The sequence below is a fragment of the Schistocerca cancellata genome, chromosome 3, assembly GCF_023864275.1.
Source record: "Schistocerca cancellata isolate TAMUIC-IGC-003103 chromosome 3, iqSchCanc2.1, whole genome shotgun sequence".
NCBI classification, from domain to species: domain Eukaryota; kingdom Metazoa; phylum Arthropoda; class Insecta; order Orthoptera; family Acrididae; genus Schistocerca; species Schistocerca cancellata.
Window position 1 is genome coordinate 421,053,357 of NC_064628.1, and position 72,089 is coordinate 421,125,445.

The window sequence follows — 72,089 nt, forward strand, 5'->3', positions numbered from 1 at the left end:
TCATCATCATAGGAAACTAACATACACTACATACTACACGCACCCACGCACCTGCTCTGTACAAACACATATATGTCACAACACTCACGTATGAAAGGAGTCAATGTGTGTAGAATAATATCACCATTTCCGACGGGTGGCTGAACCCACCCTGTGGCATATCCCAGCCTAGAATGCCTATGACAGTTGCACACCAGCACTTAAATTTATATTCGCTGCTATAAAAATTCTCTTTTTCGGACGAACTTTTCTTGGTATTACCAGTGTGCATTTTATGGGCATATACTCTCAACTTCGGCCATCGTCAATTAGTTTGCTACCCAATTAGTAAAATTCATCAACCGCCTTCAGTGTCTCATTTCCTAATCTAAAACCGTTACCAACGCCCGACTTAATTCGACTCCATTAAGTTAGTCTTTTTTTGCTTCTGTTGGCTTCATCTCATAATTTCTTTTCAAGAAGGTGTCTGTTCGGTATAGCTCTCTTGCGTGTCTTTTGCCGTCACTGACAGAATTACAGTGTCACGGGGAATTTTATTTATACTCCTTGAAATTCAATTCCTTCCTCTCATCTCATTGGTTTCCCACTACTTGCTCAATGTACCGCCTGAATAGCGTCGGGCATAGGCTACAACCCAGTCTCTTATCTGTACAAGTCGTAAATAACTTTTTGCTCCTGATATTTTAGACCGGTAGCTTCGAAATACCAAAGAGTGCATTCCACAAAACATTCTCAAAACTCTGAATCTACAGATGCTATAAACGAGTTCGCCTTTTATAACCTACATTCTATCAAGATACCCCTTGAGTGCCAATTACGTTTACAACATTCAACGGCCCACTACCATGCAACCACAATATTGGCTGCTAATAACAACAGGGGACCTCAGTCCGGAACCGCGCTGCTGCTACGGTCGCAGGTTCGAATCCTGCCTCGAGCATGGATGTGTGTGATGGCCTTAGGTTAGTTAGGTTTAAGTAGTTCTAAGTTCTAGGGGACTGATGACCTCAGATGTTAAGTCCCACAGTGCTCAGAGACATTTGAACCATTTTTGAACAACAGGGGACGGGACTGGAGGTATCCAGTGATGAGCACAGCGGAATTTAGTTGAACTGCTTAGTCGACGAGTAATTCACTACAGTGCTAGTGATGCTGATATAGCAGACCAATAACAACGATAAACAACGCAAACATTGCATGTCCACAACGTCAGTTACCGAAGTTGACATTTCGTCAGAAAGGCACCAAAGGCATTTTTGGGAGTGAGAACGAAGTGGCAGATGAAGTATTAGCATTGCTGCAAGATGAGTCAGTGGAATGTGTCATGTCTTATATGCTCGACTGTGCTGATAATGTGCCTGAGGAGTACAATGATGACGATACGTGCTTGAAAAGTGAAAGTGATGCTGAAATAGGTGTCGAGCCATGTAGTTCATCATCGTTGTCGGGCAATGAGCCACAAATCCCGTCTCCAGTGAAACTTAGTAAAGGACAATCGTTGTCAAGGAGCGGGTACTAAACATAATTGCGTACGTGGAAGATCAGCCGCAGCCTAATAAAAAAATCAAGTATGAAGAGACTTATAAGTCCGCTGCAATATGACAGTGTAGTGCACATGAAAAACTACGGATATTCAAGGGAGGACCAGGTGCACTTGTTACAAAAGTTGATGTTTGCGCGTTTCAAAGATGCTCGATACAGTTTACGGAATATCCATGACAGTGACCAACTACGTTAAGCACATCAAACTGTGCATGACATAGATTACAATGATTTCAGGGGAAGCAGTGGATGGTTGCACAACTTCAATGCCTCAACTGATTCGCATACAATTGTGCCGAATATTAATCTGGATGATAAATTGGCTGGAAAGTTATTTATTGTGCTGAGAGAAGTTGGGGGTGCTCTGTCCCCAATGATTCTTTCTAGTGTTCGTGATGTTGGGAGGACATTATGGAATACTTACGTCACATAAAGCAGGAGTGGGATAATGGGCGTAAGAGAATTACAACTATGCTAAGAGCACTGCTTTTGGCCAAAATAACTTATTTTTGCTTTAGTCCTGGTCCGCGCATAAAAAGCACGCTCCTTTAGAGAAAATTATACCTTCTGAAAAGCGTGAGATATTGCAATTCATACCACCTGGAATCACTGGACAAATTTAGCCTCTGGATGTTTTGTTTTTTTACGTATCTACAAGACACATTATCGCACTATCTGCAGTTACGCCTTCAAGGATAGCCAGTTTCACCATGAGCTCCACGAAAGATTGTTTCGCTTTCGGTTTCATGTCATCATATTCCATCACTTCTCATCGAACCGTTATATCAATTTAGTACTATGCTCATTCTTTAATAGGTGGAGATCTAGCTGAACGTCCTGCACAGTTTGTGACTCCCAAGGAGTTCGTCTTCAATCTTGAAGGCGCAGACCGTTGTGATCCCTGCGGCGCTTCATTTTCCATTTGTTGTTCATGGTGCAAGTTAATGATATACTTTGAACTTTTCTTGAACGTCGGCGATGTCCATTTTGTGATGTGTAATACAAACATCCCATATAAGGCTAATCTCTGCGCCTCCCGGACACTCATTTCCTGTCGCTGTTCTGATTCACATGGTGAGTCATTAGCAGCTAATATTTTTCCTGTCATAAATGCTAACATATCGCTTTGGATGAGCCTTATTAGAGACTGAACTTGCGCCTCCGCACTGAAGGGGCACGTTTTGTAATATGGCGAAATATAGGAGAGAATATCACTGAAATGATATAGCATTTGGGGTGGACATCATTAAAAGGAAGGCGTTTTTCGTTGCGACGGAAACTTCTCACGAAATTAAAATCGCCAACATTCTCCTTCGAATGCGAAAATACTTTGTTGACACCGACGTACAAAGGGATAAACGATCACCACGATAAAATAAGGGAAATTAGAGTACGTTCTTTCCCTGCGCTATACAAGATTGTAATAACAGAAAATTGTGAAGGTGGTTCGACGACTTCTCTGCCAGGCACTTAAATGTGATTTGCAGAGTATCCATGTAGATGTAGATGTAGAAGGGATTCCTTGTGAAATAAATCGTACGATAACTACTATCCCAGAAGTTCCAACATTTCTCCGGAAACCAAAATGATCCTTCCTGAGATCGGATTCTATCAATTTTTCCATTCTTCTGTAAATAGTCCGAGTCAGGATCTTGCAATCATGACTTACTAAACTGACAGTCCGGTAACTTTCGCACTTGTCAGCACTTGTCTCATGTACAGTATCAATAATTGCGTTCTTCTTGATGTCTGAGAGTCTTTCGCGTGCCGCATATATTTTGCACACCGCATGTAATACTTGTATCTTGGCTGGTTTCCCCGAGGACAGCTGAACAAGAAATGGTAAGACCGTAATGATGAAGTGTTCAGATTCTAAACTAGAAGGATCTCTCCTAAATATATTGGTGCTCTAAGAAAGAAAGATAAACGCCAGCGACGCAGCTATGGATATGATGTAATGTCAATAGGGCGTTATTTTTTTTAATTTATCGATGGAGTCATCGGTCTTCTGATTGATGTGGCCCGCCACTAGTTCCTGTCTTGTGCCATATTTTCATCTCAGAACATCGCTTGCATCCTACGTCCTCGCTTATTATGTAGTCCAATTTCTGTCTTCTCCTGCTTTTTTACCCTCTGCAGCTCCCTCTACCACCACGAAACTCATTCGCCTACGTCCTAACTAATGTGTTATCAATTTCTTCCATTATATTGACAGCGGTTTTTCCTTGCTATTCTGTGGAGAACCTTCTCATTTCCCATCAGTCCACGTAGCTTCCAACATTCTTCTATAGTACCACATCTCAAATGCTTCAATAGTTTTCCAGTTTTCACACAGTGCATGTATCACTGAACCCGGAACGTACACTCTCAAAAATTTTGTCCTTAGGTTAAAACATTGTTTGATATTGGTAGCTTTCACTTTTTTGCAAAGAATGCCCTCTGTGCCTGAGTTAGACTGATTTTTGTAATATTTTTTCATCGGTCATATATTAGATTGCTTCCAAGGTAGCAGGATATCTTCACTTGGCCGAGTTCGTGGTCACTGATTTTGACGGGAAGTCTTTATTTGGTCTTTGTTTATATTTGACTTTTCTTTGGTATACTCTTAATTCATAGAGATTTCTCTTTAGATTGTTCATTCCATTCAACAGGTCATGTAATTCTTCAGTCCATCAAAGATAGCAACGTCATCAGCGAAGCTCATCGTTGGTATCCTTTCCCAGTAAATTTATTACCAGTCATGTAACTTCCTTTTATTTCCGTCATTACCTTCTCGAGGTACAGGTTGAACAGTACGGTGGTAAAACTGAATCCTTGTATGACACTCTTTTAAATCCGAGCGCCGTTCTTCGTCTTCCGTTATTATTGTTCTCTCCTGTTGCCCGTGCATGTTATCTTCCCTCGTAGCTTATATCTGTTTTTCTGAGCATTTCATCTAACAGTACTTTACATTGACGAGAAATTGATGCTGTCTTCATTTTTATTAAGTCTTGCTTTCAGTATTTGGTGCAACGCCAGAACTAGTGCATTTACCTTTACTAAAGCTTAACTGACCGTCGTCTAATAGATTTTCAGTTTTCTAACCAATTCTTCGGTATTTCATTCCTGTCAGGAGGTCGAATGCATGGCTGTTGATTGCATGATAGTTCTCACACTTACCCGCCTTTGCTGTCTTCAGAATTGTTTGTAAGATATTTTTCCGAATTTCTAGTGGTATGCTTCCAGACTCATAGAGTCTGCAAACCAGTCTGAACAGTCATTTGGTTGCCACTTCCCCTAATGAGTTTACAAATTTCGGAGGCATATTATCTTTATTTTTCTTATTATTTGATCGCAGATCTTATAAATCTCCGTTAAACTTTGGATTCCCTATGACTACCATAGTGGTTCTCATTTCTTCTTCTATAATGTAAACAGAGAACTACACCATCTCGTAGAAAGGAGGCTTCAGTATACTTTTTCCACCTATCTTTCCCTCCTATGCGTTTAGGAGCGGAATTTCTCTTGCATGCTTAATGTTGACATCTTTGCTTTTAATTTTACTAAAGAGTATTCTTTTTTATGTGCTGCATCAGCCATCAATTTACATTTCGATTTCTTCACATTTTTTTTGCTGCCATTTTGGTTCAATTTAATATTTATTTCATTTCGAAGTGACTATGTTGCTGCATTCCTTTCTTTAACTGAACATTTTTGGCTTTCCTCTTTCGTCCATTAATTGAAGTATGTTTTCTGTTACCTATGGTTTCTCCGTAATTTCCCTCGTGATATCTACATTTCTCTAGCATCTTCTGTGATTGTCATTTTTAGAAGTGTTCGTTTCTCTTCAACTGAACTGTCTACTATACTATTGACTAGCTAGTATGTACGACTTTAGAGAACTTCAAAATCACATCACTATTGCTCAGGACTTCAGTATCCCGGTTCTTGAAACGTTGATTCTTCATGACGATTTTCTCGAACTTCAGCCAGCTTTTCATGATTAACAAACTGTGACTTGAGTCTTTATCAACTATTGCGTACGCCTTACATTCAAGTATCTGATTTCGGACTCTCTGTCTTGCCATTATGTTATATGACTGGAATCTTCCCTTGTCTTCAGCCTTTTCTAAGTGATCTCATTCCTTTGTGATTACTGAACAGTTATTTGCTATAAATAGCTGAAATTTATTGCTTAAAAAGGAATCCACCCCTCCTACCAGTCCGTATTCTCCCGTAACTCTCTGTTCGGAATCACCTAGAGTGGATAAAAACGAAGCAAAAGGGCTAATAGAGCAGTTTTTAGAAAGATCGCCCCGTATCCCCAACTCATCCCCAATAATATAGAGTATAAAAATTGTAGACCATATATTAAAGCCTTACGGAACAAAATTGGCTGTAAAAGCAGCAGAGTGCGATCTATGAACACGCCAGAAGAGGAGATGACCACACCGAAACTATCAGAAGATGGAAAGGGAAACAGGGACAATGGCTCGTCTTCATAATATGATGATAAATGAACAATGCTTTGCTGTACACGAAGTAGTAGATGCATCAGCCAAACAGTCCTACACAATACCTACATATCGACATACCAACATGTCGTACCTTTACATACATGTCAAGTGAGAGACAGAAAACTATATTTGGTAAAGTCACCTTACCCAGTCGTGACGTAACTCCTTTCCCTCACCAATACAAGACTACCTGCTCCTCATTCGACGGATGGATTCCATCTTCAGTGAAAGGGTTCATCACAGACCATTCTTGCGGTATAAGGACATGAGCTATTCACGATTTGCTAAGCTGGACATTAATTTCAGATGAACGTACATCCCAGACTCCTTATGGTGGCCTCCTATTTCGGATTGTGACATCTGTTAAATTTTTACGTCCCTTACCATCTATAAAAACTGAATGAAAAGTATGCAGGGTGAATATGTGAAATGAGGAGAAATTGTAGCCTTGTAGACAACGACCCACGAGAGGATAAGGAGCCAGGAAGGTCGTGGCCGGAAACGCGTTCCAAGGCGGTGTTCCATTTGGAGGTGGAAATAAAACATCTTTGTCGGTGACCCCGGTATCAGCACCAGCCAGGTGGCCCACCATCATTGCGTAAACCAGACGACCGTGTGGACAACTGTCGCGTGCAGCTGCCACTATTCGTATCCCTTACAACGCTTTGGGCACTCTTCCCCCCCCCCCCCCCCCGCCCCACTCACCACCACCACCACGAACCATGGACCTTTCCGTACGAGGGATGGCTTGCGTGCCTCAGCCATACAGATACCCATACCGTAGGTGCAACCACAACGGTGGGAGGCCTGTTGAGGGGCCAGTAAAACGTATGGTTCCTCAAGAGTGGCAGTAGCCTTTTCAGTAGTTGCAGGGACAACAGTCTGGATGACTGACAGATCTGGCCTTGTACCATCAATCAAAACGTCCTTGCTGTGATGGTACTGCCAATAGCCCTAATTTTTCCCGAGGACATACAGCTCTGCTGTATGGTTAAATGATGATGGCATCCTCTTGGGTAAAATATTTCGGAGGTAAAATAGTCCCCCATTCGGATCTCCAGGAAGGGACTACCCAGGAGGATGTTGTTATCAGGAGAAGCAAAACTGGCGTTCTACAGATGGGAGCGTAGAATATCAGATCCCTTAATCGGGCAGGTAGGTTCGAAAATTTTAAAAGGGAAATAGATAGGTTGAAGTTAGATGTAGTGATAGTTCAGTGACAGAAGGAACATACCATCTGATCAGGCGAATAATTGATTATAAATACACTATCAAATAGGTGTGATGCAGGAGTGAGTTTAATAATGAATAAGAAACGGGGAATTCTTGTAAGCTGCTATAAACAGTATAGCGAACGCATTATCATAACCAAGATAGAATCGAAGCCCACATCTACCACAGAAGTACAAGTCTAGCTCCACAGATTTTGGAGAGATTGAAGAAATGTATGATGAGATAAAAGAAATTATTGAGACAGTTAAAGGAGACGAAAATATGATTGTGATGGAAGATTGGAATTCGATAGCAGGGAAAGGTAGAGGAGGAAAAATAGTAGGTGAATATGTACTGGGGGAAGGAAATGAAAGAGGAAGCCGACTGGTAGAATTTTGCACAGCACGTAACTTGATCATAGCTAACACTTAGTTTACAAATCATAAAAGAAGGCTGTATACGCGAAAGAGACCTGGAGACACCGGAAGGTTTCAGATTGATTATACAATAATGGTTAGAGATTTCGGAACCAGGTTTTAACTTTTCCAGGGAGAGTTGCGGACTCTGACCACAATTTATTTGTTATGAACTGTAGATTGAAACTGAAGAAACTCGTAGAAGGTAAGAAATCAAGAAAATGTGACCCCGATCAGCTGAAAGAATCAGAAGTTGTTGAGAGTTTCAGAGGGAGCGTTAGGCATCCGTTCACTAGAACAGGGGAAAGAATACAGTAGAAAACGAATGGGTAGCTTTAAGAAATGAAATAATGAAGGCAGCAGAGGATCAAATAAGTAAGAAAGACAAAGCCTAGTGGAAATCCTTGGATAACGCAAGGGATACTGAATTTAATTGCTGAAAGGAGGAAAGTTAAAAATGCAGGAACTGAAGCAGGTGAAACGAAAAACAAACGCTTAAAAAATGAGATTGAAGGTAAGTGCAGAATTGCTAAGCGGGAATGGCTAGAAGACAAATATAAGGATTTAGAAGCATATTTCACTAGGGAAAGACAGATATCGCCTACAGGAGAATTAAAGGTGTCTTTGGGGAAAAGAGAAACAATTACATGAATGTCAAGAGCTCAGATGGTAAACCAGTCATAAGCAAAGAAGGAAACGCTGGAAGGTAGAAGGAGTATATAGAGTACCTATACAAGGGAAATAAATTTGAAAGCAATATTATAGAAAGGGGAGTGGACGTAGATGAAAATGGGAGATATGACACTGCGACAAAGATTTCTCAAAGCTCTGAAAGATCTAAGTCTAAACAAGGCCCCAGGGGGAGGCGATATTCCGTCAGAACTTGTGATAGTCTTGGGAGGGCCAGCCACGATCCATCTAGTGTGCAAGTTGTATGAGACTGCGACGTAACCTCAGACTTCAAAAATAATGTACTAATTCAAATTACAGAGAAATCAGTGGCTGACAGGTGTGAAAATTAGCGAACTATCAGTTTAATAAGTCATGGTTGCAAAATTCTAATACGTATTATTTACAGAAGAACCAAAAAATTGGTAGAAGCCGACCCTCCGGGAAGATCAGTTTGGATTCCGGAGAAGTGTAGGTAAACGCGAGGCAATATTGACCCTACGACTTATATTACAAGATAGGTTAAGGAGAAGCCAACCTACATTTACAGTATTTGCAGACTTAGAGAAAGCTTTCGACAATATTGCCTGGAATACTCCCTTTGAAATTCTGAAGGTAGCAGGGGTGAAGTACAGGGAGCGAAGGAGTATTTATAACTTGTACAGAAATCAGACGGCAGCGGTAGGAGTCGAGGAGGGAGGCAGTGGTTAAAGAGGGAGTGAGGCAGGGTTGTAGCCCATCCCAGATGTTATCGAATACGTCCATTGAACAAGCAGAAAAGAAAACCAAAGAAAAGTTTGAAATACGAACTAAAGTGCAGAGAGAAGAAATAAACACCTTGAGGTTTGCCGATGGCACTGTAGTTCTGTCAGAGTTAGGAAGGACTTGAAGAGCAGTTGAACGAAATGGACAGTGTCTTGAAAAGAGAATATAAGATGAACATCAACAAAAGCAAGGCCGGCCGGAGAGGCCGAGCGGTTCTACGCGCTACAGTCTGGAACCGCGCGACCGCTGCGGTCGCAGGTTCGAATCCTGCCTTGGGCATGGATGTGTGTGATGTCCTTATGTTAGTTAGGTTTAAGTAGTTCTAAGTTCTAGGTGACTGATGACCTCAGAAGTGAAGTCCCATAGTGCTCAAAGCCATTTGAACCATTTTTGAACAGAAGCAAAACAAGGATGAAGGATGATGGAATATAGTCGAATTAAATCAGATGATTCTAAGGGAATTAGATTACGGAACGAAGCACCTACAGTAGTGGATGAGTTTTGCTATTCAGGCAGCAAAATGACTGACTTATTTTGACGATGACTTGTGTTCTTCTCAAGTCTAATGATTTTCGATACTTGTAAGCCTAAGGTCGAAAACTAGGTTGTGGAATAATACCTGTTGTACAGTCAAATGGCGGTTATATTTTTCAAAAAAACTGACTGATGATGGGCAAAATAGAGAGGATATAAAGTGCGGATTGGCAAAGGCAAGAAAAGCGTTACTGACTAAGGGAGATTTCTTAACATCGAACACAGGTTTAAGTGTCAGGAAGCCTGTTTTGAAAATGTTTGTATAAATTGTAGTCCTGTATGGAAGTGAAACTCTAAACAGTGTAGACAAGATGAGAGTAGAAGCTTTTGGAATGGTGTGCTGCACAAGAATGCTGAAGATTAGATGGGTCGATCACCTACGTAATGAGGATGTACTGAATAGAATTGGGGAGACAATAAAGTTCGGGCACAACTTGACGAAAAGGAGGGATCGGTTGATAGGACTCTTTCTGAGACATCAAGGGATCGCCAGTACAGTACTGGAGGCAAGTGTGGGGGATAAAAATCGTAGAGGGAAACGAGAGGTGCATACAGTAAGCAGATTCAGAAAGATGCAGGTTGCAGTAGTTATTTAGCTATGAAGAGACTCGCATAGGATAGAGTAGCATGGAGAGCTTCATCAAACCCGTCTTTGGAGTGAAGAGCACATCAACAACATGGAACATTACATACAGACCTGCATTCCCGGTGACAGTATTCTTGCTGGTTGGACGCACAGGGCACCACAGTGCTGGGATTTCTGTCATCGATCCTATTCACAGATAACGATATCTTTAAGGGGGCAATATCGCCAACTTCCACTGCACAAACCTGTCGGCCTCTGAAACTCCCCTTGGTGTGGTGGCAGCGAACCATATCCATTTGTTCACCATCATGGCGTAGACAGAGGTTATTGGCGACCGGCTAATGGGACCAGTCATCCTTCCATAATGCCACACTGGCGATGCTATCTGCTCTTCCTGCAGGTGACCCTGTCTCCCTTGCTGGAAGATACGCCTTTGGTGGTACTAAGGGTAACGTGGTTAGTATATAATGCTAGCTAAAACAGTACAGACAGAACATTCTCACTTGCCTGGTGCGTTCTCATGTGTACTTTCAATTACAGAAACCTACACTGTCAAAGTTGTTTTATCTTTTCCTTGAAGTGGATGTACTTGATAAGCATTTCCGGCCATGTGCCTAACTGAACTTTTTAGACCCTTATCCTCTCAGGGATCATTTCCTGTAGTTCGCGCCCATTGCTTACAATAAGAAGTGGAACGTAGTCAGTCAAGCTGTGAGAAATGTAAAATCAGGCATGCATACACTTTAACCGACGGCAGAAGCAAACCATCCGTCCTATGGAAAGCCTGCGTGGTATTGGTACAGACGAAGCAAAAGCTGCAGCTCATCCAATTGTCCCAGCAGAGAACTGAACCAGTCCTTTACATTACGCACAACCACAATTGAACCATAAACAAAACAGAGACACACTGATTAGTTCACGGTGGAAATGAGTGTAGCAAAGAAAAGCATGTTTCTTGCTATATCATCAACAAAACCATCATGCGCATCATGCGCATATACTTGACATGGTGACATCACTGTCTAATTGATGAAGCTTATCGTTCACCCACTACTGGCACTGTATCTTCAATCACTCCTCAACCACAAGTATTTTTACTGAGACCTTGAAACAGAGATTAGTTAAGCCACCACCCAAAAAGAACGTTGCCACAACACCCTCTGACTACAGTCCTATTCGTATTCTTAATGCACTGTCCAGGGCCTTAGAATTTATAGTCGACTACCAGATAACAAATTAGCTAACCACAGACTGTCTACTAGACGAATACGGATTGGGTTTCCATAAACATCGCAGCACAACTCCTACCTTAATAAAGATAACAGATGACTTGGAGCTTACCATGGATGCACAAGAGGTAACTATCGTGTGATTCTCACATTTCAGCAAAGCCTTTGACAATGCCGACATTTTACTTGCTAAACAAATTTCTCGGCAATTGCTCTTATCTAACGTCTTGCAAGTATTGCATCAAGTAATTGTAAATCCATCATGAAAATATGGAGCGAGGAAAAACTATGGTAGAAACATATACCATCAGCCTATTCTTGAAAACTTTATTTACACTAGTTTCAACGCCTCAGTAGCGTCCACTACATCAAACATCCGGAGTATTCCACTCAAATATGTATATAATACAGGAATTGCTGTAGTAACTACATTCTGTAAAAGTACTTTCAAACAGCGTGTGCTCTCCACAAATGTAACAACTGTCTCCTTAAGTTTCCTTTCTCCAGAACTCGCTATACCAGGAAACTTTCTACACAAATATCTGTTACGTCTGCCACAGACGGCCCCTGCCAGGCAGACTACATTCACGACACCTCAGTGTACCATATAACATACGGAAGCACATGCAGGCGCAACCAAGAGGAAAACAATTCTTCAAAACAAACAGAATTTTCTAGAGACTAATGCGAACATTTTTCTGCAGAGGTTTGTTATTTGGTACACAGGGGTGTCTTGAGTGTAGTCTGCCTGGCAGGGGCCGTCTGTGGCAGATGTAACAATATGTGCTACTATCATTATTGCTATTATTATCATTGTTATGTCAATAATTGTTATGAAGAGGGGCAACAGCCTTTTGAATAGGTCCAGGGGCAACAGTCTGGATAACTGACTGATCTGGCCTTGAAACCTAAATCAAAATGGCCTTGCTGTGCAGTTACTGTGAACAGCTGAAAGGAAGGGGAAACTACAAACGTAGTTTTTCCCAAAGGCATGCAGCTCTACTGTATGGTTAAATGATGATGGTGTCTCCTTGGGTAAAACATTCCGGAGGTAAAATAGCCCCCATTCGGATCCCCGTGCGGAGGATACTGAGGAGGATGTCATTATGAGATGAGAAACAAAACTGGCGTTCTGCGCATCAGGGCGTGGAATGTCAGATCCCTTAATCGAGCAGGTAGGTTACAAAATTTAAAAAGGGAAACGGATAGGTTGAAGTTATAGTGGGAATAAGTGAAGGAGCAGGAGTTCTAATCAGGCGAACAGAGGGTTATAAATACAAAATCAAATAGGGGTAATCCAGGAGTTGGTTTAATAATTAATAAGAAAACAGGAACGCAGATAAGCTACTATGAACAGCACAGTGAACGCATTATTGTAACCAAGATAGACACGAAGCCCACACCCACGACAGTAGTACAAGTTTATATGCCAACTAGCTCTGCAGATAAGGAGGAGACTGCAGACATGTATGGTGAGATTGTTCACATAGTTAATGGAGACGAAAATTTAATAGTCATGGGGGACTGGAATTCGATAGTAGGAAAAAGGAGAGAAGGAATAATAGGTGAGTACTGACTGGGGGAAATAAATGAAACAGGAAGTCACCTGGTAAAATTTTGCACAGAGCATAATTTAAACATAGCTAACACTTGGTCTAAGAATCTTGAAAGAAGGCTGTATACGTGGAAGAGACCTGGAGACGTCGGAAGGTGTCAGATTGATAATGTAATTTTATGTGGGAAGCAATCTAACACGTTACGTACGAAGCAAGGAGGACATACATAGCAGACTAACTCAGACAGAGGGCAGTTTTGGCAAAAATGAAACTACTAGTATCAAATGTTGGTCTTAATTTGACGTCAAAACATCGTAAAATGTACGTTTGGAGGACAGCATTGTTAATCCTGCTCAGTGGGAATACTGAAAAAGAAAGGTTTGACATGTGCTACAGAAGGATGTTGAAAATTAGGCGGATTTATAAGATTTGAAATGAGTAGATTTTCCACAGAATCAGCTAGGAGAAGAATATGTAGAACACTGAGAAGAAGAAGGGAAAAAATGACAGAAGACGTGTTAAGGTATCGAGGGATAACTTTCATGTTACTCGAGGGAGATATAAAGCGCAGTAAATGCAGGGGAAGTCAGCAGTTGGACAAATAAAAGAGGACGTAGGATACCACGTGCTACTCTGGGATGAAGAGGTTGGCACAGGAGAGGAATTCGTAGCGACCTGCATCAAACGAGCAGAAGACTGATGACTACAGACTATATATAAAAAAGATAACGCCTGTAATGGAGCTCTTTGCTCTCATGGGAACTTTCTAACATGGCTGTTGAATCTCGGCTAGTCCTTACCATCCCCCAAAATATTATTTGACACATAATGCCTCAGATGTATTTGACGTTTCTGACTTTCAACAGTTTATATATTTGTGACCTCGGAGCTGAATATTTGATGTTTTCTCGGATAATCTGCAGTTTGTTTCCTGTCATCCACCTACACAAAAATACATGGTGACATTTCAACTTACTGCTGTTATGGAGCGCACCGCTTGTTCTGCAGCATGATTTCCCAAACTGTGTTCCGCAGAACGCTGGTGCTCCACGGGAAGCGAGTAAGTGCTCCGCGAAAAACTAGTAATAAAATGGCTGTTTTTTTCTAATTTTGAAGACACTATTTTTTCTTAAATTTTTTATTGTTATTGTTGTATTATTAGCTGAAAATTGAAGTAAAAGTTGAAGTAGTCGCTGAATAAATAAAATTTTTCTCTCTTTTTAAAATTTTATTAGCATTGGAAAAATAAACCACTCCATTAGAGCACCAGCGTTCTCAAAGTGTTCCGTCGGAGGAAAAGTTTGATAGACCCTGTTATACAGTGTTGGCTCGATTCTTGAGCACTGCAATAGGTGGACGCTTGCTCGTCATTGGCTACGAGCTCGCCTACCATTAAGCGTCTTCTGTTGCCAAGAAATAAAAAAAAACTTAAGATTAGAGCGACCGCGTGAACGTTGTACTGAGGTAAAAAATGTGTTGTTTAACTCCAGTCTGTCGCAGAGCGACTGTCGCATACCTTGCAGACGTCGTCTTGGTGACTACATCTCGTAGGCTGTTCTGTTAAGCAGTAAAGCAGAACAAGTGTTACAGTTTGAGGCAGTCATGTGAGGTCGGCTCCTAAGTAGTGAATGTGGGATGTTTTAGGGATCGAAAGTTTGCCTCTCCTTAAAACACCTCTCCTTGCGTCACTTCATCGGGACAACGCTCAGTCACACGTAGAGTGACTGTGCAAGCCTGAAAGCATAACTAAAAGAAAACGCCATTTTTTTAGTAGTTTTTCGCGGAGCGCTTACTCACTTCCTGCGGAGCACCGGTGTTCTACAGAACACTGTTTGGGAAATCATGCTGTAGAATAAGTAGTACGGTCCATAACAGCCGTAAGGCGAAACATCACCAGCTATTTTTGATTACTAGATGACAGGAAACATGTCTGCTAATTATCCGAGTAGTCAGCAGAATGTATTCTGGTATGAAATGAGACGAGCTTGTAGTTTTGGTCTTGGAGCAGCAAAATAGCTGGGTTCTTTTGGTTAACAGGTATCAATGGTTCAAGGGGTTGGACATTCACCTATCAAACGTGATATGGATTTGACCGGTCGGCCAATGATTCGTTATAGTCCGACGGCAACCAATGTCGCTGCTCTGTGGAATTTCCATACGATCTGCCTGGATGGATATTATGTCTTCGTGGTCATTAAGCGGGATGTACCACGTCGGTGGCAGTAGAACAGTTCCGCATGCCATTGCAAATAGCGGTCCTCTGAACTTCCTTCCTCTTTAAGAGTGTGCTTTACGAAAGAATGCACATGCTCTTTCATTCAATACCACGACTTTTAGGGGTTGTCATTACTGCACGTGAAGCCTTCGTAACAGACAGAGTTCTCAGAGACATAGATGATGTAAAATTCTTTAGTGCAGATTATCGTGTACCTAATAAATATTAAAAAGATCATAACTGACACACCCATCCTCCTTGGTGTTCGTCGCAGTTCAACTGGTAATTTAATAAAAATAAATTGTATACTTTCTTTAAACGAGTATCTTTATAATACTGATAAGCTCTATAAAAATAACTTTCTCACACTATTGTTATTATTTAACAACACATGTGATACGTTACTTGCGATCTCCATCAATTCGCAAATCATGCATTTTATATGTTTAACTATTGTACGAAAAAAGTGTGCAAAAATACAATTATATCTTGACAATAATTAGTAGGTACAATGCTGACAACTGGGCGTGTGTGTAGAATGATATGAGACTTGTGTTCCATGGAAATGTAATGACGAAGCGTAGGATGAACATGTTAAAAACAGGAGATATAGTATCAATAAAATATATCATACAATAAGAATTTATTTTGGTCTTAAGTGAGACGAGCTTTTAGATTTCGTCTGAGGGAAAGCAAACAGATGGGCTCCTCCGCTGGGCGGGAAACGGGAAAACTGCAACGCTTATACAAAAATTCCACCAGACTGGATACATGATGGATGTCATTTTATGGTTTAGAGATAAACTCCCAGTTATTGACAGGAATAATATGAACTGTGCCTGAATATTTGATTGTACATATGTTGATCCATTCATCGAGGATTGCAATAATCAGTACCGATTTATACGCAAAGGTGGACCAAAATCTTTAGTCTTTCAATAAACAAGACAATGTACGTAATAGATGCAATCAATTAGTCGCCAAATAAGTAATACTATGTTGCTCTGAGGACGGGACATTGCATACATATGGTGCGGATCACGTAGATAGTAGACTGAAGACGTGGATTTTAGTACGGAATATGAAAAAGATCTGTCTTCTTGACAGCTCAGTACCTAGCATTACAACAGGAACACCAGTGTTCACATAATGAACACCCTCTCACAACAAAAAAGAGCCTTGTTCATTTTATACCGTCCGTTGTATGCAGTCCCCTCGGAACGAATCTTGAATTGTTCGATGAGTACGACACCAAACATTATTCGCATTCAGCCGGTAACTTGAGTCACCTATCCAGAAGACATGTATCCTGCCCGTCACGGAGTACTGTTAGAGTTTCTTCGTTCGTTGTAAGCGGACAGTTTTGTGGGCAGTGCTAAGTAGTTGATATCTACTTTAGATTATGTTCGAAAGGCACATGTGGTGCTTTCCACCCGTCGTGTTCGTTCGAAAGCAGGTAGAGAAGGATCAGCTTCGACGCTCTGCAGCAACTCCTGTTTCACAGGAAATCGATTTTTATCAAAAGACCTTGTCGGCATGGTTTATATGGTAGATCCGCGGACACAATCGTGACGAATTTCTTTTACACTCGGGTGCCTGCCTATAATTAGTGATTAGTGAGTACTTGGATTCCCGAGACAGTCCTCACTTTTTGTTAGTCGTTCACAACAGACTTGCTCACCACGTTGAGTGTCACGAAAGGGAAAAGACACCGCTACGGACACTGTGAAGATAGCAGTCTACAAAGATAATCTGTCGCTTCACCTGTTTCCACGTCAGCGACATTTGTATAGGTTACTGTTTGCTTCGACACTCCAGGTGGAAAAGCTGTTTGTCTGTTGAGCTTAAAGTGAAGGCGAACAAGAAATAAAACTTGTCTGAAAGTTATTACTCGCTTAGTCGAGTCTCTTTCTCTATTTTTTGTTATAGCTAACTGTTGGAACCTGGTAAGACGTCCACAGTAATCTTGAAGGCACACTGGACGCTAGATTTCATGATAAAAAAAAAGATAGCGCAGCTCTGTCATATATTGTTCAGGTCGTAGTTGCTGTGCACGGAAGAGCTCTCTTTCGCACAAAGACCAGATTGTATGTTAATCCCGTATCCGAGTACAGCACAGACCGTTGAAGTTGCGAGGCCGAACATAATTTCATTAAATCTATTCGTGTGATCGCTTGTTTAATAATCCCCTTGACACGTTTTTGTACGTTACGCTTACAGCGGGACTCATTCGTTCAGTAAGCGGTCGTGTGTCGAGGGTTTCTCTAGGGGGATTCTCCATCGATCACACGTTCGGGATTCCGCAGCTTACTCACGTACGGCCAACGATGCAGAAATATATGGAGCTCGAACTTCATGAAATTACAAAATCGTCCTGTTCTTCTGGTTTACGTCTGTTCCGCTTTTTCACCTTGACCTCTGTTGAGCAAATGTCATGTAAGCAGCAGCGTTACTATCGAATAGCCCTTGCACCTCGGGCATAATTACTGAAAACGGCGTTATTTATAGTATAACAGTCGGCATTACTTGCATACACTTTGCAATGTAGCGCTTACTGCTTATATACCAAAGACGTTGCTAGGACTGGTACGTCTCACGTGTGAATGATTAGAAACTAAGAAAAACATCAAATTTTTCTTGTTATGTTCAGGATATATGGATAACTTTTCAGTTGCACGGACCGTGGGAAATCACTTTTTTCTTTTTTTTAAAAAATCATAAGTTTGGAATTTTAGTGTAGTTGACTAACAAATGAAACGTGATTTCATCTTATGGTACACGAACTACCAAAACAGGCGTATGACGGCTTTAGAAAATCCACACTAGCATAAAAAGTATTTAGATTCACAAGAAACTGGAAATGTCTGTGGCGTGTTTCGGTCACAAGCAGTTATAAGGACAGTCTATCTAAAATAATTTAACGATTTTGTCAATTAGTTAACGGGTAGTATGTACTAAATAAAAATGTTACATTAGTATGAAGTGTTCGAATAATTCATGGCTGAAAATAATCCAATTACGGTTTGAATAACTAAACATGTTCAATTAGGGATCTACAATATCATCAAAATGAAATATTTGTCGGTGCTGGTAAATCAGTTAGTGCATTATTAATAATGTTAAATAAAGAATGTTTAAAACGTAGCGGTTTATTAACGAGTATAATTTAAACTTATATTTTGGACAGTTTCTTTGTTATAATATGATGACACTAATCATTGTTAATAGGCTAAAAGTGTGTACTGCTTTTTAAAATGCGAGACAATGGACTGCCTTATTTCTGTGATAGAGAGGGAATGATCTAGAAATAAATTTGATCATCCTTTCTTGCCAAGTAACTCTTGATGACTTTGATTAAACACTGAAGAAAGGAATCGCCCAAAGGAGCCCCATACAATGCAACACTGTGCCCATGTGTTACCACCAATTTCACTGATTGTTTGAAAAAGATACTTTAAATTTAGACGAGCAATAACGGTACGCTCATATGTAAGCGTAGTACTACCTTTCTTCTTTTCTTTGCTTCACTAGAGGTAAATGATCATTTATTTTCATTTAATGATAGTATGCCTTTTAATGAAGTAGTCTAAGGTGTCCTGCGATAATTATCCATCGCAGTCACGTTGAATTTTTCCTAAAAAATCGAACAACAGTTCACAAACTACATGAAAAACTTTTTCCGCGTACTAATACCTGATCAAATACAACTATTAGACCTAGTGACGATATTGGCCACCGACAGACAAAATTCACTTTCCTAACTTCTAGAATTTTTTAAAAAGTGAGAGAATATTTTAATAATTACATCGAAATCAGAATTCTGTTCACAACAATACGTCATACGTGAGTGAACTTACAAAAATTCCTTCTAACAGTCAAATTTAGCTGCTGATACTATGATGTTAACCCAGAAGCACACTTACAATATTAATTCTAGCCGCTGTTAGTTCTTACACAGCAGAATTTAGATCCCAATCCAGGCGTCCTGCATTACAATTTCCGTAATTTCGCTTTGCCTGGTCAGATGATTAGAGTCACCTGAGGTGTCAAAAGGAACTCAAAACAGTGAAAAGAATATAAAAGATTAAATGTGTTACACACGTCGCTGTAACTTTCTTAGACTGTCGTGTGTTACGCTCGATGCACAGGATACTTAGAGGGATACTCTTCTTCGATACATTGCCTAAATTAGATACGTAGACTTGTTCAGAGTTATATTCTTATGCTGCATTGTTGTGTGTGTACCTGAAAGTGTAACAGAAGTTCATTTACTTTAAAGTTATACTCATGTATGATTTATGTAACTGTGTGAGAAAAGTTCGTGAAGAAATACTAGCAAACAAATAAAAATGGCTAGCGTCGCTGCCTTCTGTACAGGAGGACCAGAGTTCGATTCCCAGCATCTCCTCAGAACTTCTCTGAGGTAAGTAGGTTCGAAATGGGGTCCACGCAACCTCGTGGCGCCAAGATTCATCTTTTAGAAATAAGGGCTGAAGCGATTAATGACATGCTGATTGCGTATTCCACGATCATAGATCGCTTCTCCTGTTGCCTCATAGGCAGACGGTGGCCAATTGGAACAACCACACTCCTAATCTTCTGTGAGTGGCGCTTTTGATTCTGAAAAAGAAAAGAAAAAAAAAAGCTGCTCGGCACATACGATAGTTGATGCATTACGTCACTCTAAGCGCAGAGTTTCAAAATTTTTCTGCAAACTCCCGGAAAATACAGCAATGACGTCCATTATTGGTAAAGTGAAGTTACTGTATCGCAGTTCCGATCCCGCTTTCATTGTTTGTCAATTTTTCGGTGACTGCGACTGCCGAAACATTCGGCAGGCGTATTCCTGTGTTCCAATAATCGCTAAGGGAGTTGAAAAACGGGTATGTGGCGTGTGAAACGCGGCTGTGATGCAGAAACAATTGTATGATGATGCACAAATGTTTTGGCGTACATGTCCTGTAGATACCTTAGCTGCTCATAATATTTTTCTGATTCCAGTCTTTCTTAGAAAATAAAGGGAAATACTTATCTCCGCACCACACATGCTCTAATTCTATAATCCACAGATCGTGGTCTCGCGGTCACGTTCTCGCTTCCCGAGCACGGGGTCCCGGGTTCGATTCCCGGCGGGTCAGGGATTTTCACCTGCCTCGAGATGTCTGGGTGTTTGTCTTGTCCTCATCATTTCATCATCATTCATGAAAGTGGCGAGTTTGGACTGAGCAATGTTTGGGAATTTGTGCGGGCGCTGATGACCGCGCAGTTGAGCGCCCCACAAATCAAACATCATCATCATCTAATTCTATAGGTTATCCCTGGATTATCTTCATAATTATAGATATTCATGGCTTTAAAAATATAATGGCTAATAACAACTAATATTGAACATAACTCAGCAAGTTTTATGAGATTCGTCTTGTTCATCGTCGGAAGCGATACTCGCGGAATTTCTGCGTAATGCCATCGGGGTTGTTCTACAGCTCGGTGAAGAGACCGCGGAAGTTTCTGAGCTCAAGGAACGACCGAACCTCCAGATGTTTTACAGATCTCTTCCACACATCGGCATGTCAGTAGCTTGGATTACAGGAGCTGTAGAATACTCCTGTAATCCAAGCTGCTGGGAGGCCATTGCGTGGGAGAGATATTTCGGTCCGGTCGTTCCGTGAGGTCAGGAATATCCATGGTGTCTTCATCGAGCTGTGGAACAAGCATGGTGGCAGGGCGGAGAAAGTCCACGATTGCCGAAGAAAAGACACATAAATACTCGGGAAACCGAAGGGACGGATAAATCACTCCCCAAGAAACCTAAGATATAACTCATGACAGGACAGGTAATGATAGGTATAAACTGCGAAAGCAAACCTTGGCGAAAACGATACTAAAGTTTTGTTTTATCATTCATGTTCACCAATGGATGCACCCCAACTGGTACACACAGCGTCCATTCGATAATCAATTCGTCTCCATGTTCAAATCTTCAAATGCGTATCATCAGATCTAAGAGGTCTTAACCTTGATTCGGTACACTTGGTCTTTGTTTCTTTTCTTGAGTCATCAGTCTTCTCATTGGTTTGATGCGGCCCGCCGCGAATTCCTCTCTTGTGCCAACTTTCCATCTTAGAGTAGTACTTTCGACCTACGTCCTCTATTATTTGCTGGATGTATTCCAAGCTCTCTCTTCCTACACAGTTTTTACCCTCTACAACTTCCTCTAGTACTAGGGAAGTTATTTCCTGATGTCTTAACAGATGTCCTATCATCCTGTCCCTTCTTGTTGTCACCCTGTTCTTTCTTCTTCTAAGTGTTTTCAATACGTTCCTTTCCCCGCCGAATCTGCGGGGAACCTCCTCATTCGTTACTTTATCAGTCCACCTAATTTTCAACATTCAACATTCATGCTTCGATTCTCTTCTGTTCCGGTTTTCCCATTGCCCAAGTTTCACTACCATACAACGCTGTGCTTCAAACGTACATTCTCAGAAATTTCTTCCTCATATTAAAGCCTATGTTTGATACTACTAGAGCTCTCTTGGTCAGGAACGCCCTTTTGCCGGTGCTGGTTTGCATTTTATGTCCTCATTCCTCCGTCCGTCATGGGTCATTTGCTGCCTCCGTAGCAGAATTCCTTGACTTCTTCTACTTCTTTATCCCCATTCCTGAAGTTGAGTTTCTCCTGCTCTCCCATCTGAAATTTCTCATTATTTTATTCTATGTTCGATTTAATCTCAGTCCATATTCTGTACTCATTAGACTGTTAATTCCATTCAACAGATCCTGTAATTCTTCTTCACTTTCACTGACGGTAGCAATGTCAGTAGCGGATCATATCAATGATATTCTTTCGCCCTGTATTTTAATCCCACTGTTGCACCTTTCTTTTATTTCCAACATTACTTCTTCGATGTGTAGATTGAAACTTATGGTCGAAAAACAGTCTTGCATCCTATTTAATCAGAGCACTTCCACTGTTAAAGTTTCCTCTTGGTTCTTACACTTACTGTGTGTTACCCGAGTTTCCCTATGGCTTACCCCTATTTTTCTCAGAATTTCGAACATCTTGCACCATTTTACATTGTCGGGCGCTTTTTCCTGGTCGACAAATCCTATGAATGTGTCTAGTTTTCTCTTTAGTCTTGCTTCCATTATTATCCGCAACATCAAAATTGCCTCTGTGGTGTCTTTACCTTTCCTAAAGCCAAATTGATCGTCATTTAATGCATCCTCGATTTTCTTTTCCATTCTACTGTATATTATTCTTGTCAGCATCTTGGATGCATGAACTGTTAAGCTGATTGTGCGATATTTCTAGCACTTATCGGCTCTCGCTATCTTCTGAATAGTGTGGATGATGTTTTTCCGAAAGTCTGATGGAATATCGCCAGTCTCATACATTCTACACGCCAACGTGAATAGTTGTTTTGTTGCCACTTCCCCCAATGATTTTCGAAATACCTACTGAAATTCTCGATCTCTTCTTCCTTATTTTATCTTAAGTCATCCAAAGCTCATTTAAATTCTGATTCAAGTATTGGATCCTCTATCTCTTCCCTATCGACTCCTGTTTCTTCATTTATCACATCATCAGACAATTCCTTCCCTTCCTAGAGGCGTTCAGTGTACTCTTTTCACCTACCCGCTCTCTCCTCTGAATTTAACAGGAGAACTCCTATCGCTCTCTTAAATTTATTGCTCTAGCTTTTAATTTCACTGAAGGCGGTTCAGTTTCCCGGATATATGAAAAGTTGATTCGTTGGTGAAAAAGCCCTTTTCCAGGTACCTTTGTTTGCGTCGATCTTGGCTAACATTGTTTTTTACCTTTTTGTCACCAGTCTACTCACTGGTTTGAGTGACTCCCCACGAATTCGTCTCCTGTGCTAACCACCTCATCTCCGAGTAGCACTTCCACTCTACGTCCTCAATTATTTGCAGTATGTATGCACTTCCTCTGCACTTTTTACCCTTTACAGCACCCTTTAGTACCCAAGAGATTATTCCATGATGTGTTAACACATGTGCTATCATCCTGTTCCTTCTCCTTATCAGTGTTTTCCACATGTTACTTTCTTCGCCGATTCTGCGAAGAACCTTCTCATTCATTATCAGTCCACATAATTATCAACTTCGATCTGTAGCACAACATCTCAGGCACTTTAATTGTGCTCTGTCCTTTCTCACATGTCATGAGTCACTACCGTACAATGGTGTGTTCCAGGCGCAGTTTCTCAGAAATTTCTTCTTCAAGTTGAGGCTGGATTTAGTAAACCTTTTGACAAATAATGCCCTCTTTGCCTATGCTTTCTGAGTTTTATGTCTTCCGTGGTCTAGAGGTAGCGTCTTTGACTAGGAATCAAAACGTCATTGGTTCCGGGTCCGAACGTAGCCACTGCTTACATTTTGAGTAAAAGTCGTCAGGAATGGCGTCCGAAGACTTCCAGTATATGGAGCCACCCTCATTCTGCGAACGGCCTTGTCAAAGAGGGTGGAGGAGCGGACAGAGCCCTTGGTGTGGGAAACTGCCGCTAAAAAGCGAAAGAATCAGCAACTATCAGCGACATGAGGAAGCAGGAGGCAATCGAAACCACTGCATTTTTTAAAATTTTTTGACTCTACAGTGTTTTGATTGGCTTGATGCGGTCTGCCACCAATTCCTCTACTGTGTCAAACTCTTCACCTGAGTAGCAGTTACAACCAACGTACTCAATTATTTGCTGAATGTGTTCCACTCTCTCTCTTACTCTACAGTTTTACCCTCTACAGCTCCGTCTAACACCAGGAAGTTACTTCCTGATTTCTTAACAGGTGATCTATCATCCTGTCCCTTCTTCTTGTCAGTGTTTTCCATATATTTCTTTCCTCGCCGAATCTGTGGAGAACCTCCTCATTCCTTACTTTATCAGTTTACCTAAATTTCAACGTTCTTCTGTAGCTCCTGATCTTAAGTGATTCGACTCTCTTCTGTTCCGGTTATCCCACAGTCCACGCATCACTATCATACGATGCTCTGCTCCAAACGTACATTCTCAGAAATTTCTTCCACAAATTAAGGCCTTTGTTTCACACTATTAGAGTTCTCTTGGTCAGGAATGACCTTTTTAACAGTGCTAGTCTGCATTTTATATCCTCTTTGCTCCGTACATCATGAATTATTTTGCTGCGTACTTAACACAGTTCCTTCACTTCGTCTACTTCGTGATTCTCAATACTGTTCTTAAGTTTGCCGCTGTTCTCATTTCTATAACTTCTCGTTACTTTAGTCTTTCTTCGACTTATTCTCAACCCATACTCTACTCGTTAGACGGCTCATTCAACAGATCCTGTAATTTCTCTTCACTTTCGCTGAGGATAGAAATGTCAGTATCGAATATTATCATTGATATCCTTCCACACTGCAATTCAGTTGACACTCTCAAACGTTTCTTTTATTTCTATCATTGCTTCTTCGACGTGTGGATTGAAGAATAGAGGAGAGAGACTACGTTTATTACGCCCTTTTTAATCTGAGTACTTCGTTCTTTGTCTTCCAGTGTTATTGTCTCCTCTTGGTTCTTGTTTATATTATTTATTACCCGTATTTCCCCACAGCTTACCCTACTTTTTTCGGAATTTCGAATATCGTACAGAGGTTCTCCCATGGGGCATGTGTTTTGCGAAAGAGTAACGACAAATGATCAGTGATAGTGTATAATGCTTAATTCTGTGACTGAAAAATAACGGTTATGAATAGTGTTTAATCCTATTTTATAAATAATGCCACCTATACTATGACAGAAAACAGATAAGTTCAATGTATAAGGGGTGTTCAAAAAGAAACGAGCCGATGTCATAATTACAGAAACCAGTACCTGTATGTTAGAATTATTGACCCTGCCTGTTGAGACACTTGTCCCACTGTGACACAAGGTGATGCATGGTTGTCTCACAAAATTCTCGGGGCAGCAATGTTAACCAGTTCCGCACGTACAGCTGGACGTCGTCGTCCGTGGTGAATCGTTTGCACCTCAGAGCCTTTTCAAGGGGATCAAAAATGGTGTAATCACAGGGAGAGTGGTTAGGACTGTATGGAGGGTGGCCGAGAACCTCCCATTTGAATTTCTGCAGGAGTGTTGCGACTGTTTGACCGTACGAGGCTTTGCATTCTCGTGGAGCAGAATGATCCTACGAGTGAGATTGCCTGGTCGTTTGGATTTGAGCGCCTGCCGGAGGGTAGTTAAAAGTTTGCGAGTAACGCTGGGCGTTCACTTTGGCCCCGTGATGCAGGAAGTGAACCAGCAGGGGGCCATCTTGGTCAAAGAAGAACGTCATCATAACCTTTCCTGCACTCTTGTGGACGACGATGTCCAGCTGTACGTGCGGACCTAGTTTACATCGCAGCCCCGGGAATTTTATGAGACAGCCATGCACCGCCTTGTGTCACATTTAGGCATCGTACGAGAAATCACTATCATATCGACACAAATTTTTCTCGTTGCCTTTTTTGAGCAGGGAGATGAAAGTGGGGGATTCTGGAGGGGCAAAGATTGTTATGGAGAGTGGCAACGTCGAAGTTCATAAACTACGCTCGAGACTCTGAGCTATGGTCTTGCTCGCCGTTATTCACCTTGACTAAAATATATCGGATTCATTAGGTAACCTTATTTCTTACGGAGATACTATCACTTGCCGCCGCACAAAACTTATCTGTTGCACCAATCTCGCTATGTGCTGAAATTGCAATAAACCCACTGGGATAGGTCTGCAGAGAAGGCAGCTCAATTTATGAGTCACTTATTTTTGCGTGCGAGCGTACACATCTTCACTCAGCTGCATTACGTTTTTTTCGTCACTTAATGGCTGATAAAAAAATGATAACCTCTGAATTGCTGGTAATTCATGACATTATCTCCGCTCTAACGAACTGCAGTAGACTGTAGAAGATCCACAAATGTATTCAGGTCTCACAGGAAAAGAAATTGCAGAATGTATCTCCTAGACTACTAAATTTGCCTTAAAATTCAGATGTCTGGCCAAATTCGTTAGAGACAAATGACGAATAAGTGATTGTAAATCGCTTTCGATAGACTGAATGCTTGCCAAAGAGCTCCCAGTGCGGTGTCTCAGCACATAAATGCAAGGAGGCAGAGCCAAAATATTTATAAATACCTGCGGTCCGACGACAAATATAATCGAATAAAAAGAAATTCGAGCAGAAATCTTCCTGATAGATATTCATTTTCACAATTTTTCACTGAAGTTCAAACAACTTTTGCAACCAACTCTGTACTTCTTCCTTTCATGTGGACACCTAAACAATCACAGCAGTATCTTCGAACTTACTTCAGTAATGAGATGATGCGTATGTTTACATTACCTATTCAGAGGATGAGTTAATCAAATCTAAGACGAAAGTGATTATGAATATTAGATAACTGACTAAAAATTTTTAAAAACGAAAATAGGGAAATATGCAGGAGACAAAAAGATAGATTTTTTATAACTATGAAGCGAAACTGCTCAAAAGGGTTGAAGTAAGCCTTACAAAGACGACAAAAGCTACCATCAGAAATGTTTTACTGACGTCAATTTTTTACAAGGAAGTTCTGAAGGTGTAGATTTTCATTTCAGCGTTGTATGGAAGTGAAGTGCTACCCATCTGGGTCCTCCGCTTAGCAGTCAGGCATTCTGACCACTCAGTTACGGAGAGGGAGAGAAAATTGTAATTTTATTTACGTATTATTTATTTACTGTTCACAAAAAAGTGACTCTGAGCACTATGGGACTTAACATCTGTGGTCATTAGTCCCCTAGAGCTTAGAACTACTTAAACCTAACTAACCTAACACACACATCCATGCCCGAGGTAGGATTCGAACCTGCGACCATAGCGGTCACGCGGTTCCAGACTGAAGCGCCTAGAACCGCACGGGCACACCGGCCGGCTCGTATTTGGTAGAGCGACGTCTGTACTTGATGTTGTTCCGACCTTCCCTTCTTAGGTTGGCGGACTGCGAGGTATAATCAGTACTGTTCAGAGTCACAGCCTTTTATTGAACAGTTAAAATAGACGATACAAATCAATTTTTTGGACAATAATAAATTTATAAATAAATTATTTATTTCCGGTATTTAATAATAAAAAATGCTAGTAGAACTACTTCTACTACTACAAAACTACAATGAAACCCTTACCCAATAACCCAACTACTAATACTACTGTTAACACTGTGGAGTTTATTTTGCTTTTGGTTACTGATTTTGGTTGCATTTAACTCGTGGGTGCTTTTTTACCCGGTCAGCAGCCATTGTCTGCTGAATTCCTTGGTCGTAGGGCAGCACGACAATAGCGTTTCCACTATAGCAAGCAAAGTCTACGATTCACTACTACGTCTTAGAGACCACACTCCCGCGCTTGTACCTACGCAATGCAAATTCCTGAGAAAATCTTTCATTCTGTGATCGCCGATTTCAGTTGTCTTCTCTCCATCTTCTGAATATGTTGTCTGTCCGGGTTGGGAAAAATTTGTGGTAAGGTCTTATGGGACCAAACTACTTAGGTCATCGGTCCAATATCCTTAGTGCCTAGCGTCCAAAACCCACCACATCGTCATAGAGCCTCATATTGTGTGCTCTGGAGTGTCCACACTGCCGCAGGCGCAATTGTCATTAATCTGTTTTTTAATTCTGCATAGATATCTAGCATACTGGCCATGACCGGTCCACTCGTCTACAAATCTCATTCTAATCTCTGGCTGGTGTTAGGGAGAGATTCGTATGTTCTTCTGCCAGTGCCTGAAGTGTCCCATTTGGTTTGCCACAATTGTAACATGTCGATCTTCTATTAACTTTCTCGTACTGACCTCAGTTCCAAGTATCCTTTGTACTTCCATTTCTTTGTACTTCCATTTAGCTAATAAGGGGCTCCCCTTTTCCTGACGTTCAATTCCAGTGGGCACATTTCTAGAATTACCAGCAACTCATCGCCTGTGGTAGTGCAGTAGGTGCTCGTTAATCTTACAAGGGAACCTCCCCATCGCACCCCCCTCAGATTTAATTCTAAGTTGGCACAGTGGATAGACCTTGAGAAACTGAACACAGATGAATCGAGAAAACAGGAAGAAGTTGTGCGGAACTATGAAAAAATAAGCAAAATATACAAACTGAGTAGTCCATGCCCAATATGAGCAACATCTAGGACAAGGTGACCTCAGGAGCGCCGTGGTCGTGTGGTTAGCGTGAGCAGATGCGGAACGAGATGTACGTGGTTCAAGTCTTCCCTCGAGTGGAAATTTTAATTTTTTGTTTTCAGTTTATGTCACAAACTCTTATGTTTTCATCACTTTTTTGGGAGTGATTATCACATCCACAAGAAAACCTAAATCGGGAAATGTAGAAGAATCTTTTTACCCATTCGCAAAGTGTACAAGTTAGGTGGGTCGACAACATATTCCTGTCATATGACGCACATGCCGTCACCAGTGTCGTATAGAATATATCAGACGTGTTTTCCTGTGGAGGAATCGGTTGAACTGTGACCTTACGATTAAATGTTTTCGGTTCCCATTGAAGAGGCACGTCCTTTCGTCGACTAATCGCACGGTTTTGCGGTGGGGTCGCAAAACACAGACACTAAACTTATTACAGTGAACAGAGACGTCAATGAACGAACGGACAGATCAAAACTTTACGAAAATAAACTTATCACTCGAGGGAAGACTTGAACCAAAGACCTCTCGTTCTGAAGCTGCTCACGCTAGCCACGAGACCACGACGCACCTATGCTTACATTATCCTTGATGTTGCCTATCTTGCGCATGGACTACTCAGTTTGTATATTTTGCTTATTTTTTCATACTTCCACACAACTTCTTCCTGTTTTCTCGATTGATCTGTGTTCAGTTTTTCAAGGCCTATCCACTGTGCTAACTTATAACTAAATCTGAGGGGGGTGCGATGGGGAGGTTCCCTTGTTAGTAGCACTCCTCATTGAGCTCTTCTCACTAATGAGGCTGGCTTCACAAGCTACAATCTATGAACTTAAACACTGGCACCATATCATAAGACTGAAGCTGATATAGAGTGGTGGTATGGTTTAATTGTTTTCAAGGGAAGCCTAAACTGATTCTCTGTAATGGTTATAATTTTGTTCAGCATGTTTGTCTCTTTTCTGGTTCAAAATGGTTCAAATCGCGCTGAGCACTATGGGACTTAACTGCTGAGGTCATCAGTCCCCTAGAACTTAGAACTACGTAGACCTAACTAACCTAAGGACATCACACATATCCATGCCCAAGGCAGGAGTCGAACCTGCGACCGTAGCGGTCGCGCGGTTCCAGACTGAAGCGCCTGGAACCGCTCGGCCACACCGGCCGACTCTTTTCTGGTTGCTTCCGCTCTACGATGTGCGACGTTAATCCACGAATACTGCTACATAAATCACTGCTGAGGTGCTTCTAACTGTTATATAATTTTATTGTATTTTAGGATTTCTTGCTAGGGTCTCTTTCACGAGGTACGTAGCTTTGTGGAGTGTTAGTGACAATTTGAGACTTAGGAACTTCCTTCAAGTTCAAGGAGCGCTGCATTACATTTCTCTTCTATAACTGCTACGGAGTTACTGCTTACAACAAACAACATGTCACCTGGAAACTACACCAGTCCGCTTACATTACCGCTGTCATCTAACTTCTGTAGTATGGGCTTCATTGCTACATCCTGAAACTCTGGAACACACACTGATGCCTGCGGACAGTCGTTTGTTATTGTATTCGTTACATCCTTTCCTGGGCATATTAAAGAAGCACGTCTCCCAAGACAACAGTCTCTCAGGCAGTTGTACAGCGCCTCTGGACAGCCAAAGAAAGACGGCCACTGTAAATTATCCAAAGCGCCATTAGTATGGACCATCATCGTTCGAGCATACATAGAATGAGTATCTGACGCTAGAGAGATCGCTTTATTAACTGCGTCTTCAGTCGATTTCCCTCTTACAAGTTCATACTGGCGCGGGCTGATCCCATGTAGCACTCTATGATCTTGCAATCTCTTGCTTAATAATTTTTCAAATGTCTTGCCGAGAACATTCAAAAGACAAATTGATCTATAGGGTTTGGGCATCATCGGATCCTTGTCTTTCCCTTTACTAATTCTCACTACTTCAGCATTCTTCCATAGTGCAGAGACCTTACCTCGCATTTCAAGCAAGTAAGTATCTAATTGATTACATAAGACTTCTGTTACCTCGGCAGGGAACCCGTTCGGTCCTGGACATCTTTTTCTTTTTCAGTCTTAAAACTATTTGCCTAAGTTTCGTCTTGTGTGAAGGGATTAAGAAGTTTATTGTTCTCATAGTCCTGCCATAGTATTTTTCGTAACCCACTCTGATCGGGTCTCGCTTTCTTCTCCGTAGTCAGGAAGCAATATTTCAAATTAGCTGGCGAACTGAATGTTCTCATATTTCTGTTGCCGTCTCATCATTCCTTTTGGGTGAGAGTAAGATTTTTGCTGATCGTATTGTCTCGAAGACTGTTTTGTATGGTGCACGTCAGGGGTCGGTTTCTGTTAGTGTCCACGAATTGCTTCCATCGTCCCGTTTTTTGTTTTCGACAATTCTACCTTGAAACGTTGTTTAACATACCTGTATCTATGCAGCCTTCGGATTCTTTTTCTTGAATAATGCCACTCTGGAATAGCTTTCTGACTCTTATGTTTCGCATCTTAATATTTGCACCGCCTCGGTCCACGTGCGAAGAAACCCCTAGAAGGAACTCTCTGTGATAATTACCGACACCTGCATTACTCTTCGTATAGCCACTATCAGTTCTTCGGCTTTAACATCTACATCATCACCCAGTGATGAAGCCCATCACTGGGTGATGATGTAGATGTTAAACCTCAACACTCAAACCCCCTTCACGGTGCTTCCCAGTTAGCCTCCTTGATACTATATTTGGTCCTTACATGCACATTTTCTGTGACATCTTGAATTTCCTTTCCAGTGATGGTATAGCGTACGATATGTGATCACTCGATGTCATTCCACTCTTAACCTTACAGTCTTTCACACGGCGTGCCGCTCCCGTATTTGGCAGAGCGACGTCTGTTCCGACCTTCCCTTCGTAGGTTGGCGGATTGAGAGGTGTAATCAGTACTTGTAGGTTCATCTTCATAATGGCATAGTTGTCTTCCGCAGTCATCAGTCAGACGGATATGTCACAATACTGATTTCGCATTTGCGTCAGTGGAGTACAGAAGAGGCTAAATTCGTCCTAGATGACCAATAACCTTTAGCGCTAGCAGAAACATATCGATCTCAGCACTAAATTGAAAATACATACTAACGAGGATGCTACTCTCCTTCCCGGTTAACATTTCCACACTAATTGTTTTGAACAATATTGCGATATTTTTGTCACTGTTATGGCCTTGTTAAATACTATTGTTTTTGCCATAGGACGTTGTCACTGGGCAGCTACTGGCATACTGGAGACCTCCCCAGCTTTAGTATACTATTCTTCGAGATATAGTACACCTAACTTCAACTCTTCTGCCACTCTTCTAGTACTGCACTCTGACTTAAATTGCTTGTTAGTCGGAACAACGCCTGGACACTTAGTCCCTCTATTCAGAGCTGTCACCATCATACCCAGACTTTTCACCATTGTCAAAGCGCACAAGTAAGCATAAACGCACTTAGTCTTTGAGTAGTATGTTGTACAAATGTAATTCTTTACTGCTGGCGCTCATTTGCGTCCCGCTTGTCTGAGTCTGAAACGAGGTCCGTCTGACGTTGTATGTGACAACATTATTACGCCACGTGACAAACATCAAATAACTAACAAATTTAGTGTATAGTGTAGGCAACGGAAAAAGCGAACAGAAAATTAAGCGCTGCCTGGAAGGTTTGGTAAGAACACGAAAGATAGGGGTCCAGGTTCAACTGCTGATGTAGCCCACACTTTTAATCTCTCTGTATGGTTCTTCGAAGAACATTTCACTTGGCATTGGAAAAAGCAGTAGATGGGAATCATAGCGCTGGCCGCTAAAACTGTAACACCCTGAACACTGTACGCAACAGATATACACTCCTGGAAATGGAAAAAGAACACATTGACACCGGTGTGTCAGACCCACCATACTTGCTCCGGACACTGCGAGAGGGCTCTACAAGCAATGATCACACGCACGGCACAGCGGACACACCAGGAACCGCGGTGTTGGCCGTCGAATGGCGCTAGCTGCGCAGCATTTGTGCACCGCCGCCGTCAGTGTCAGCCAGTTTGCCGTGGCATACGGAGCTCCATCGCAGTCTTTAACACTGGTAGCATGCCGCGACAGCGTGGACGTGAACCGTATGTGCAGTTGACGGACTTTGAGCGAGGGCGTATAGTGGGCATGCGGGAGGCCGGGTGGACGTACCGCCGAATTGCTCAACACGTGGGGCGTGAGGTCTCCACAGTACATCGATGTTGTCGCCAGTGGTCGGCGGAAGGTGCACGTGCCCGTCGACCTGGGACCGGACCGCAGCGACGCACGGATGCACGCCAAGACCGTAGGATCCTACGCAGTGCCGTAGGGGACCGCACCGCCACTTCCCAGCAAATTAGGGACACTGTTGCTCCTGGGGTATCGGCGAGGAACATTCGCAACCGTCTACATGAAGCTGGGCTACGGTCCCGCACACCGTTAGGCCGTCTTCCGCTCACGCCCCAACATCGTGCAGCCCGCCTCCAGTGGTGTCGCGACAGGCGTGAATGGAGGGACGAATGGAGACGTGTCGTCTTCAGCGATGAGAGTCGCTTCTGCCTTGGTGCCAATGATGGTCGTATGCGTGTTTGGCGCCGTGCAGGTGAGCGCCACAATCAGGACTGCATACGACCGAGGCACACAGGGCCAACACCCGGCATCATGGTGTGGGGAGCGATCTCCTACACTGGCCGTACACCACTGGTGATCGTCGAGGGGACACTGAATAGTGCACGGTACATCCAAACCGTCATCGAACCCATCGTTCTACCATTCCTAGACCGGCAAGGGAACTTGCTGTTCCAACAGGACAATGCACGTCCGCATGTATCCCGTGCCACCCAACGTGCTCTAGAAGGTGTAAGTCAACTACCCTGGCCAGCAAGATCTCCGGATCTGTCCCCCACTGAGCATGTTTGGGACTGGATGAAGCGTCGTCTCACGCGGTCTGCACGTCCAGCACGAACGCTGGTCCAACTGAGGCGCCAGGTGGAAATGGCATGGCAAGCCGTTCCACAGGACTACATCCAGCATCTCTACGATCGTCTCCATGGGAGAATAGCAACCTGCATTGCTGCGAAAGGTGGATATACACTGTACTAGTGCCGACATTGTGCATGCTCTGTTGCCTGTGTCTATGTGCCTGTGGTTCTGTCAGTGTGATCATGTGATGTATCTGACCCCAGGAATGTGTCAATAAAGTTTCCCCTTCCTGGGACAATGAATTCACGGTGTTCTTATTTCAATTTCCAGGAGTGTAGTTTACATTCCTGACACGATCAGCCTGGGGGCGATCTGATACGTATGATAAGTCAAGAAAACTTCACAAACCAAGATCGCTAAAAACCTTTTTATTGGATGAACGGTTTCGACAAAGCTATGTTGTCTTCACCGGGTTCAAAACTATAAGATCTGACGACGACAGCATATCTCTGTCGAAATCGGACATCCAATAAAATATTTTTTGTCGATCCTGGCTTGTGAAGTTATCTTCACATGACAAGAAATATCAAACTGACATGAACTGTACCATATGCTTCTATGTGCAAATCATTAGCATTTCTGGGCAACCGTATTGGGTAGGGTATAGCCATCAACACTATCTGCTCAAAAGTATCCGGTCACCGAGAAGTGGACGTTAAAATGGGCTGTGTCCACCCTTCACCTTTATGAGAGACTGAGCTCCGCTGGAGACACTTTCAGTGAGGTGTCTGAATGCCTGTGTACGAATGGCATTCCCTTCTTCCTCAAGAGCCAAAACGAGACGAAGTAGTGGTGTCGGAGACCGGAGTTTGGGGCGAAGTCGACGTTGTAATTCATCCCAAATGTCTCCCACTGAGTTCAGGGCGGGATTCTGAGTAGGTCAGTCCATTTCAGGAATGTTATTGTTCACAAACCATTTCCCACAGATGCCCTTTATGACAGTGTTGATACAAGCAGTTGTCAACTCCGAAACATTCCTCCATTGACTATGGTAATCCATCGAGGACAGTGGGACAGCAACCGTACATGATGTATCTGAATAAGGAAAATTGAAACCAAAAGCTGTAATGTAACCTAAAACGACGTAGGATTACAGTACAGCAGTTGGTTTCAGTTATCACTATTCAAGTATTCCTCTGCGATGCGCAGTACACCATACTCCAAAACGTATTCACATACTTTCGCATTTAGCGTTTTCATGTAACGCAGGAAGTTGACTACGCCAATAATAACACCTCTTCCGTATTTCACTGTTGACACTATACTTCATGCCTGCTGCCATTATCCCTCCCATGGTACTGCCACGGGTTATAGCGGGATTCATCAGTTCAGATCACTCGTTTCCAGTCGTCCACTGCCCACTGGCGTCGCTCTTACCACCACCTCAAACATCGCTTAGCGTTGACTACAATAATTTGTCTATTATTAGGAACTTCTCGATCATTGTACTCCCTACCCACAGTCGTTGTGCTAGATGGATTGATGTTAGCTCTTTGGAACTCACGAATGATTCCTTCCGCTGATTGCATACCATTTTTACAACCGCCCTTCGCTCGAAGTCCCTATCCGTTAGTACATAAGGTCTGCCTGGTTTTGTATTAGCAGTGATTGTTCCTTCGCATTTTCACTTGACAGGCACATCACCAACAGTCGACTTGGGTAGCTTTTGAAGTGTTGAAATGTCCCTGTTGGATTAGTTACTTAGGTGACAACCAATGACTAAAAATGGTTCAAATGGCTCTGAGCACTATGTGACTTAACATCTACAGCCATCAGTCCCCTGGAACTTAGAACTACTTAAACCTAACTAACCTAAGGACATCAAACAACACCCAGCCATCACGAGGCAGAGAAAATCCCTGACCCCGCCGGGAGTCGAACCCCGGAACCCGGGCGTAGGAAGCGAGAACGCTACCGCACGACCACGAGCTGCGGGCGCATCCAATGACTAGCCCACGTTCAAAGCCGCTGAGTTCTCCTAGGTGAACCATTCTGCTGTTCCTGCCTCTCTACTGACAACATTCCCCGCCTTCTTCTATACTGGCACGGGTCTGCCTTTAGTGGTATCTAGTGCTCAATTCCACATTATATAAGAGGGGTCCAGACACTTTTGATCACATAGCGTACATTCTGTAAATAAGAAAAGATTATGTAAGAAGTACATATGACGGTAGTATCTGTTCCCGAAAGAACAGTTACCGTGGATGACCATGCAGCTTTGCTAGAAATGAAATGATAATTAATTGGACACCCTAGCTGCAAGCAGGCGTTGATATACTTCATTGGGGACATGTTGAAAATGTGTGCCCCGACCGGGACTCGATCCCGGGATCTCCTGCTTACATGGCAGACGCTCTATCCATCTGAGCCACCGCGGGCACAGAGGATAGCGCGTCTGCAGGGACTTATCCCTTGCACGCTCCCCGTGAGATCCACATTCCCAACCTGTCCACACCACTACATTCGTAGTGCGCCTAATAGATATTTGCCCATCATACTCATTACTCGTGGCAGATTAATCTACCAAGTCCCGTACGAGTTCGGGCATAGCGTGTGCGTTCGCACAAGAAGGTCAATGGCCGGGAAGCCATATTTTTAACTATATATGACAGTAGTATCTGTTCCCGAAAGACATGTTGGGAATGTGGATCTCACGGGGAGCGTGCACGGGATAAGTCCCTGCAGACGCACTATCCTCTGTGCCCGCGGTGGCTCAAATGGATAGAGCGTCTGCCATGTAAGCAGGAGATCCCGGGTTCGAGTCCCGGTCGGGGTACACATTTTCAACACGTCCCCAATGAAGTATATCAACGCCTGCTTGCAACTAGGGTGTCCATTTAATTATCATTTCATATGTAAGAAGTTCATCATTCAGAAATAGCACTTGAATGTTGGTTCGTACACCTCGCGTAAGAGGAGGAAACGTTTACCACCATATTTTGGAATTGGACAGCGGCAGGACCATTATCTAACAAGGCTGCGCTGCGGTTTATCGTTCCATAATATTGCCTGAGATCCCATTTCTGTGATGTGCATATGGAATCGATGATTTCAGAAGAACGATATTCAAGCCATGCAGGATCTCAGCGGCCCCAAGCGACTAGCGCCCGTTCATTCGCCGGTGCAGGGTCGTGCTGTCACGTCACGTACCTTGAGTCACATAATGGCCTTCTTTGTATTGTTTATTGAACTCCCCTCGTAAAATCTTCCGGACATAACTGTGGCTTATTTGATTGCTCTGGGAGAAGATGGATCAGACTGGATCACATGAAATATTAGTTGACTTCGTAGCAGCTGAGGAGAGCTCCGCCTACCATCCTCCAAGGAAGCCATGGGTCTGAAGATGGTTATACAAATATAACCGAAACCGGTCACCTATGTTATTGAGACATAAGTGCTGTGATCAAGACCGAACTTTAGTTAAAATATTATTACATAAATGAATATAAGAGTTACTTAGCTCTGACACACTTCTTTGTCACAGGAGTACTGGATAATTTACTAGTGTCATTCACTATGAAAGCATCACTTGACGCACTTTAGGTTCAGTGTTCGGCATTTACAACAGCACAAGCTCATCTGAAACTTTACAACTGTCACTGTCCAGCATGATAATCCTGACTGTTGTCGCTGAGGCCTGGAACTGGGTTTTAGCTTTTGTAAGCTCGTCAGTATATTGATCCCAGCGTGAGGGCGAAGCTGTTGCTGAGAGGAAGGCGGGGTCTTCTGAACGGCCTCCCATACGTCGTTGTGGATTGCCGCGATTCCTCGATCATGTCTGTGATATCGATCTACTTTGCCGAATTTTGTGTAGCACCTTAATCCCTGGGAGATACCACAGCTGTTTGTGATAGCCTCCTGCACGTGCAACAATCACTTATCTGAGCGCGTGTTGTATCTGTTTCGAACATTTTACTCCAGTCGGAGAGAAGGTTGGTGGCACATTGAGCACACAAGTATTACACCTTGCATAAAAGTTCTGTGAGCCTTCAGCTGAGGGATACTACTCTTTTGACTTATTTCAGACGGTTCAAATGGCTCTGAGCACTATGGGACTTAACTTCTGAGGTCATCAGTCCCATAGACTTAGAACTACTTAAACCTAACTAACCTAAGGACATCACACACATCCATGCCCGAGGCAGGATTCGAACCTGCGACTGTAGCAGCAGCGCGGTTCCTGACTGAAGCGCCTAGAATCGCTCGGCCACAGCGGCCGGCTTTGAGTTATTTCTCCAGTGCTATTTTATATATTCTGCGTTTATGATTTGCCTTTAAAAACAGCTAAGTGCAATTCACATCAAAGAGATAGTTTTGATGACGGTTGTTCAATGATATACTAATGTTTGTCGGTATATAATGAGAAATTAAAAATATTATTACTTCCAAGTTAGAGTTTCTGAAGATCCACTTGCACCACATCGGAGAATACTGTACCTGTTGAAGAAATGGCGCAGCAAGTCAGCTTCAGTGTGCTCAAGTGAGGTTAGGTTCTGCTATATTATCTGCCAGTTTATTGATGCATACTTGATTTTTTCACTTGCCAACAAAAGAGAAAAAAGCTGTACTTACATTTGTTCAAAATAGTTGGCGTAACACGACAATAAAAAATTATCACCAAGTAAGAAACGACGCAGAACGGAAATTTTTAGTGGGAAATAATATGTTTACTGGGTAGCTATAATGTTATTTGGTGATTATGTTTAGAACCGATGGACTGCAGGTGTAATATCTCTTTATATTCGATGAATTATTCTGGTACAATTCTACCCTTGAATGACGTTTACTAATTTTCTATCTTCATACTCGCAGAATCCATGCGCAAAGTAGTTTCATACAATAGCTATGCCATGAGCGCATAATTATTCTTTTTAGTACTCTCCCTGGTGGTTGTTAGAAAAAAGCTTCCGAGATTGTCTTCGTGGCGATTAGCCTGAGCATTGTTTGAAGAATCGTAATCTGCATATTGAGATTTATGACAAAAGATAACTGATACGAAATTGTACTATTAAAAGGGATATATATATATATATATATATATATTGCTCCTTCATACAAAAAGTGTGTAACAATTTACATTATTTGACATTTGAGAATTAATGATATTCATCGATATATTGCGTAGTTGTTAATCAGAAGGGAACTTCCGGAAGACTGGATACGAACCTGCATTTAATAATCCAAGAGCTCCATTACTTCTTCGGAAGGTTAAACTTCATCAAAGCCTAATGTCCACTTGATCTGAGGTTTCCCGACTGATTATACAACGCTCCCAAAAATACGAGGCATTTTATTTGTACAGATTAGCAGACTGCCGCAAAGCACGAGCCTGCAAAGAAGAAGAATCATCGCCTGATTTCATTCTAACAAGTAAAATTTCTGAATCATTTTCAGTGACTGAGTTATGACTGTGTTTCCTATTATGAATGATTGATTGCTCGAACGAATTGAGAACTACATAATTACATAGATAGGAGAAAAATTACACAGGCAAGAAAGTTGAGTCGAGGTTGTGAAATCATACTGAATACAAGGTGATTTTGTAAAGTGTAACTTTGAAAGAGGAAAAACGTAAACATAAAAAGGCGAGATGAGTGAGTCTCTTGGATAAAATGACTCAGTGGAGCTGCAGCAGGTGACATGACAATTAATTGGAATGAGAGGGAAGAGAAAAGAGAAAGAGTTGAGTCACTTCATTCTTCATTTACATGAATTTAGCGCGACTAGGAAAGAGGATTTATAGTGTAATAAAAAAATAATGAAATAAGAAAACCAGTGGTTTCATGTGAATTTTGTATATATTAATTATATATTTTTAAATAACTTATGTAAGTTAATTAATACAGCTTTCGGTAGCAGTGTGTCAATTTATGATGAGCAAAAAATGGTCTACGTGCATAAAAATTAGGAAATAATAAAATAATCGATAGAATGTAGAATCTATATATCAGCTCTAAGTTTTCAAATAACTTATGTAAGTAATGTAATACTGGATCAACGTAGATGGCTTTATGAACCGTTTTTACGATTTCTGATGCGCAAAAACTCTTCTGCGTGCAACAACGTAAATTACTGTTGTTGCGGAGCAATAACTTCCAAAATGCGGCGTTTTAAAGGAAAATATCGAACGGAAGTAATTTATAACAGCGAGAAAGTGTGGGAAGCACGATACCATCCGGCGCATTCGCCGTGAAATATCAGTCCGCATTGTGGCTGCAGCAAGAGATGGGACAACGCGACGCCAGTCTGAAATATATTCGAGGAAATCACTTCCCATTCGGTGACGCTCTTCCCTTCGCTCATTGCATGTCAGATTTTCTATTATTTGAGGAGCACGAAGTAATATGTAAGAGTTTTAGCTAATGCGTTGCAACTGCTGAAGACAAGAAACGAAGAGGTCTCGTCGAGCAGCTGAAAAGGTCTAGGAGTTACCAAGAATACTTTTTTCCGTATGCTTCACCTGTAAATGGTGGAGGGTGAAACTGAAACTTTCGCTGCTAAAAGTACCTTACTTATTTCAAATTAACATCTATTCATAGTATTACCATAGAATAAATTACCCCCTGTAAGGGAAGACAATAGGTGCACAGTAATCAGCAGCCAAAATGCAGGAGCTGTTATGCTCTGTAGCTACATCACAACGAAGGAATTTCTTCATTTTAACAGGCTTTCATTGATAATTCGTAAGTATACGTAGAAAATATGTGAAGCTTAATATAAACCATAATGTGCCTTGTTTCCGGGAAGAAGCTGTTTTCTACATGAGGAAATCTGAAATAAGTACTTCATTCAGCAATTATTGAGTACTTGCAAAAAGGAGGATCCTTTATTTCAGTTCATTTGCGATTAGCTAATTCTGCCCCGTGGGTATTATGAAACGTTACGCGCAATTGTCATATGTTTACGATACGTCATGGTCCGTACAGTAGCGGCTGGTCCCGGCGGAGGTTCGAGTCCTCCCTCGGGCATGGGCGTGTGTGTTAGTCCTTAGGATAATTTAGGTTAAGTAGTGTATAAGATTAGGGACTGATGACCTTAGCAGTTAAGTCCCATAAGATTTCACACACATTTGAACATTTTTTTCCGTGTAGTAGAGTGGAAAGAGCAACAATTAATAGCGTCGTTACTAAGAGTGAACCCCAAAGATAGTAGGACCATCAATATAGATGTGTTTATTTGAAACAGAAGACAGCCTCATGCAGGAAAATTAATTCTTTAAAAGACGAAAATCAGCTATGAACGCGAGTCTAAAAAAGATTGTAGATTTTTTCTTGCAGCTGTTTTTAGAGACAAGGAGTTTCCGAAATAATAAGCTATTCAGGTCAAAGAAGTGAGAGCCAGATGTTTGAAATGATATTTATCTTTTCACACAATATGTTTCGTCAGAAATATGTACGAGTATATAACACAAAAAGAGATACGTTACAAGTTGAAAAAATTACTTACTCTAACTTGATTCTTACTTCCTCTATCCATACGTTGGAAAGCAACTCATCCCTGTATCACTGATCATGATAAATACTGCACACCACTCAAGGTACATTTTAATTAGATGCAAAACCAAGGTGTTGCTTTCGAGAACCTGTATTTGACTAGTAAGACCATATTACACGTACAGAATAAAAGTATTAAAATTAACTAATTATAACGCTCAATAACGTCAAAAAACTGAAATAATATCCAATACTAGGCGCGCACTGCGGTGTTAAAAGCGGTTAAATAGTTATTTATAAAAAAATTATGCCTGGGTACGTCTTTATTACTTCAATCTTATATTGTCCATCTCCTTCTTCCCCCCTCTATCTCTTTCTTGTCTCACACTCTGTCCATTTCCTTGTTCTCCCGTCTCTGCTCATTTCCCCCAACTTCTCCATCTCCTCATGGCCCCTCTCCCTGATAAATTTCTCCTCCCCCTCTCACAGTTCATCTCCTCCTCCCTCCTCTCTGCCCATTTTCTCCTCTTTTCCTATCCATTTCCTCCTCTCTCCTCTCCCTGTCCATCTCCTTCTCTTTCTCTGTCCATCTCCTCCTCTTTTCTCTTTCTGTCCATCTCCTCGTCTTCCTTCTCTCTCTCCCCCTCTCGCTTTCCATCTACTCCTCCCCCTCTATCTGTCTCCATTTTCTCCTCCCCCACTCTGTCTGTCCTTCACTCTCTATTCTATCACCTCCTCCCCCAATAGGAGGCTGGTGGTTCTTACCCCCATCGTATTTCTTTCCAGATCGTAACTAATATGTGTACCAAATATGGTTTAGGATGAGATTCTTACCCACAGCTTTGCCCACGCACGTGCGTCAAATACATTTCACATGTATCATTGTGATGACTGGGTGTTGTGTGATGTCCTTAGGTTAGTTAGGTTTAAGTAATTCTAAGTTCTAGGGGACTGATGACCATAGATGTTAAGTCCCATAGTGCTGAGAGCCATTTGAACATGTATCATTAACATATTGCACAAGTATTTGTACACATGCACTATGTGATCAAAGTATCCGGACACCCCAAAAAACAAACGTTTTTCGTATTAGGCGCACTGTGCTGTCACCTACTGCCAAGTACTCCATATCAGCGACCTCAGTAGTCATTAGACATCGTGAGAGAGCAGAACGGGACGCTCCGCGGAATTCACGGACTTCGAACGTGGTCAGGTGATTGGGTGTCACTTGTGTCATACGTCTGTATGCGAGATTTCCACACTCCTAAACATCCCTAGGTCCACTGTTTCCGATGTGATAGTGAAGTGGAAATGGGAAGGGACACGTACAGCATAAAAACGTACAGGCCGACCTTGTCTGTTGACTGACAGAGACCGCCGACAGTTGAAGAGGATCGTAAAGTGTAATAGGCAGACATCTATCCAGAACATTACACAGGAATTACAAACTGCATCAGGATGCACTGCCATTACTGTGACAGTTAGGCGGGAGGTGAGAAAACTTGGATTTCATGGTCGAGTGGCTGCTCATAAGTCACACATCACGCCGGTAAATGCCAAACGACTCATCGCTTGGTGTAAGGAGCGTAAACATTAGACGACTGAACAGTGGAAAAACGTTGAGTGGAGTGACGAATCACGGTACACAATGTGGGGATCCGATGGTAGGATGTGGGTATGACGAATGCCCGGTGAACGTCATCTGCCAGCGTGTGTAGTGCCAACAGTAAAATTCGGAGGCGGTGGTGTTATGGTGTGGTCTTGTTTTTCATGGAGGGGGCTTGCACCCCTTGTTGTTTCGCGTGGCACCATCATAGAACAGGCCTACATTGATGTTTTAAGCACGTTCTTGCTTCCCACTGTTGAAGAACAATTCGGGGATGGCGATTGCATCTTTCAACACGATCGAGCACCTGTTCATAATGCACGGCCTATGGCGGGGTGGTTACACTACAGTAATATCCCCTTAAAGGACTGGCCTGCACAGAGTCCTGGGCCGAATCCTATAGAACACCTTTGGGATGTTTTGGAACGCCGACTTCATGCCAGGCCTCACCAACCGACATCGATGCCTCTCCTTAGTGCAGCACTCCGTGAAGAATGGGCTGCCATACCCCAAGAAACCTTCCAGCACATGACTGAAGGTGTGCCTGCGAGAGTGAAGCTGCCATCAAGGTTAAGGGTGGGCCAACACCATATTGAATTCCAGCATACCTTTCTCCTACACTTTCTTCCTCTTTTCTGTTAAAATTTGCTTTTGTTCTTTTGTAAAATTTTCTTCTGTTTCAGGGTACTTTTCTGTTTAAGATATTTTCGTGTTTTTTTAAGTCAATGCTGAATAAAGCGAACAGCACCAAGAAGTTCACCACCACAAGACCCGAAAAAGTGCGGCTTGCTGAGCTTGTTTAAGTTTTAAACTGCTGTCTCAATTCTAATGGCATCTAACAATGTCTCCAACATTACGAGAAGAATCCTTGCAGAAACATGTCTTAGACCACAGCCTGATGCCTATATAACAAAATTTACTTAAATGAGTTTCTCCAGCTCTTGAATGTGCAAATTGGTCTTTTATTTTAGAAAATCAGTATTTTGTGGTCTTCCTTTTTTTACAAATTGTTCAAAGCTGTTTGTTAGAACTCCTCTTTCTAATCACTTATCTTTGCGGGAAATGTTAGTCGGTGGCAAAGGCACACTACTCACAAGTCTCGCCTGTTACGAATGTCACAGTCTCTTGCTATGATAACAGTTACAAAATTTAAAATGAAAAACGGGGGGCTCATGCAATACATAATAATAATAATGAGTGCAGTCGTTGAGAAGAATCAGTGTAATAAAACTGTTATTGAGTTAGGTAAACTATTCATGTATTAATTATTTATTGCATGTGCCCCACGTTTTGGGTTTTAAATTTTACAGGTATTGTCACAGCTACTAAAAAATTCACGACTACAAATTTTCAAGGCTATCTGTACTGGGTTACGAATCTATATGGGTCTAGGAGAAATTTTTGTTTACTTCGTAATCCATTTTAAAACTTGCTATATTAAAAAAATTTATTTAAATAATTTAAAAATGTTTAAAAGAATGCGTCCTATTATGGCATATGTTGCAGAAACTAGAGCACAAACGAAAAAATGAAACAAAAGTTAATGACAGTGAAAATAAAGGTAATAAGACAGATCCGAGTAATAACCACGTGAGATAAAGAACAAATGAGTCGATAAGGGAAAAGTGTGGAATACAAGATATAAATAAATGGATGAAGACAAGGAAAAGAAATTGGAACGATCATTTGGAAGTGACTGATAATCAGTAGAAGAAGAAGAATAAGATGATGAAGAAGAAGGAAAAGAAATATTTTTAGCTTTGGAAAAGAACGCTCGGTTTTTGCAGCAGCTTTGGCTTTTGTTGGATACATGAAGATAGCTGTGGATGCGTCACCGTAACTCGACATCAGCTCTCCTGCCTTGTACACCGGACCTCTTTTACTACATTTATACCTCAACTTAAGTTAAGAATATTAGCTGAACTGGAAACAGAAGAGAAATGTCTTGAGAAAATGTCGCTGAAAAACTAAAGTGCTTAATTTTTAAGAATTTTCCCACAAGCGGTATATGTGAAAAAATGTAGTATTACTACGTATGCCTCTATAAAATACATCATTTAATTCCGAATAAATTTTATCAATAACTGGATAAAGATGTATTACTTTCAGTCCACTTACGGACTGTGTCGGGTTGTCTACTCCCAAAACTACTCGAAGCGTCCCTCAACTACTTCAGTTCGTTCGGTAGACTATGTACACTCTATGGTTCATTTTTTGACAAATGTTGAAAGTTTCGTAAGTAGTTTGCTGGAAGATCCTTTCATGCAGTTTATTTCTGACAGCTATCGAGTGACATGTCTTAGTGGAGACACGCGGGACTTGCATTCTGGAGGTCGCCGATTTTAATTTTCGTCCGCCCATCCACACTGAGGTTTTCAGTGACTTCCTCCGAATGAAGCAAATGTTAGGATGCTTGCTTTGAAAAAGAAACAGCCGATTTCCTTTGCCACCTTTCCCTTATCTGAATTTTAATGACCTCGTCGTCGACGGGGCGTTAAACCCCTTTCCATTCCTTTTACCCCAAATATTCATGCATTCCAGTGAACTTGGTCTGCGCTACTATTCATCCTATGTCCGATCGCGAATGAGAAGTGTGATCGAATAATTTTAATTTGTTCCACGCAGATATACTTATCACGTCGAAGAGATCTACAAGGATAAAAAATTTTCAATACATTCTGTCTATCAATATCACCTTACTTTCTAGTTCGCCAAACAATTTCAAATGTGTTAGGGATCTTATCAACACTCTTTTCTATAGTTTTATAAATAAACTGTCATTTCTGTCCCCTATCTCTTTTAAATAACATAATCGAATTTTTTCCTGTTGTGAAAAAAAAAACCATATACCGGTATCATTCCTTGCTAGCTGTTACCCGTGGCTGCAGTCAGATATCAACAGTTTTGTTACGATGCTTAGCAAGTAAGCTAATGTACATGCAGTGACGTCAGCTGGCCTCACATGTCTACCTGTTCAGATAAAAAAAAGTTCGAGATGTGCGCCCGTCTCTTTCCCTTCCCAAGCCGTCCCAACACGCCATGCGTTTCATGGGCAAAACCGCTGCCGATCAGTGCGTACGAGGGGGCATCGGCAGGAGTGGCCATGTATGCATTGTGCTGCTGAAGTAGCTGTGCGCTATAGAATGTGTACACTATGCTACAAATAGTATGGAAATATGGATTACGATTAAACACACTGATGATTGTATGATCATTTTGTTGGTTACTTTGCACCGTTTCGCTTAGAACATATCAACCAACAACAGCATTTTAACAAATGTGATAAAGATAAAAAGTCAAAGAGTAAACAGCGTTTTCAAACAGTAAATATTTTCCCTAATTCGCGTAATATTTTTCTAATGAATAATTTTTTGTACTACACATAAGTATGTTGTTTCTTAAGCGGCCTATGTTCTTCCCGAGGGTTTAGGCTATCTCCACACCAAATTTCGGTTCAGCGGGTTAGTCGTGAAAACGTAACTGATTTCCTTTAGCATTTATAATATTAGTATTGATAAAACATCCAGTTATGAAATCTTTTTTCCACTATCCAATTTCGACGAAATGAACCCTATACTGTGTCCCCAAGTTATACTCAAGTTACCCGCGAAAATCTTATGAAAATTCGTTTGGTGATTTTGGAGATGCGTGTTCAGACAGACAGACATGACAGTTTTTATAGTTTTATTACTACTATAAATTTACTATAATTCATAAGATAAAGCCAATTTGTTATTTTTAACTATACAAAAAAGGAAAGAGACGGATTTACATAAATTTCAGATTCATAATTCATGGTTGACTTACAGAATCCTAAATAAGACTAATTATCTTTAAATAGTTTTCCTCATTTGACCGCATATACTGTTTACCAGTGTATGTATCCATACTTCCATCTCAGATAGAACTTAAAGCAGTTGTTGGCTAATTTTAATTTCAGTTTCAGGAACAGACTGACAATTACGTATAATCGTTCCACGTCGTAGTTGGGCTATTCCATACGCACATTAGTTTTGATAAATTACATTTAAATATTGTTATTACATTTACTTTCATTGGAAGGAAAAAGTCCCTTGGATTTAGAAATTCCCCTTTTGAATTATTAATAGAACAGTGACTCAGAGGTGCTTTTATCTGTCTCCTTGCAATAATTACATTCGTTTCACTCTTGTCAGTTCCATTACAGCGCTCACAGATTGCGCGTCCGTTGACTGGTAGGATGTTACCAAGAAAGAAATTTCCGCTCGTTTCTTTGTACATTCTCTTCTTCCTATATTACGATGATGCGTCCTGTTTTTTTTCTATATTACGTTATTTGTCTTTTTCGGAACGTACAGTCCTAGATTGTTTACGTTAATAAGAATATGCAATGGAAAATTAACATTTGAGGAGACTGGGGGAATACCGACATCCGAGGCGCTACCGACACAATCGTTTTCTCAGTTGAGTAGCCCTGTAGTCAGCGGCAGACAGTGCTGCAGCACAGCGGATGATGCCTGAAGCTGGGTGCAGAGGCGACGAGTTCTTGTGAACGAGAGTCTTATTGTGGAGCTAAGAAATAATTTGTATTGGATTATAATGTTATTTTCGATTTATGCTTAAATTCAAGTAAGCGTTCATTACTTTTTTCACGGTAATAACTATAATGTAGGTAGGCAGCATATTTCCTAGTATGTGTTTAAGCATGGGTTTTGTAACTTTTCGAGTATTAGCAAAGCCGTCTAAGTCTACCCTCCACTATGATGTCTGAGTAGGATAATACCGAAAGCAGAATTTGGGAAAATGTCTACAGGGGTCGATATTACCCTGTGATCTGAACTGTAGATGGTAAGGACGAGGAAAAGGATATCAGAGACGACTAAATGGACTGAAGAAACTATAAAAAAAGGCATTAAATCTAGTAAAGGCAGGAAGATCACTGAACAACTTTTCTAATTAGCTGGATATAGAATGAATTGCACTTTATGGTGGACTAAAATCAAATGCAGACAAAAAACCCTTCCTTGGAGAGAAGATATGTTTTTTCTTCTGAATGAAAACAAGAATGGCTCAATTATGTGAGTAAATTGGCACAGCCGGCCGTATCAGCCGAGCGGTTCTAGGCGCTACAGTCTGGAACCCCGCAGCCGCTACGGTCGCAGGTTCGAATCCTGCCTCGGGCATGGATGTGTGTGATGTCCTTAGGTTAGTTAGGTTTAAGTAGTTCTAAGTTCTAGGGGACTGATGACCTCAGAAGTTAAGTCCCATAGTACTCAGAGCCATTTGAACCATTTTTTAAATTGGCACAATTATTCTGTGGCATTTTCCTCCTCGTGTTGCGGCGAATTACTTAAGGCGTTGTCGACAAATTTGCCATTCAGCACAATTTCAAACGCATTGCCAAAATTGCTGGAGAAGACTGGGTTTCTGATTTTGAACACGGGACTCCTAAAGAAAATAAGCTTAATAAACCATCAACAACAAGTATCAACGGAGTTCTAGTTTCAATGTGGCTGAAGTTGATTCACTTCTTTCTAACTTGAGCACCGTTTTCGGATAACGTGCTTCGTAAGTATTTTGATACACATTAAGATAGTAAACTGTGCCACTTTCTTAAAACGGGAATTTTATTCTGCATTTCATAATGTTGGTATTACACTGTATTGGTGTCGATAAGTATTCAGGTACTCGGGTCAATACTGACAGAGTGCAGGCTTGAGAATATGTTTATATAGTTCCCAAAGTATTCATAATTTTTCGATTTGTGTGGCACAGCTATACAGGGTGGCTATAATTCAACTTTTGCTACTTGTGGCAGTGTTGACGGAAAACTATTTTCCGTATGAGTATTGTATTGTATTGCATGTTAACTCTGGGCCTAGAAACGACGGAGAGGCTCCGTCCCCGCCGCAGCCGCAGTGGTCCACAACCCCACGACAACTACCGCAGTCCACTTCACCCCTCCGCTGTCCCACACCGAACCACTCTTTCAGCGTTTTTGTGCGGTTCGGCCCCCGGTGGTCTCCCCCCTCCCCCTCCCCCCAGAGACGAGTGTAACCCCTATGTCTGCGTGGTAGAGTAATGATGGTGTACGCGTACATGGAGAACTTGATTGCGCAGCAATCACCGACATAGTGTAGCCGAGACGGAATAAGGGGAACCAGCTCGCATTCGCCGAGGCATATGGAAAACCGCCTAAAAACCACCCACAGACTGGCAGGCCCACCGGACTTCGACACAAGTCCGCCGGACGGATTCGTGACGGGGACCAGGCGCTCCTTCCCACTCCGGAATGCCGTGCATCAGACCGAACGGCTAACCGTGCGGGCTTCCGTATGAGTACTCTACTTTATAGGAATGATGTCCAGAATGTACGTTTCAGGATTTGCGGTGTTAGTAGTGTTAGTGTCATGACTTGCCGTAAGATGCCGGAACTGCTACTGCGACGTAGCGTTGAAACATAAGCATCAGTGTGCATTACAGTTGCCGACAGTCAACATGGCCCTGGAGAGGTCCTCTATCCGGACTGGGGTTGAAGAACTTGATTCGGAAGTTCCATTTAACTCGCGATTTGGGAACTGATCCTGGGAGAAGCCGATGGCCATTTGCACCACAAATTGTTGAAGAAGTTACTGTTGCCATGGCTGAGAATTCTGGACGCAATGTGTTTATCAACGGGGCACAAACACACTTTGAAGATTGAAGATGGGCGTAGTGATGGAGGTGGCCAACATCCCACCTGAAATGTATCAGGCAGCAGTAGAGCAGTCTCCAGTGCTGTTACAGGCTGTCGTGGATGCAGGTGGTCGTCACATTAAGCAATGTTTGCAACCTGGAATGTAAACCTTGTACACAAGTCAGCTGCCGGCCGGGGTGGCCGAGCGGTTCTAGGCGCTACAGTCTGGAACCGCGCGACCGCTACGGTCGTAGGTTAGAATCCTGCCTCGGACATGGATGTTGTGTGATGTCCTTAGGTTAGTTAGGTTTAAGTAGTTCTAAGTTCTAGGGGACTGATGACCTCAGATGTTAAGTCCCATAGTGCTCAGAGCCATTTGAACCATTTTTGAACAATTCCGCTGTTGACATCAGAAGAGGGACATGTCACTCGACAGTAATTTTGAGATACATTGAAAAAAAACTATGTAATCTTCAGTAATATTGTTCCTAAATCTTATACGTAGCTACTCCTATATGATCATCAGTAAGCGTACAATCATATACCAAAATCTGTAATCATAGAATAAAGGCAAATAATAGAAAATAACTGACATATCCCTTTTTCATTTAAACAACATTCATTTTATCAGAAACATCATGTAACAAAGAAAAGTATATTTTCAAGCTAAATATTCTTTTTAATCACTTCAACGTGTTCGTACATATTCCTATGATTTCTATAAACATTTATAATAAAATAATACATATCAAAATAGATAATATAATGGAAGTCAAATTCGTTTTTAGTGCCTTGGCTTCTAACATGGGACATTTATTTCGATATTTTTTTCTTATTAAACAATCATATTTATTTTGACAGACACATATGTTCATAAATTTGTCACTTTGATCATCGTCCCAAATTTCACTTCCAGGTTCATTGCCATCTGCTCCACAAGTCACTTTATTTAATGACACATTTCTTTAGAATATTATGAAAATCCTTATTAAACTGCAAAGGTATAACATCAATCATGCGGGAAACACTCTGTAGTTTCTCAAGTTTCAGAGGAATGACGTCCATGTATGCTCTCGGCACATTATGATAATGAGGGACTATGCCAATCTTAACCAGAGGAAATTCATATTTCGCCATTACACTGCTATAGGTTGAAGGAGAGATGCATTTTGACTGAACGGTGTACCCACATGCTTTGTTTACTTCATTCCCGCTACAGTGCTGCCACCTTCACGCAATGTATGGATCTGTCTCTGTGACAAGTCCTCTTTCCGCACGAAATGAAATTTCGGCATTGGTTTACACAGGGAAAAAAATCACTGAAGAAGTCCGATTTTAGAACCAACAGATGCGGTATCGTGTCAAAAAAACAACTACAGTAATAACTCACATACGCCAGAAATGATGGCAAGTCCCCTTTTTGATATCAACGCATTAGTTAATAAATGTTTCCTTCATATGTAGAAATTAAAATGTGTTTCTTTCAATGGTTTGCCTGCCGGGATGGCCGAGCGGTTCTAGGCGCTACAGTCTGGAACCGCGCGACCGCTACGGTCGCAGGTTCGAATCCTGCCTCGGGCATGGATGTGTGTGATATCCTTAGGTTAGTTAGGTTTAAGTGCTTCTACGTCTAGGGGACTGATGACCTCAGAAGTTAAGTCCCATAGTTCTCAGAGCCATTTCAATGGTTTATTCGTTATTTCTCCTCCGCATATCCTTGCAAGTCTTTCTACAAAGTTTCAGTATCCTAATGACACTCGCTTTTCATGGTCGCCCTCCCAAGTTGCGAAAGTTTCATTGTGGCCACTCCGTGCGTTCATCACTTCTGGGTCCCACAGGGTGTCACGAATTTTTCCCTGGAAGTGATAAATTCCAAAACAATACGAAAAATCTATTAAGGCGTCAGTATTCACCCGGTCTCCTCTACCTCTTTTGAAAAACAAACAAGAGTCGCCGCGCGGTGTTCCCGCGTGGTTTGAGACGCCATGTCACGGATTGCGCGGCCCCTCCCTCCGGATGTTCGAGTCCTCGCTCGGGCATGGGTGTGTGTGTTGTTTTCAGCATAAGTTAGTTTAAGTAGTGTGTAAGTCTAATTAAGTCGGGTGATGCTGAGGGAATTAGATTAGGAAATGAGACACTTAAAGCAGTAAAGGAGTTTTGCTATTTGGGGAGCAAAATAACTGATGATGGTCGAAGTAGAGAGGATATAAAATGTCGACTGGCAATGGCAAGGAAAGCGTTTCTGTAGAAGAGAAATTTGTTAACATCGAGTATAGATCTAAGTGTCAGGAAGTCGTTTCTGAAAGTATTTGTATGGAGTGTAGCCGTGTATGGAAGTGAAACATTGACGATAAATAGTTTGGACAAGAAGAGAATAGAAGCTTTCGAAATGTGGTGCTACAGAAGAATGCTGAAGATTAGATGGGTAGATCACATAACTAATGAGTAAGTATTGAATAGGATTGGGGAGAAGAGAAGTTTGTGGCACAACTTGACCAGAAGAAGGAATCGGTTGGTAGGACATATTCTGAGGCATCAAGGGATCACCAATTTAGTATTGGAGGGCAGTGCGGAGGGTAAAAATCGTAGGGGGAGACCAAGAGATGAATACACTAAGCAGATTCAGAAGGATGTAGGTTGCAGTAGGTACTGGGAGATGAAGAAGCTTGCACAGGATAGAGTAGCATGGAGAGCTGCATCAAACCAGTCTCAGGACTGAAGACCACAACAACAACAACAAGTCTAGGGACCGATGACCTCAGCAGTTCGGCCCCTTAGGAATTCACACACATTGGAACATTCGAACAAAAGTCCTGTAGGATGTCAGGGTAAAGTGATTACTGGTCGAACGGCTCCCTAGAAAAGGTAAAGTGACAAAAAATAAAACATTCACAGCCAGGTGTCAAATTCGTAACTCTACAAAAATGAATCTTTTGTCCGTGAAGCACGTCGCATTATTATTCACTTCCGAAACTCAACTGTTGCTAGATAGATCGTGTGTTGTTTTCGGCGGGCGGACAGGAGTTCATTCTTAGCGCGGGTCTCTTTCTTTTTTTTTATTTCTTCTCCGCTTCCTCAGTTCCTGCCCGCGGAAGTGTGAGGGAGAGAAATTGGCGATAGGAGGCGGCGAGTGGGCGGCGGGCGGGTGGTGGCGGTGGCGGTGGGTGCTTTGCCCTGTGCGGAGGCAGGGGCGACTGTCCGGCCGGGCCCCTCCACCGTACCTCGCAGCCCGCGGCCGGACGGCGTATTTAATACCGGTCGGCCCATATATTATACTTACCTTATACAGCACTCGCTCGTAAATACTTGGTCCACTTCGTTCTCGGAGGGGGGCATTTGCATATTTTAATGAGCTGCACTGCTCTCTAGATTAGATTGAAAGTCTATTGGAGATTGTCCAAATTACTTTTCCTCTCCGTTCCTCCACAAATATACATATAGAAGAGTGTGCGGAACGCCGGGTGCGCTTCGGACAAGTGTATACAATTACTGTGAAAGGGAAGGAAACCGAAGAAGGAACGCTGTAAAGTACGGACATGAATATGCATTGTGTTTTAGTCTAATAACGACAGACGACCGACATTATGAGTTATTAAACTGCAAATGAAAATCGGAAGCAAATGAGGTTTGCCGCCGAAAGAAATTGTCACGTGTGGTTTTGGCTTCCACTTGGTATCCAGGACAAGCTAACGCAATAAACTTTGCTGTCACTCGTCAGAATTCTTTCGTTGAAACATACGGGTGTTCCGGAAGGGAGAGATACGACTGCACGTAATTAGTGGATAGAAACTGCCTGGTAAGCAGAAATTGAGAATACGACAGTAGAGAACGTACAGAAAATTAAACAATTGTGTCAGAGACTGTATAGCTCTTAGGTTCTTTTCAGAGTATGCTGATACAATAGCTTCATACCTAACAATCGTATACAACCGCTCGCTCGACGAAAGATCCGTACTCAGAGACTGGAAAGTTGCACGGATCACATCAATATTGAAGAAAGGTAGTGGGAGTAATCCATTAAATTACAGGCCCATGTCATTAACGATAATATGCAGGAATTTTTCTAACATATATTGTGTTCGAACATTATGAATTACTTCGAAGAAAAGTGTCTATTGACACACATTTAACAAGGATAGCAAACATCGTTCTTGTGAAACACAACTAGCTCTTTACTCACACCAAGTGTTGAGTGCTATTGACAAGGGATTTCAAGTTAATTCTGTATTTCTAGATTTTCGGAAGACTTTTGACACTGTATCACACAAGCGGCTTATAGTGAAATTGCGTGCTAATGGAATCTCGTCTCAGTTATGTGACTGGATTCGTAATTTCCTGTCAAAGAGGTCGCAGTTCGTAGTAAATGACGAAAAGTCATCGAGTCCGGAGATTAGTAGTGATTCTCCAACAGAAAGAGGTTCCTACTCAATGGTCTGAAGATGACCACAGTAGCGGTCGAAACCGGTCACCTTGATCAATAAATAGTGATCAAGACTGTCTTTAATAGTAAATAAAACAGAAGTGATTTCCGGCGTTTCCCCAAGGTTGTGTTACAGGCACTTTGCTGTTCTTTATCTATATAAACGATTTATGAGACAATCTGAGCAGCCGTCTTAGGTTGTTTGCAGATGATGCTGTCCTTTTTCGAATAGTTAAGTCATCAGAAGATGAAAATACATTGCAAAAAATTTACAAAACGCATGTGTGTGGTGCGACAAGTGACCCTAAATAATGAAAAGTGTCAGGTTACCCCCATGAGTGCTAAAAGGAATCATTTAAACTACAATTACACGATATATCAGTCAAATTTAAAGGCTGTAAATTCAACTAAATACCTAGGAATTACAATTACGAAAAATTTAAATTGAAAGGAACAGATAGAAAATGTTGTGGGGAAGAGTAGCCAAAGACTGCGTTTTATTGGCAGGACACTTAGAAAATGTAACAGATCTACTGAAGAGACTGCCTTCACTTCGCTTGTCCGTCCTCTTTTAGAATACTGCTGTGCAGTTTGGGATCCTTACCAGATAGGACTGACGGAGTACACCGAGAAAGTTCAAAGAAGGGCAGCACGTTTTGTATTATCGTGAAATAGCCGATAGGGTGTCCCTAAAATGATACAGGATTTGGTGTGGACATCATCAAAACAAAGGCGTTTTTCGATGCAACGGAATCTTCTCACTAAAATTCAATTACCAACTTTCTCCTCCGAATGCGAAAATATTTTATTGATGCCTACCTACATAGGGAGAAAGATCACCATGATAAAATAAGGGAAATCAGAGGATGTCCGTTCTTTCCGCGCGCAATACGAGATTGGAATAATAGAGAATTACTGTGCAGGTGGTTCTATGAACCGTCTGCCAGGCACTTAAACGTAATTTGCAGAGTGTCCATGTAGGTGCAGAGATACAAGTATACGGCATAAGGAATCAATGTAATGAAAGGTATTCGCCTTTCTGCGTTTCCAGCCGAGATCATTAAAAACACACCGCTGAAACAAAATGCAAAATATACTCACCGTCTTAATTAAAAACATTAAAACCAAACATCTGCGATAAATAAATTATGTAACTCTGAAAAGCATGAAAGAATGGTCAATTTTTGTATCCTGTGTGATGATGTAAGAAAGAGTTCGTAATGCTTTTACCGTAAGTTTGAAATGAATACAAAGGTAATGGTGGAGTTCACCAAAATGATAAGTGTGTTTTACTGTAGAAAAAATAAACTGTTATAAATCATTTTCGTTTAATGAGTTTGACAGATGCACGGCTTAAAACTAAAATCAATTATTTTCTTTCAGTATTCACGCGAAGTTTTAAGACTGTTTTTTCTTGGACTGATGAGTTTAAAAGTGATTGCAGAAGCAGAAACGATGAAGTTCATTCCTGCAGGGCAGCTGAGGCCATTATACAGGAAGTTATTGTAAAATGTCATTATGTGATAAGGGAAAATCATAATACGAGGGTAGTTCGGAAAGTAAGTTCCGCTTCGATTTTTCTTCGCGGCACTGGTACGATCACACTTCTGCACAGGCACAGTGGTATCTCTGGTTCAAGAAGAACGAAATGATGCCATTTAGAGTTCGCTGTTTGTTGTGTGTCGTTCGTAGTGACTGAGGAGGAGGAGGAGGAGGAGATTAGTGTTTAACGTCTCGTCGATAACGAAGTCATTAGAGACGGAGCACAAGCTCGGATTAGTCTAAAATGAGAAAGTGAATCGGCCGTACCATTTTAAAGGAACCATCCAGGCATTTGCCTGAAGCGATTTAGGAAAATCTCGAAAAACTAAGTCAGCCTACCCAGACGCAGATTTGAACCGACGTCCTCCCAGTGTGCTAACCACTGCGCCACTTCGCTCGGTCGTAGTGATTGTTTATAGTGGCATCGTTGATCGAAAATCCCGCCATTGAAATCTGTGATTCGTTTTCTGAATACTAAGAACATTAAACCAAATGACATTCATCGACAAATCTGCGAGGTGTATGGAGAAAATGCAATGAGTGCTTCAATGGCGAGAAGATGGGTTCGACAATTTAAGGAAGAGTTTGATCAAGTGAATGGCGAAGAATGAAGTGAACGTCCACCTGTGGTTTCTGATGAGCTGGTTAGTGAAGTCGAAGAAATGATTGAGAAAAACCGTAGGTTTACGGTTAATGCTATTGCTCGTCAACTTCCACAATTTTCATGAAAAGTAGTTTACGTGATTGTGTCTGAGAAACAGGGATTTCATGAGCTTTGTACACTATAGATGCCTAAACTTCTTAGTGAGCAACACCGACAACAACGGACGGGCAGTGTTCTTGATTTTTCACACGTTACAATAACCATGGAGAGAAATTCTTACCCCAGATGGTCACGGAGGATGAAACTTGGGTTGCTTATGACAGCACTGAAACGAAATGGAATGGAGGCACACTTCGTCCGCAGTAAAGGTTAAACCCAAGAAACTCTTGACACCCCTAAACTTCATATTCACACTGTTTTGGGACAGACAAGGCATTTTACTGACTGATTTTTACCACAAGTTGAAACAGTCAATAACGATGTTTATTGCGAGACTCTTAAGAAATTGCAGTGCACAATATTGAAAAAGCGCGAAGGAATTCTCTCAAAAGGTGTGATTTTGTTTCATGTCAACGTCCGAACACACACTGCGAATGTAACAAAAGAACTCTTTCAGACGTTTTTGGCCATCTTACGTTCAGTCCCGACCTCGCTCCTAGCGATTTTCATCTTTTATAGCATCTGACATAGTTTCTTGGTGGTAAGCGCTTCAACAACGATGAAGAGGTAAAATAACATGTTAGCACATGGTTGACAACACAGGCGGCAACATAGGTGAAGGAATGCATAAACTTATACCTCGCTATGCCCGGAAAATTACGGGGACTATGTTGAAAAGTAGTGTGTGTTTTAGGTTTCCGTGAAATAAATTGCTTTCTAATCTGTATTCGATTCCTTTTTTATTACCGAATGGTTCTTACTTTCCGAACTACCTTCGTAGTACTTTGCACGAATAACTGAGTTGTTACAGGCGTTTTAAACGAACGAGTGTACTCCTTTTTCGTGACTAAGTAAATATGGAAATTTCCTATGACATAAGGTCTGACGGTTGCTGGTTTTCGAGGCAAAATGAGATCACTACGAACACTCCAGTAAGGAATATGATGTTTTTCCGAGTCCACAGAACTTTTGAGCAAACATGGGACTATGGTTGAAACTGGTTTGAAGGTTAATGGTTTTCAACCAAAGTGAGATAAGAAACAACGCTTCAATAAAGAATCTGATGTTTTTTCGAATCCATAGGACTTTTTGAACAAACGCGGGTCTATGGTTGATACACTGATCCTAGTCATATTTCTGAATCGAAGAAAACAAGCAAATCTGTACTAAAAGATTTGTAAGACCTCACAAAAAAAGACGCAGACCAGCGATTTGTCAAGTGGCAAGGGGATTGCTACTGGTTTTTCGAGTTCTCAGAGTTTTATCCTGAAATATCACTCCGAAAATAGCAGAAACTGTCACTACCATTACTGTGCTTTATAAGCTTCATAATGTCATAGTTTGATATAACTGTTGATTGAAAAATCAAGTTCGATACACGAGAAAGTATTATTTCACTGAGCATGGCTCCAGCTTTCAGCAGAACAGTCCTTCATTACAGAGTTCGATTTACTTAGCGGTTTATTCCTACTTCGCAACTAATACGTTATCGCACGAAGACATATACATCAAACTTGAAAGTTATCCCTCTCGGCATTAAGTATTTTGTCGATTTTCGTCTGATGATATGAAAAAGTAGGGTTCTTCTCAGTCGAAGGGCGTTTGTTCGGATTTCGTTTAGAGCCATCAGTCTTGTGACTGACGCGGGAATGCACGATTTTCCAAGCTCTGCCAACTTTTTCAGCTCAGAGTAACACTTACACACAACATCCTCCACTATTTGCTATATATGTTCAATTCTTTAATTTCCCTACAGTACTTGCCGTTTACGGCTTCCGCTAAAACGAAGAAACTATTCACTGACTTCGTAACACACTGCGGATGGATCCCGAGTTTTTTCATGTTTCGCGAGCCATCTATTCTGGAGGGACCTCGAAATAACACGTGTTTATTGCATGAAGCCTATAGACTTCGTTGAGTTAGGTGTTCACGAACGTAAGAAACGCGATTGCCTTCATGCAATTCTGCTTATTTAGCATTGTGTGTGTATTTTGATATTTCAAGTTGTTACCGTTTCCATCTTGAAGTTCTTCCTGCTTTTAGAGATGGCCCTATTCAGAAAATGGAAGAAAATTAACAACTAGGAAGTACTTTCGCGGTTTCTCCCTGTACGTATTCAGATGTTCCAAGTGAGAATGAAGATCTGGATGATTCTGAAAGAATGAATTTGTGATTCTGAGGACAATTCCAGTGACGGCGACATTTTTAGAGGTGTAAAAAGCCGTACGGGGGTATTGCTGTCAAACGTCGGAATGTTATTCTGGGTCAGTACACTTCCAACGAAATGTAACTCTGTAGCCTATGTGATCAGCCTGATGTTTGGTAACTACTTTTTTGAATTGTTTTGTAAGAAGTTGTGCATCTATTTTGATCAAATCTTAGTGACACGTGAAACATCACTTAAAGCACTCAAGTGGTCTCCTGTTACACTAAGAGATATGAAATTCCTTGGCCTAATTCTTCTATTGTGGCAAACAAGAAATGACAGATTGAAAGAGTATTGGTCTACAGACCCTCCACAATCGATAAGTCGCAATAGATTTGAACATACTTTGAAATTATAGCACTTGAATAACAGCAGGAAAGTGAACACTAACTGTGGGAAACTCTTCAGAATTCAGCCTGTGTGGATTATTTTATCGATAAATTCAGGACGCTTAGAAACCAAAACAAAAGTTGTCTTTGTTTGAGGGATTGATTCTGCGCAGAGGACGTCGGTCTGAGTTTCGAAAGTACGACTATGCAAATATTACAAAGTATGGATTACTTATTAAGATGGTGTGCGAGAATGACAAGCTATATCTGCTCTAGAGTTACTAAAGAAACACAAAACTGGAGTCTGTGGTGCCATTACGGTGAAAAGAGGCTTAAGTAAGCCTGAAAGCCATATCAGCAAGACTGAAGAAAGGTGACTTACTTTTCTGTAGAAAAGGTAACATTCTTCTTCTCTACGGAAAGATAAGCGGTTGTCAGAATGGTATCAACAATTTATGACGCTTCTGTCCTAAATACAGGGAGGACAATTAGAAAAATCAGAGAGGATATATTGAAGCCGATGTGTGTAGATCAATATAATGCCCCATGAAAGAGGTTGATCATGCGGATCAGTATCTTTCGTAGTATCCTATTCTACAGAAAACGATGAAATGGACAAAGAAAATCGTTCTTTATTTAATAAACTGTTGACTTTTCAGGTCATTCAGAATTTACAATACCATGAATCTTGCAGTGCTCAGTAGTGTTTATCGGCGCTACACAGCGGCCTGCTCCTCGCCATTCTCTCGAGTCAGTATCATGGAATTTTAATAGCCTGATGATGCGCATACTACGATCGAAACCGGTCATCATCCGATTACAAAATTTTAAATTTTAACAGCTTACCTTCGCTCCTATACTTTTTATTAAAAAAAAACATTTATTCTAATATTTTGATCAGTGTTTCCCAGGAACAGTGTTCCAAAAGATGCCTATACACTCAAGCTTCTCACTGTGATGGAAGGCGGGAACGCAGCCAAATGATGAAACTATAAATAAATTAGATTCTGGGTGCAAGAATGATGAATCTGAAGACAGAGCTGGTAGTCCCGAAATCGATAACGTGGTAAAGAAATTGTAGATCATCCTTTATTTATAATTTCAGCTCATCATATGGCTACGTTCCCGCCTTCCATGATAGAAAATTTAAATACCGCATGCCTTCTTTACACCCTTTCAAATCAGAGCACTGCTCTCTTGACGTTAGTTTGTCCCCACTAGGTTCTTGTACATTCTGTACAATAGGGGCCTTTTCCTATAGTTTATATTAAATTTTTGATATCTTACACTATTTTACGTTGTCAAACGCTTTTTATAGGTCGACAGATCCTATCAGAGTGTCTTGATTTAAATCTGCCCCAATTATCAACGCGACGTCAAAACTGCCTCTCTTGTACTTTTACATTTCCTAAAGCCAAATTCATCTTCATCTCATAGATCATTAAGTTTTTTTCACATCCTTCTCTATATTTTTTGTCTATTCTTGGACACATGGGGTGTTAACCTGATTGTGCAATCGTTCTCCCATTTATCTAACATTGATATCTCCAGGGTTGCGTAGCTGAGTCTCTTCTGAAAGTCCGATAGTATATCTCATAGATCTACAAATTATTTTGAATAATAGTTTTGTTGTCACTTCAGCCGCAATTTTATAAATGTAGAATGGCATCCTCATAAATGTACACATTGATTTGAATAATCGTTTGGTTCTCACTTTCCGCGCGGGATTAGCCGAGCGGTCTGAGGGGCTGCAGTCATGGACTGTGCGGCTAGTGAGGTTCGAGTCCTCCCTCGGGCATGGGTGTGTGTATTTGTCCTTAGGATAATCTAGGTTAAGTTGTGTATAAGCTTAGGGACTGATGACCTTAGCAGTTAAATCCCATAAGATTTCACACGCATTTGAACATTTTTTGGTTCTCACTTCATCCGGAATTTTATAAATTTGGGACGGTATCTACATTATCATTCTTGTTTGAACACTTTATGTTGCACAGTGCCGCCAACTGCAGTACCCGATATCTTATGTCTTTCAAATCGACATACGTATCTTGTATCTCATCAGCAGATAATTTCTCCCAGTAGTGGAGGCCTACATTGTACTTTTTCCACTCATCTACTCTCTCTCTCTCTCTCTCTCTCTCTCTCTCTATTTCACAATGTAATTAGTTACGCGATCTTAACGTTGACACCCCATTTTTAATTTCAGTGGAATGTCATTTTGACGTGATGAATTTCTCCTTCCGGCGATATTTTCCTTTCCGATTTCTTCAAACTTTTCCTATAGTTATTTCTTACTTTACTCTATTCCTTGTTTTACTGACTATTTTTGTATTCCTTTTCGACCAACTGATTTCTTCTGTCAACCAAGGATTATTCACACTTACATTCCTTGTACCTATTTAAGTACCTTCAGTATATATTATCTCAGTGGTTCCTACTACCGAGACGGTATTCTCCGGTATTTCTGTCGTCTGTTCCATCCCCTACTACACGTTTCCAATGGATATTAGATTTTGATGTCCCTTTACATAGTGAAGTACCCTTTCAATGTATTAATGCAATCTTTTAACCTCTTGAAATTCTGCGATAATGGTGCAGACTGAACCAGTGAATTAAAATTTGTATTGTTAATGATGTCGGCATGTGTACCTGATTTATTTTTGTTGGAGCTGGTTCGGCGTCGATTCTAAAGAGATATTCTTATCACTGCACTGTCTGCAGCAGTGTTAATCAACTTGGTCCTAACTGCCCCCTAGTGGGCGTTTCAGCTTTCATGGCGGGTGGTACGGGTTTTGGAAATAATTTCATTAGTTTTTCATAAAATTTTGGCAGTACGACAGCGTCCAGGAAGATAAAACCTTCGAATTTTTATGTGAAAATTGTTGAACCGTTTTGAATAAAACAAACGTCAGTAACATTTTACATCTTTGTTCTTCGAGCCTACAAATTTGCAGCCCTCTGCCGCTAGAGGGCTCCCAATCGTAGCCTGCAACATGGCGGTGCGTAACGTAACTATATCGGTACGTGAGAAGTAGCGTGCTGTAATCGAGTTTCGAATTCGAGGAGTTCATCCATACTTGGGGCACCCTCTCCTTCAGTATGAGAATGTCAGACCACACACGAGGGCTGCAACATCATCAACAATCCGATGTGCTGAGTTCACTGCCGTAGATCATCCTTCATACAGTCCCGACTTGGCCACATCCGATTTTTATCTGTTTTCAAAACTTAAATAACACCTTAGAGGACGTCACTTTAGTAGTGACGAAGTGGTGCAGGCGGAGATGATGTTGTAGCTCTAATAACAAGGTCAGACATTCTACAGTGAAGATATCAACAAATCGATCTCTCGTTGGGTGAACTGTGTTCGTCGACAGGGCGACTATGTTGTGAAATGAATATGTAGACGTGAAAAACAAAGATGTAGACCGTTAATAAATTTTGTTTAAAAAGCTTTAAGAGCTCTCACATAAATATTTCGGAGGCATTACTTTTCAGCACGCCCTCGTGTATTATCGCGAAATATGGGAGAATGTGTCACAGAAATGATACAGGATTTGGGCTGGCGGCCGGAGTGGCCGAGCGGTTCTAGGCGCTACAGTCTGGAGCCGAGCGACTGCTCCGGTCGCAGGTTCGAATCCTGCCTCGGGCATGGATGTTTGTGATGTCCTTAGGTTAGTTAGGTTTAATTAGTTCTGAGTTCTAGGCGACTGATGACTTCAGAAGTTAAGTCGCATAGTGCTCAGAGTCATTTGAGCCATTTGGGCTGGACATCATTTAAAAAAAGGCGTTTTACGTTGCGATGGAATCTTCTCACGAAATTTCAATCACCAACTTTCTCCTCAGAATTCGAAAATATTTTGTTGACTCCCACCTACATAGGGAGAAACGATCACCACGATAAAATAAGGGAAATCAGAGCTCGTACGGAAAGGTATAGGTGTTCGTTCTTTCCGCGCGCTATATGAGATTGGAATAATAGAGAATTGTGAAGGTGGTTCGATGAACCCTCTGCCAGGCACTTAAATGTGATTTACAGACTATACATGTAGATGTAGATGTTTTTTAAGTAATTATTGTTATACACTTTAACACGTTGACACACTGCTTTGTAGATTTTATGAAGTTACTTCCTTCCTTTATAAATCACCATTTCTGTGCAATTGGTGGGCAGTTAGAAAATTTTACTACTAACAGAGATACAAATGGTTCAAATGGCTCTGAGCACTATGGGACTTAACTTCTGAGGTCATATGTCCCCTAGAACTTAGAACTACTTAAACCTAACTAACCTAAAGACACACACATCCATGCCCGAGGCAGTATTCGAACCTGCGACCTTAGCGGTCGCACTGTTCCAGACTGTAGCGCCTAGAACCGCTCGGCCACCGAGGCCGGCGGAGATACAAAACTGGATGGTTGGCAACGAGGTTGACTACCGCTGATTTACTGCAACTCTCTCTTTGCTCTACCTTCCTAATTATAACGAATACTATTCCCGCTCTGTCATTTTCTGCAACTGAGAGAAAGGCGAGGGATAACTGACCCTACGACTTACCTTCCAATGTAGGTTGAAGAAAGGCAAACCTACGTTTGTAGCACTTGCAGATTTAGAGGAAGTGTTTGACAATATCGACTGGAACAAGCTCTTTGAAATTCTGAACATAGGAACGACAGACTACGGGGAGCGAAGTTTCTGTACAACTGGCACATAAACTATACTGAAGTTATAAAGGTTGAAGGCCATGAAAGGGAATCAGCATTCGAGAAGGGAATTAGAAGCTTGTAGTCAGTCCCCTGTTTTATTCGGCTGAACGATGAGAAAGCAATAAGGGAAAGCGAGGGGAAATTTATGCAAGGAAATTAAAGTTCAAGGAAAAGAAATAAAATTTTTGAAGTAACCGATTGTACTGCAGAACAGTCAGAGACGGCAAATGACTTCGAAATACAGTTGAACGGAAAGGATAGTGTTTTGAAAAGAAGTTACACGATTGTCATCGATAAAAATAAAACAAGGACAATGTAATGTACTCTAAGTAAATCAGTTAACGCTAAGGGACTTAGATTGGGAAATGAGACACTGAATATAGTAGATGAGTTTTGTTGTCTATGTCGAACTAGAGAGAATGGAAGGCACAGACTTTCAGTTGCAAGAAAAACTATCTGAGAAAGAGAAATTTGTTGACATCTAATATGAATTTTAGTACTAGAATTCTTCTGTGAATGTAATTGTGTGCAGTGTAACACGGATGATTTCACACAAGAAGTGAATATAAAATTTTGAAATGTGGTGCTGCAGAATAATGCTGAAGATTTATTGGGTCTATTGGATACCTAAAGTACTGAAACGAATAGGGGTGAAAATAAATTTTTACGATGACTTGACTAAATTATGGGAGCAGAACACATCCTGAGGCACCAAGAAGTTGTAAATTTTTCGAATGAAAGGGTACACTATACAAAGGAAGCATCTGTTCGGGTAGCAGAGTACTTCTGAAGTGCTCATGGAGTTTTCAGATTAGGCTGTAGTCCGCGGTACTCAGATGAACATACACCAGTCGATACGAAGATAGAGAAATCACACCACATTCAGAATAAACACAAATCGACTGTTAAAACTTAGTCATAAAATTATCGAAGTATTCCTAACAAAGTTCCCGAATTTTCTTGCCTCCAGGAAATTTCTCGCGCTCAAATTATTTCTGGGTCCGATAGCCGGCTGAAACTCCAAGCAGAAAGCTTCGAGATATTTAGCGAGCTATGGAACATACATCTCAAAGGCAGATAAGATGCCATAGGAGGAACAGTGTTCATTGCAAAGTATTGTCTCTATTGAGATTGAAATTGATTGCGGCAGTGAAGTTATCTGGTCGCGTATAACAGGACTAGGTGAAACGAAGTTCATTGTTGGACGTTTTTAACGGCCACCCTATTCCGGTGTCATGGTTCTAGAGTCATTTACGGGAAGTCTATGTTCAGTAGCTTGTAAATACCTACATAATGCAGTACTAGTTGGAGGCGACTTTAACCTAGCGAATATACAGGGTGTTACAAAAAGGTACGGCCAAACTTTCAGGAAACATTCCACACACACAAATAAAGAAAAGATGTTATGTGGAAACGCTTAATTTCCATGTTAGAGCTCATTTTAGTTTCGTCAGTATGTACTGTACTTCCTCGATTCACCGCCAGTTGGCCCAATTGAAGGAAGGTAATGTTGACTTCGGTGCTTGTGTTGACATGCGACTCAGCACATCAGTTCGTAGCATCAACAGGTTTGTGTTCATCACGAATGTGGTTTTGCAGTCAGTGCAATGTTTACAAATGCGGAATTGGCAGATGCCCATTTGATGTACGGATTAGCACGGGGCAATAGCCGTGGCGCGGTACGTTTGTATCGAGACAGATTTCCAGAACGAAGGTGTCCCGACAGGAAGACGCTCGAAGCAATTGATCGGCGTCTTCTGGAGCACGGAACATTCCAGCCTATGACTCGCGACTGGGGAAGACATAGAACGACGAGGACACCTGCAATGGACGAGGCAATTCTTCGTGCAGTTGACGATAACCCTAATGTCAGCGTCAGAGAAGTTGCTGCTGTACAAGGTAACGCTGGCCACGTCATTGTATGGAGAGTGCTACGGGAGAACCAGTTGTTTCCGTACCATGTACAGCGTGTGCAGGCACTATCAGCAGCTGATTGGCCTCCACGGGTACACTTCTGCGAATGGTCCATCCAACAATGTGCCAATCCTCATTTCAGTGCAAATGTTCTCTTTACGGATGAGGCTTCATTCCAGCGTGATCAAATTGTAAATTTTCACAATCAACATGTGTGGGCCGACGAGAATCCGCACGCAATTGTGCAATCACGTCATCCACACAGATTTTCTGTGAACGTTTGGGCAGGCATTGTTGGTGATGTCTTGATTGGGCCCCATGTTCTTCCACCTACGCTCAATGGAGCACGTTATCATGATTTCATACGGGATACTCTACCTGTGCTGCTAGAACATGTGCCTTTACAAGTACGACACAACATGTGGTTCATGCACGATTGAGCTCCTGCACATTTCAGTCGAAGTGTTCGTACGCTTCTCAACAACAGACCGATAGATTGGTAGAGGCGGACCAATTCCACGGCCTCCACGCTCTCCTGACTTCAACCCTCTTAACTTTCATTTATGGGGGCATTTGAAAGCTCTTGTCTACGCAACCCCGGTACCAAATATAGAGACTCTTCGTGCTCGTATTGTGTACGGCTGTGATACAATACGCCATTCTCCAGGGCTGCATCAGCGCATCAGGGATTCCATGCGACGGAGGGTGGATGCATGTATCCTCGCTAACAGAGGACATTTTGAACATTTCCTGTAACAAAGTGTTTGAAGTCACGCTGGTATGTTCTGTTGCTGTGTGTTTCCATTTCATTATTAATGTGATTTGAAGAGAAGTAATAAAATGAGCTCTAACTTGGAAAGTAAGCATTTCCGGACACATGTCCACATAACATATTTTCATTCTTTGTGTGTGAGGAATGTTTCCTGAAAGTTTGGCCGTACCTTTTTGTAACACCCTGTAGATTAGGACGTCTATGGATTCATTGCAAGGAGTACAGCCAGCCGGTCTTGCGAAGCGCTTTTGAACACTTTCTCCGAAAACTGCCTTGAAGAGCTAGTCCGGAAATCCACAGACTTGTAGCTACGAACAAGACAGATCTTATCGAAGGCGTCATTATAAAGACGGGGAGTAGTAGTCATGATAGAGTGATAGCGACTACTGTTACGCAATTTAATAAATCAGTTAAGAAGTCTAGTAGAGTGTTTCTGCTAGTAACAATACGTAAGCGATTGTTAGCGTCTCACATAAGGAACTGACATAATTTACGTTTAGTGTGATGGATGTTGAGGAATTAAGGGCAAATTTTAAACATATTGTAAATCATTCTCTGGACAGCTACGTGTCTAGTAAGTGGATTAAGGATGAAAAGACCTGCGTGGATAAAAACGAAATTCGGAAAGTACTGAGAAGCAAAGGCTGTTGCAGTCTCTGTTCAAACGCGAACGCACAAATAACAACAGCAAAGGTCAGTAGAGTCAGTAGAGATTCATGCGTCTGTGAAAAGACTTATGCGCGAAGAATACAACTAAAAAATTCAGCTCCAATGTAATGTGGCTAAGAGGGGCTAATGCTTCACTCCAGTCACTCGTTGACCAGTCTGATGTAGCAGTAGAAGTCAGAAAAAGGAAAGCCGATGTTTTAAATTTCGTGTTTCAGTAATTATTCACGATGGGGAATCGTACGAATATGCCGTCATTAGACCATCGCGCAGAGTCCCCGTATGTACGACATACTAACAAGCGTCCCTGACGTAGAGAAACAACTGATGACAAAAAGTAAATCTCCAATTCCGGATGGAATCCCAGTTAGGTTTTACAAAGAATAGTATACGGCATTGGACCCATACTTAGCTTTCACTTATTTCGAACGTCTCACGCAGCGCGAAGTCCCATTCGAACGGAAAAAAGCGCAGTTGACTCCTGTTCTCGTATATAAGAAGGGTAAAACTAACGGACCCGCAAAACTCAGATTGCCATTTTTCCACATGATATACTGTGAACTATGGATGAAGCGCCACAGGCAGTTTGCACATTGCTAGATTTCAGAAAAGCATTTGAAGTTGTGTCCTACTGCAGACTGTCAACGAAGGTACGAGCATATGGAATATGTTCCCAGATTTGTGAGTGGCTCGAAGACTTTCTAAGCAATAGAACCCAGTATGTTGTTCTCGACGGCGAGCCTTTACTAGTGACAATGGTATCGTACCGAGTGCCCCACGGAAGTGCGATGGGACCGATATTATACTCTATACACATGAACGATCTCGCTGACCGAGTGAGCAGTAATCTACGATTGTTTGTTGATGATGTTGTGGTGTAAAGGAAGATGTTGAAGTTGAGTGATTATAGGAGGATACAAACATTCGATTCACTATGGGAAAAGAGAACGATATTGTCTGCCTTTCTTGGATGTCGTAGTTAGACGGAATAATGATGGCTGTCTTGATCATTCAGTTTATCGTAATCCACTCATGCTAATTTGTATTTACAAGCGTCTAGCTGTCATCACTCGTTACAAACTAAGAGCGTGCTTAAAACACTTGCACGAGCTCACAGAGTCCCAGATCTGGAGAGTTTCCCTCAACACCTCTTCCACCTAAAGGCAGTGTTCAGGCGTAGTGGATACTCTGCCTGAAAGAGTAACAGAGATTAATCATCCTTAGCTGTATACTATCATCTTTTCTTGTCTAATCTGACAGTTCAGTGTGTCTATCACAAATCATGTGTTACTTTTGTGTATTGGCAGTGCGCCACTGGTTCACCATCGATTATATATTATCGTTCATGTAATATGATCTCTGTGCTCTGATTATTCTTTGGTGGGGAACAATGTGGGATATCTATATATGTAATCGTGAGTTTTTGGTTTTGTATCTGTCCAGCACGAAAAAGTCAATGAGATATAAAAAGTCAATTGAGATACATGTTAATTGAATGGAAAAGGAATTGCCAAGATGAAGGACTCAAATTAAAGATTTCTGGCAAGACTGAAATCAAATTATATCGACTGCTTATCTTTCTAATCTGTCATATCCAGGTTTCAGTTACGGCCGTACGGCCTTAATGAGAATGTTGGATGCCGCGACAGAGCCTGCTACACGGTCAACCCTGTTTCACGCCTTTGCTACATGATCTTCCAGCTTCACTATTCGGGCTGGCTTTGCACATACATAGCGCAACCCTCCGATCGTCGACCAAGCTTTGTTCACAGGAATTGCTACCTTACTTGGAACTTCTGTTTAGATTTCTGAACTAAATCATAAACTAAATTCAAAACATGACTTCAACATATAAACTGATTAATAATTGGAGTAACGAAAAATATCCTTAGAGATAATTCAGATGCCACGTCTTTTGCTTTATGGCTAGTTTGTCGGTCCAACGACATGTAGCCAATATAATTAGTATTAGTTTTATATTAAACTTTTCTCAATTAATCCGAATGTGTAGCTAAACTCTCTTAGTAGCGCCAAGCTGGATAGCCTAATCACCCTGACGGCACAGCTCCTTACAACAGCACGAATTTACACATCAGAAAGCAATCGGTTTTTGATGTCGAAAATAGATAAATCCTAATTTTTTAATATTTTAGTTTCTCTGAAGCTACTTGGAGAGAAAATTCGACTGCATTCGTTCGTTTGAGATCTGCGATCACAATAGTAGAAATTATTATACTTAATTCGAAAAGGCGAAACCGATATCAAAATATTCGTAACTAATTTATCCGTACCAAGAGGTTATACTTGACTTACTGAGTCCTCAAATTCATCTCTGTGAAAACGGAATTACGATAATTTAAACGGTTCCAGAAATATATCTGGTAAGGAGGTGCAGAGTTGTATCACGCAGTAATGAGGAGAACTCTGAAGTTTCTAGGAATTTTGGCTTCAGCACAGTTAGGTGTAGCGCATGTAATATGACGCAAGCGATGGTAGTATCTCTGGATTTGCCTTGGTTGCTCCTGTCGAGGAAGTTACAAAATTGATTCACTGTAAAATAGGCGCATGACATATGCATCTTCATTGGGTACCACCGTAATATTTACAGATCAATATTGTCCTTAACGCATGTTGGAACTCGCTAAAGCTGTTGGTTTTTTCTCCAAGTCTTCTTCAAGTTCGTGCGAACGATTTCACTCTATTAGCTTGTAAGTAGGCTGTCTAGGTTCTTATATTGGTAACGCCACCGTCACGTAGCGCTCTGTATGAAAACCACTGGCTGTGCTGTGCGCAGTCTGTGGCTGGTTTGCATTGTTGTTTGCTATTGTAGTGTTGGGCAGTTGGCTGTTAACAGCGCGTAGCGTTGCGCAGTGGAAGGTGAGCCGCCAGCAGTGGTGGATGTGGGGAGAGAGATGGCGGAATTTCGAGAGCGGATGATCTGGACAGAGACAGTAAATTTGTAAGACTGGATGTCATGAACTGCTATATATATTATGACTTTTGAACACTATTAAGGTAAATACATTGTTTGTTCTCTATCAAAATCTTTCATTTGCTAACTATGCCTATCAGTAGTTAGTGCCTTCAGTAGTTAGAATCTTTTATTTAGCTGGCAGTATTGGCACTCGCTGTATTGCAGTAGTTCGAGTAACGAAGATTTTTGTGAGGTAAGAATTCATGAAAGGTATAGGTTTATTGTTAGTCATGGCCATTCTTTTGTAGGGATTACTGAAAGTCAGATTGCATTGCGCTAAAAATATTGTGTGTCACTTTAGTGAATGTCTGAGTACGTTCACTTTTGCTCAGCTGTTTGAAAATCAAATAACGTAAGGGGTTTATCAGCACAGGCATTCACTAATTTTTCTAAGGGGACGTTTCAAGTTTTCCACTTTTCCTTTGCTCATTTTTCACCCTCTCGGAGTTGTTGTAGCAAGTAAATTGGTGAACCATTATCGAATTCTTTTTCCCCAACCTTCCCATAGTTTTGCCCTTTACAACTCCCTCAAATGTTATGGAAGCTTTTTCTTGATGTTGAAACGTGCTGGACGAATACTGAGCCAACACCTTTCATAAATCGCGTTATATTAAGCCTCACTTTACTTAAAGGAATTAACACGAGACGAAAACAGGCAAAGGACTGAATTCGTACGTTGAAGGCATGTTTTTCCCCACCCCTTCTCTTCTATTAATGGTAACAGTAATCAGTCTACTTGGCTAACAACCTTTCAGAATCTCTCCAATTTACAAAGGATATAAACTCTGTATAACTTTGGTCTATGAGCATACATTGAGGTCGCCTGGTCAGCGAAGTCAAACAGGTTTGGTCAGAAGGCGGGGTGTGGGGGAGGGTAGAGGGTTGACCACGTGTTTTGCAGTAGTTATTGTGTTTGCTGGAACTCTAGTGGGGAAGAAAACGTCGCACCCGAGAAGAAACCGGACTCGTTTCCCAAAACTAGTCAAGTCACATCGGTAATGTGAGTCTGGCTGGCGGGAGGGGTGATAGTTGCGTTAATATTTCTTTGTGGACTTACACACGTGACACTGGGCAAACGTTTGTGTGTCGTGTGGTCTTAAGTAGCTCCCCGCGGTGCTTCTACCTTGATAAACAGGTTTTGCTAGTGTTTCAACATTATTTTCGAAGTCCCAAGGTTTTCATTTCTACAATTTAGCCACTATTGCTTTCTGAACATACACACGTGGTGCTCGGCAATCTTCTGAATGTCTTCTTCTTCTCCCATTCTTCCTAGACAAAAGCCTATTACCTTCAGTAACCCACAGTCTAACCTGAGGTACTCTCTCCATCTTTTCCTTGAACGGCTAATATTTCTTTTACCAGCTGGTGATTTATTTCTTACGATTTTCATAATCTTCCGTTCATCCATAGTGTATATGTGTTCGTTCCATTCATGCTTTCTCTTATGTACCAAATGGTTAATGGAGTCCTCTTTACATTTAGTTCTAATGCTTTCAGTTCTCTCTCCATCTCTCAGGGTCTTCCCTGTAATCCTTCCCAGAATTTTCATTTCCGTGGTTTCCAGAAGTCTTTTTGTTTTTAATTTTTCCGCTCTGGTCTCAGCAGTGTGTTATTGGTCATACTATTGTTTTGCATATTCTTGCCCTTGCATCTTTTCCTATATGCTTTTCATGATGGTATCATTTAAAACCCCTGTAACTTTGTTCGCTTTTTCCACTTGTTCTCTAGCTTCCTTAAAGACAGTGTCATTTCCGGAGAGTTCAATCCCGATATATTTAAACGTCGTTACCTCTTGAATTATTTTTCTATCTGCTTTCAGTTTGCATCTTATGAGTTCCACAGATGTGATAAATTTGGTTTCTTGAGTGGATATGATCGTATTTAGGTTTTTGGCTGCCTGGTTAAATATATATAAAAGTTTGTACAGGTTATCTTCACTGTTTGCCAGCATAATTGGATTGTTAACGTAACAACTGATTTTAATTCCTTGCCTCCCCCCCCCCCCCCCCATTCTATAACCAGCACCAGCCGATACTTTCTTTATCATCTCGCCCACGAGTATATTAAAAAGTAGCAGCATCAAAGAGTCACCATGTCTATTACTACGATTAACTGCTATGGAACTACTTAACCTGGAACCAATTTTCGCCTGTATGTACTTGTTTGAATAAACATCTTCAATTGTTTTTATTAAGTTGGGAGGAATCCCCCTACTGTAGAGCAGGTTTAAAACGTCTGTTGGCTGAATCCTATGGAAAACCTTCTGTAAATAAATATAACAAAGATAAGCTGGTCTGTTGTATTGAATATACTTCTCATCAGTCTGTCTGAGAATGAATACTGCATCCGTGCATGACGTACCGGATCTAAAACCATACTGCTGCTCTGCAAGGGTTGTAACGCTTTTTATTTAATTTCCTATTTTTTATGCGTTTAAGAATTGTACTCAGAACATTTATCCCCCTGTAGTTGGATGGGTTCTTATTATTTCCTAGTTATACTAGTTTTCCATCCGCTTGGAATTTTATTACCAGTTATAACAATGTTAACCGACTTGGTTAATTGTTCAGTCAGTGGATATTCTCCATACTTCAGTAATTCATTGAGAATCGTATCTGGCCCTGGAGATTTCCTATTTTTTAACAGACTTACAGCTTCTTCTACCCCTGCATGTGAAA

General features: G+C 41.5%; 2 non-coding genes across 2 annotated transcripts; one reads left to right on the forward strand and one right to left on the reverse strand.

The window, feature by feature from the left end:
* Positions 1-35,728: 35,728 nt before the first annotated feature.
* On the reverse strand, positions 35,729-35,803 carry Trnat-ugu (transfer RNA threonine (anticodon UGU)). The gene has a single exon. It is a non-coding gene; the product is annotated as a tRNA-Thr (tRNA).
* Positions 35,804-36,125: 322 nt separating this feature from the next.
* Positions 36,126-36,200, forward strand: Trnat-ugu (transfer RNA threonine (anticodon UGU)). The gene has a single exon. It is a non-coding gene; the product is annotated as a tRNA-Thr (tRNA).
* Positions 36,201-72,089: the final 35,889 nt, after the last annotated feature.